Source organism: Callorhinus ursinus, unplaced genomic scaffold (assembly GCF_003265705.2).
Source record: "Callorhinus ursinus isolate GAN/ISIS: 27379988/994484 unplaced genomic scaffold, GSC_fseal_2.0 scaffold4, whole genome shotgun sequence".
In the NCBI taxonomy this organism is placed as follows: Eukaryota; Metazoa; Chordata; class Mammalia; order Carnivora; family Otariidae; genus Callorhinus; species Callorhinus ursinus.
In genome coordinates, this window is record NW_027397066.1 from 122,828,271 (window position 1) to 122,900,359 (window position 72,089).

The window sequence follows — 72,089 nt, forward strand, 5'->3', positions numbered from 1 at the left end:
CCATCTGAGTTTTGTTTTCATGCAAAAAAGTAGAAGTATGTTCAAATACATTTCTCTAAGCTTTCTTTCTTTTAGATTTAGATTTATAGGCATCACAGTGTATTGGTTAAAACTTCTTTTCATAGTAGACCACATGTTAGGAAACATAAACAATGGTGGAAACTTGTTTCTTTGGCTCTATGAGTCCTTCCTTTTCTTGTTCATTTATTGTCGGCTAGCCAGGTGAAATGAAGGTCATGGTGCCTAGAGTCATCTCATGATCTGGGAAGTACTTTGACCCTGTGATTCCCAGAAGTACCTTGATCCCATGCATCCACTCTAGCAGAAGCAAGTGTAAATCATAAGCTTGGACAGCCCCCTACAGGGAGTGGGCCTCCCTGGGGGTTAATGACACTAGAATTGATCTTAACACAACCTTCCACCCCTCCTCAGCTTCCTTTTAAGTCACAGAATGAGAGATTTCTCTCTTACATTACTTTGCATTTACTATTCCAGAAACAGTCTGCTGAACATTTACCTACAATTGGAAATTAGGGTTAATGTAGAAATCTGTGAATTCCTTGGGGCTCACGCTGGGGAGTGGGGTGGGGAGCGGGGAAGAGTAAACTTGATTTAAATTTGAGTCACCTGCAAATGTCACTCCTGTAAATCCAGGTGGTTTTCTGACTGGCTGGACCTGCCCTTACGGGAGAGAGGAGTCAGCAGTCACTATTAAGTATCTCATTTTCATGGAGGAATTTTTTTTGTTTAGTCGAGCTCCGAGCTCCGTAACTCATTTCCAAAAGCACCCAAATAGTTTAAATTTTTATAAGTTTGCCTGCACCGATCACTTCCCTTGAATAGCTAAGTAAGGAAGGCAGGGAGGGCTGAAGGGAGGTTTTCCTGTGAACGGCGTGTTTGTGACTGGATTAACATCTCCCTGCTAGAATTGCACATCCTCTTAGCTCTCAGAAGGTCCCAATTAGGCCTGACACATTGCCATCATAGCACACATACTCCCTGTAACAACCGTATTAAGCTCAGTTGGTGCTGGGCGAGTTTTAAAGTAGGTTTTCCAACCAATGTGGGTGGACAGATTCCCACTTCATCACCCCCACTCCTCCCCCCAGCCCACCACAAATTCCTATTATAACTCCCCGCCTAGGAATAGGCTAGCTCTCCACCCAGTGGGCGTTTATTTGTCAATAATTTCATAAACCCGAAACGCGGAAAACCATCCTGCTGACATGGGACGGGAAGAATCACACAGAAACACCACAGACTTTGTGAAACAAGTCAGAAGTTTTAAGAAAATAGCCTCTCGAAAACCTCAAGTTTTAAATGTGTGCAAATGAAATTTAAAGAGTTCCTAAATAGGAGTCTGAAAAGAAGAGTCCAATTCACGATGCCATATTGTTGACTACATGATACCAAAAATACTCTTGCTTAACTGATTTTCCCCTTGTGTTAATTTGTTGTTTGGGGGGGGGACATGCCCAGAAGTTCATACAAACCCACAGAATAATCCATTCTCCGTCAAGGATCCTTCATAAGCCAAGACAACCCATTTATTCATTCATTTCTTTTCAAAAATCTTTTACTGAACTCTTATGAAATGCCAGACTGTTCTGGATCTTGGGGATGCATGTCTGAATAAGCTCTCATGATAATTACCTTTTAATGCAGGGGAGACAAACAATAAAAAGGTAAACAAGAAAATAGCAAACGGTGATATGTGCCAAAAGATGAAAACAATCAGAGTGCATCCTTCAGAGCCCCTGGAGATGTAAGCTGAGGTCTTCATGATAAGAAGGTGCATGCTTTTCGAGCATCTGTGTTTACCAGGTAGAGAGAACAGCTAGTGCAAAGGCCCTGTGGTGGGAACAAGTTTGACACATTCAAGGAATGGAAGAAGGTAAGTGTAACATGAGCATGGTGGGTAAGGCAGATAGTAAAGGATGAAATAAATATAAGACAGGTGCCTGGTGAGGAGGTTGGATTATACTTTAAATGCTGTAGGTAACTATCAAAGGATTTTCAGCAAGAGGATGACATGATCTGATCCGTATTTTTCAAAAGATGACTTTGGCCTTTCTGTGGAGAATAGAATGTAAGAAGCAAGAGTAAAAGCCTGAAGACCAAGTAGGTGGCTATTGCAGGAGTTTATGTGTGAGACGGTAACATTTGAACTAAGGTTGTAGCAGTAGAAATAGAAAGAAATTTTTAAAATTACAACATTTTTAAGGTAGCACTAATATTTGACCTTACAATCCACTGCGTCTCCACTCCAGAATCCTATGCACGTAGCAGGCATTCATTTATTCTATCACTCAGTGGTAGTTTATTGCACACTTACTATGTGCCAGACGCAGAGCAAGATAATAAGGTCACACTGACTGGTAGATGTCAGCTCAGTTCGCAGCAAATCATCATTTTGCTTAGTCATCAAGACCAAACCTCCTAAATTGCTATTTAAAAATATAACTGCAGTCACCGATATTTCATAATCATTCAAATTAATTGTCCTCAACATGTTTATAGGTAGTGGCCCCATCAGGCCTGATTTTGCCTGTACTGGAATCCTAAGAAGCCAGTTCTGAATGAGATACTATTTTATACTGAAGCTTCACATAGAGAAGGCATTAAGAAAAATGTGGGGGATTGAAACTTACAGCCAAGAAAATGCTACTCATTAGTTTAATTTTTCTGCTTAAAGCATACCTTTATTCCACAGAATTCTATTGGCTGGTTTCATCTAACTCATGTCCTCTCATCCATCCTCGTGGCCAATTAGAAGACTCTCTAGGAGAGCTCCCCCAGGTATTTGCTAGGAGAAGAATCGTTCCTATTTTCTATTCACCTGACTTGCTATGCTGGCGAGGCCGAATGAGACGTGCAAATAGCTGGTTTTGCAGGCTTGAATCTTAATATATGCCGACACCACTTCTCTGTCCCATTTTCTAGGTGGTTCTTTTCAACACCCAACCTCTGTTCTCATAACTTGAAGTTGAGGAGCTAATCCTGCAATCCTACATTGAATTTGGACATTCTAAATGAGAATCGGACTGCTTCCCAAACAAAAACAGGTATTACTAGCCTTAGGATTTTCTTTTCTTTTTTTTTTTTTTAATTTTATTTATTTGACACCGAGAGACACAGCGAAAGAGGGAACATAAGCTGGGGGAGTGGGAGAGGGAGAAGCAGGCTTCCCGAGGAGCAGGGAGCCCGATGTGGGGCTCAATCCCAGGACGCTGGGACCATGACCTGAGCCGAAGGCAGTCGCTTAACGACTGAGCCACCCAGGCGCCCCAGGATTTTCTTTTTCTAATTCTAAGTCAGGTGCAATTTAAAGACCTTCCCAGATATAGAGAGATAGATATAAATATATAGGTAGATATAAATATATATGGTCTCAAATTTCTTTGTCAGTTCTTTGAAGATTTAGCAATGACCATTTGCACTCCATTTTATGAAATAACCTTTTTCTATTACACTTTCTTTCATGTATTTTACAAAAAAATCCTTTCTACTATCTTGTGCTTTTATCACTTATGATATGATTCATTCTTGATTCACAATGATCCAACTTCCTGTGATTCATATGGGCAAAATTTTGGAAATTATACCTATGTTCTTTACTGACAGCACTTAGTGAAGAGACAAAGCTCACTGCCCTCCTTGGCCAGGGCCCAACTCCCTTATCTGCTGACCTGACCCATCAGTCAGTTTTGCCCAGGAAAAGCCCCAGCCCACAAGTCCTCAATTGCTTCCTGAGGCTCTCTGGGAATCCATTGGATAAATGTGTATTATTGGTTCTTTTCTTGCTACCCTAACATGTTGGAGAAGGTTATTTATAATTCACTATTTACAGAAATGTGAATAGAACATTTGATGCTGTGTGATGTAAACATGTCTCATTAAAAGTTGATTAAATACTACACTCATGGCCAGTTCTGTTAAAAATTTAGGCACCAGGTTCTTGGTCAGGAAAGTGGCCCCCTCTTCCTGTGAGTCCCAAATGTCCTCAACTAACTGAACAACTAAAAGTCATAATGTGAAACATGATGCAATATTAAGACAACAAATACAAATTAATTTAGTCTGAATGAGATATATTTTATATTAAAATGTCATACAGAGAAGACTTTAAAAATACGGATTAAAAATTTTTGTAAAGAGAATTCTATTAATTTTTTCCTGCACATTTGAAAAAAGATCACTGCCATTAAGTTTCGATCGTGAAACCTCACGGTCCAGCTTATGGAATGGGAGCAGAGTCTGAAAATCAATGCCCTATTATAATATTGTCCATAGTTACAACTCACTTTTATTTAAATCATTCACATTCAGGGGCTTGATCCCCAGCCATAATACTGACAATTGCTTGTAGTGATATGTCCTTAGCAAAAGAGTTGCACATTTAGGTAAAGAGTTTTGAAGAAATCAGTTTTACTAGGTACATTGTGTTTCATCTTACTGATTTCAAACATATTTGAGGAACTGGACTTACCTTCTCAGTGGCATCTTTTAGTCCTGAAATTTTGTGATTTCACATTAAATGGCTTAGGTTACTGGATAACCTTGTAATTTGAAAAATGTTTCACATTTTGATCAGCTGAAGGTGCAAGGTATGTTTGTTTGCAATCCCATTTCCATAAGCAACCTGAGGGTTGGGGTCGGACTCTTGGGAAAAGTGTGTCTGATAATAATAGCAGATTAGGGAACAGTGAGTGGGAAACCTTTACATACTAGAATCCTAAGAAAACCTTTCAGGAAAGGTCTTTCTAATCTTTTGATAATTGCAAAGCAGGCTGGCCACTACTGGAGGCAAAAACATCCTTAGCAGACTCTCTTTTTCAGCCAGAGCAATGTGGAAACATGGCAGGGATCAAAAGTATTTGCAGAAAATTTACTTAAGAAATTTGTAGACTTTAAATTTGTAGACTTTAAAATTGGTATTTAAAAATTTAAGTGCAATAATGGATATTTTATAATCATTCAAATTAATTGTTATCAACACGTTTGTAGGCAGCAGTCCTGCCAGGCCCGATCTCAGGTGTGCTGGGATCCTTAACCATTGCTGTGGAAAGAACATGAGCGTCAGCATCCGGGAGACTTGATTTGGATTTGGGGGCTGTGCCAGTTGACAAGCTATGCAAAAACAGTAGCTTGGGCGTGTTACTTAAATCTTCTATGGCTTTCCCAACTGTAAGCCAGAGATGATAATAGCTATTTCATAACAGAGAAGTAAAAACTAACAGTATGGGAGGTAACACCTACCACTATGATCCGTATGTTCCCTTTCTCTTCCCTCTGACCCCCGTCACTCTCTCCCACCAATGGCAACATCCATGAGTAAACACAAGGCACTGGGGTCCTCCAAAGGAATCTGCACTTTTACCATTCCTTCCACACGTTTGTTTGCTCTTGTAATATATGACACGTTAGTACCACTAACGTCAAATAAAAGAAAGTTAGTAAAACTCTGAATTAATATTCTGTTTTATATGCAAGACATGGCGCTTCCCCCTCATTCTTTATAATCTTTCAAAACATAGTCATCCTGGAATGATTGCTTATCTCCTTCCAGGGAGTTCAGCACTCTATTTTAAAATCGGTGTAACATTCCTAGGAGATGAATTTATAGGTAAAAGAGCTGACCAAAGGAGGAAACACTGAAGAGTTGCAAGGCTGGTTTCCTGTGTCCACAGACCCTCCCCATCGCATCCATGTCCACACTCGGTATGGCCTCATTCTTTCCCTCGCACTCTGCCCATTTTGACCAGACCTTTTATGCTATCACTTTCTCCTGAGGTGTGCTGTGTGATAAAAAGCTTTGTCTCCACTAAAGTAATTTAGGGAGTGGAGGAGGGAGAGCAGATTTGGGAGTAGTGGGTTCAATGCCTCTCGCCTCCGCTGGAGCTCAAGTGCATGGCAAGAATTTCTATTCACCTGTAAAGTGGCCCATGGAGTGGGGCAGCATCTTCATTTCCAACAGAACTCTTTGTAGGCCCATTAATTCTCAACACATCCCCTTCAGGTGACACATCCTGCCCTCCATCATTTTCCAACTCTTTTAAACAGGATTGGTGCCAGACCCAACTTGAACTTTGGTTATGAGGAAAATTAAAACTTCTGATTTCAAAGGTGTATTTGATTTTCCTTAAAATGTCTTTTCAATGTGATAAACTATGTAAGGCTTCATTTCTATTACTTTGACTTTTTTTCACACAGAAAAAAATATAGAATATGTAATATAATATAGAGATAGAGAGAGAGCCAGCATGTACTTTAGCTCTGTGCCCTCAGTGCACATAAAAGTGGGCATTTGTAATCTGAGTAGCATTGGATATAATGAGTCAGAGCAGCCCCGTGCCTGACGCATGCCATTTTCTTTGTAACGTCAATCATTTATGCCTTTATTTATACATTTAGGTTAATGTTTGCGATTAATGAGCAATTGAAGTGTTTCACTTAAAACCAGTAGACGGTGGAAGTAGATGAATTAAATAATACTATGTAACCTATTCGTGTTTCTGAATGATTTATGATTGATATATGAATAGTGTCAGAACATTTTAGTTTAAATCTAGAAGAAGTATATTTCTGTGATGAATGCATTGAAAGAAGAAAAGGGTTTGGGTGGCCATGTCTCATTCTAATGTTAATCACATGTATAAAATATGAATCAGGAGAAGAAATTATTTTAGGTATAATTAGGAAAAACAATGCCTCAAAAAAGTGGCATTTGAAATATTATTTTGGAGTTCCTGAGAAGCAAATGTTAAAATTATCATTATTATTACCATTATCATCATTCAGGTATGAAAATTTCAGCTATGGTATACAATGTTATTACCTGAAATATATTTAGGTCAGCGATTCCCACATATGTTAATAAAACACCTTTGTGTTCATATATATTAGGATGCCAATTAAGAACAGGATCGGGCAGTTTGCCCCAATATTAATTATTATTAGATTCTTATTATTTCACTTGCGGAACTTAAAAACTCCTTGCAATCACTTCAAAGTCCCAATCTATGGGCCTGAGATAATTTGCATGTGAGGTAAAATTTATTTCTAAAAGAAATGATCCTATAATAAACAGATGTTTCATGACATCTGATAAAAAGTTTACATTTTCAGAAGAAGTGGGGCTGGCATTTTATAAGTCCTAAAATAAAAGTCGAATCCCTTAAATCTTGAACTTTCGATCTAAATTTGAATGGGTTGAGACCCTTGCTAGGAGCAGTTACTGAACACTCATTTCCTTGGGCACCTCCTCACTCCCAACCTCAGTCACCTTTGAAATAGCTCAAATTTAACCCCCTGGGCATATTGAGAATTAACCAGTTTGCTCTGGCGGTTACTACCCATGAAGGGGCGCTGGCTGGCTGGCTGGCAGTCCCAGCCTCCCCAGTACAGAACACCACGTAGTTCTCCATCTCGTTCACAAACAGAATCGCCTGTGATCCCTCACAATAACCCCACAAAGACGGCAGCGGGATTATTATCTCCAGGAACAGATGAATGAACGGAGGGCCAATTTACAGCCCATCAGCCAATGGCAGAGTGCGTTAAATCATGAACAAAGACGCTCCACGGGATTCTATCAGCATTATATATTTTTATATGTTTCAGAATGTCATTTGTCATTAATTAAGAGACTGTTTCAATTATCACCCTCCCACCCTTAGATGTGTTGCTTATTTGCTCCTCCTAAGACTGTGGAGATGAGGATTTAATCAAAAGACCTTATGATGAGCGCCTTGTCAGAGCACAAACATTTTGAAATCCCAATGAAAATGCGGTTTAATGCATCCAGTGAAATTGCCTGAGAGGAAATACTGATACAGCTTTTCTTAAAGCCTTTCCCCTCAGGCCATTAACTAAGAAACTGGTCACTAACTGCTGGTAACAACCCATTTTGGAGGGATTATTGCTATTATTGGCATTCTGTGGTTTATGGCAACATTTTGTTAAAGATGTTGGAAATGATAGTGCAGCTGGACTTGGTACTTCAGAGAAATCTGTCCCTTCCCTTGTGGTTAATGGCCATTTTTTTTTTTTATTCCAATCCAAATGTACGGAGGCTGAGCTGCACTGCTGAGTTTATTATCTGCTACATTTCTTGTTGCTCTAAGAAATATGCTTTACACCGGAGTCAGCATCCAAATCAATGGAGCAAAAATCTAACATTTATTGTTAGTAAAATTGAATCATGCTGAAAAGCCTGAATGAAGGCTTGACTTAAACTGGTTGTTAGAAATCATTCCACTTGCCACGAGTGCTTTCTGGCTGACACAGAGCCACGCGCTCTTCCCTTCCCATGATTAATTGTTAGTTGGAGCAGGCGTATATGCATTGTCGGATGGAGAATAATAACTAAAGTTATATTACCGATTTCCTGTAATAACTCTAGGTGAACCCACACACCTGGAGAGGGGCCTGCTCTGTGGGGCTGGTAGCTGCCTGCTGATAATTCTGCACTCTGATAATTCTGTTCCCCGAAAACAGAATTAGAAAGGAGGCAGCGCTGGGGAAGGGCAGGCAAACACCACACAATGAAAGGAAAGTTCTCGAGAGTTTCAAAAATATTTCTTTTGTTCACTTCAAATAGCAGAAACAAGTCAGAACCCTGACAGCTTAAAACCATAAGGTGTCTTGGTGAGACCGAAGGCAGATTACAAATATGTTATTTGCATGGGAGACAGGCTTTTTGCCTTTTTGGGGTCCGTTTATCCTCCCATCTTCTAATTACAAAAAAAAGGGAAGATCAGAACATATCATTAGCTCTGCTTCTTAGTGAACCTGACTTTTCTCAAGAAATTTACATCTTTCTCTCATTTTCTGTTAAGATTTCTTCCCTTGTTTTCTCACCTACAGAATTATAATGAGGTAGAGTGAATGAGATCTATGGGGAGAGCGCTGGACCCAGGGACTAAAGGTAAAAGGATGATTGATGGTATGAGATTACCATAAAAGTACAATCAGGATCAGATTTTAAAATGAATTTTTAAGCAGCCTAAGAGATACTCTTTGATTTGCAGTCTGGTGGAATGGATAATGTCTCATTCAGTGGATAAAGTTTCTTACTGTGTGACTTGAGCTTTTTCTGATCTTTCTGACTGGGAGTAAAATGGAACCAAAGCCTAAAGTGGTTTTTAATGCAGAAAATATCAAACACAATATTCTTAATGTCAAAACCTGGGCATAGCAGGTGAGGAAAGAAAAATAAATAGAAGAATATTGCCGTTAGTGTTATTGTATTAGGCTCTCTTCTCACTGGCAAATGGGGTTAAAACATACATTTTTTAGAGGGCAAACCTGTTTACATATTAAAAAAATAGAAGTTTAGGCTGGTGTCAGATTTTAGTCTTTCTTAGGTGTGTAAAGTGCTCCAACTAAAATATTAAAACACGATGTATTTCATGGGCTCTATGTTTTCCCATATGTTTTTAAAAAATTTAAATATCCTTCTTTTAGAATAATTTGAGATTTACAGAAAAGTTGCAAAGATATCAGACAGTTCCTGCATACCCCTCATCCAGTTTCTCCTATTGTTAATATCCGACATTATTACCAGGGTTGCGAGATTTAACAGATAAAATACTGGACACCCGGTTACATTTGAATTTCAGATGACAACAAATCGTTTTTTAGTATACATCTGTCCCACGGCAACCCTAATTGCTATTATACATTTGTCATAACTAAGGAATCCATATCGCTTAACTAAACTCTGCATTTTATTACAATTATACTAGTTTTTCCTAAAGTGTCTTTTCTGTTCTGGGATCCCATTCAGGATACCACATCACACTTACTCATCATGTCTCCACAGGTTCCTCTGATCTGTGACAGTTTCTCAGACTTCCCATTTGCTTTTAAACACAGTACAAAATGAGATAAAATATTAATTGATAATCTCATAATATTAATAAACACTTGTGTGCACTCTGAGTCCATTTTTTATCAATTAATGAATTTCCCCCAAAATTTAACTTATAAATCATCTTAATGGTCTGTATATCCAATGCTCTCTATATGAGATTGTAAAACAATAATAAATCCTAATTATAAGCCAGGAATTTTTACTTATAACATTAAGGAGAAAAAGAGATAGCAGTAACTTGTAAACATGCCCAGGTTCATCGCCTGATTGGAAATAACTGTGTTCTACTGAACACTGCATTATCGCAGTCCTTGAATATAAAAGTAATTACTAAAAACTGTCATGGTATGTGCTATTTCATTCAGTTTAAACTTTCATTTCATCAATCTTTTCCACAGAAGATGCACACTTCTAAGAAGAGATACTTGAAAGATACTAATTCCTTTTTGTTAGTAAACTTTGTTCACAGCCATAAGTACAAAGATTTATTTTTATTTTGATTATTTCAGAATTTTTCCAAGAAGGTTAAAAGAAAAGATGAAAAGATAGATGGTTAATCAACCTCGTGGAAACTTTGGAGCTCGCAGCTTTACAATTTAGGTTGATCTTCATTAGGTTAAAATCCCCTGCTTTAAAACTGTTAAACATTATGGGAATCTTTAACATTTCAGACAGTTACTTCTTGTGACAGTTTCCATTTCTTCCCCCCTGCTGACAGTTCCTATAATGACTTTAATCATAGAGTCTGGAAACGGAACCGGCTATTGAATAGCAACAAACTCAGTGGTCAACGTCTATGTCACTTTTCTGGGAGCAGGACTTTCTGAGCATCAAGGAGCTAATACTCAGAGCCTCCTGGAAAAGTGCTAAGTGCATTAACTCTCTGTCAATCACATCTGTAACATGCAGGCCAAATTATTACTATTTGGCTCAAGACATTCCATTGAAACTTATTTGTGTGGTATTCGTATCTGTGTACTGTATATAACTAATGATGATTGTTTATGGAAAGGTGCCTGTCCAATTATTTTTGAAGAAACACAAGAATGCAGAATGACTGGAAGCATCAGGTTTTTGCCAGAGAATGCCTCAGGTAAGAGGAGAATGGCTAGAGGCTATAAGGAATCACAAGAGACAAGTCAGAGTCGTAAATTGGGAAACTGACATATCTCATCTAATATACTTGCTAACTAGGCCTTTAAAAACCTTGACATTTAACTAAGTTTGTGGAAAAGTTATGGGTTTTTGTCCTTTTCTATTGGCTCTAACTCATTAATCCAGTGAGTTAAGGTGTTTATCATTGTTACCGATATTAGCAGACAACAGGGGCAACTGTTTAGAGAGGCAGGGAAGCTTCTTGCGCCTGAGCAGCTGTTTACGCTGGCTGTGCCTATTTCAAAGTCAAGTCAGTCAAAAATGATACTTCAAGTTATTTACCCTTTTGGTACTTCAGGGCTTGAAATGGCATGAAAGGAGCCTTTCATTTGACAGAGGCATTTAAATAAAGCTTTCGAAAGGCTGATGTGTTTGGAAGAGGGTGGGCTCTTACTGAAATAAACAAGTTTCTAGGGATTTTAAGAAAATAGGAAAGAAATGAAAACTTTCCAGTGAATGTTGTCTACTTCGATACCCGATTTTGATCAAATTTATATTATTTAAGGGCATAGCAATGGCCCATGGCAAGATAATCTTTGGCTTCATATGTTAATGTTCCTGAAGTAGGCTGAACTTTACCATAAGATATTTTTTAAACTCCAGAAATGTCAAGAAACAAGACAAAAGACACACCATTTATAATCAGAAAGCTGTACAGTTTCCCAAAAAAGGCAGAGAGGAGGTACTGTTCCCAAAGCAGATAGCAAAGTAGTTGAGCTTTTTATTCACTATTTTGTTAAATGCATGTTAAAAATTTTTTTCATTAAACTGAAATGCTTCAAAAATAGGTTTTGGCATTTGCCTCTATCAAACAGTTGTCACCAAAATCAAACCAAAAAGCTACCCTCCTTTTTTTTTTTTTTTAAATAACTGCAAGGCTCGCATTTTCCATTTATTTATAAAAAGTGGGTGATAAAGACATTCAGAGATACTTTAGAAAATGTTGAGAAAAGACCACCTAGCAATTAGTGTGTGGACACTGTTACTTGGAAACCCTAAGAAACTATTTTAACTCTTTTTTCAAGTTATTAAAAACTATATGTGCAGGTTTCCTTTTTCAATATCTACTGATGAACTATGGAGATTCATTTCTTTTTAAATTTTTTTAGTAAACATAAAAAAGCTTTACTACTTGCTTCTAGAATTACCATTGACAGTTTATAGCTCTTACAAATTTATTGGCCATATGAAAAATAATTCAAAACATATTTGAAGAGACATTATCAGATTATTTATACCAGTTCCTTCTTTTTGGTTAGTTCTCATCAACAATATATTGAGCCAATATTCATTTAGTATTTTGTATGAAGTTAGCATAACATTAGATTCTTTGGAGAAAAAAATAAAAGAAATTTAAGACATGGCCCTTACCTTCAAGGGAGTTCTAATTTTATACTGAAGACAAGGTAAACACAGGAATAAAAAGCATAGGGTAACAATGTAAGGTACTATATAGTGATTAATAAAGATTCTTTGTAATACAGAATAAAATGCCGTGTTATGTGCCTTAAGAAAAATAAAAAGACATGCTTACAACAGTGCAGAGAAGGAAGATCTCTGTGGCCAGAGGAGTCAGAGGAGGTCCGTGTGGAGACCCCAAAGTTGAGGGGTGAGGGCTGTGCTGTCCATGAGTATAAGTTAGGAGGGCCATGTTTTGAAAACATGATATTTGCCTTATTTGGTGGTTAATCTTTGGGTATAGACCTGGAGACCCGACGCTTACACATTTGAACAGCCTGCTCCAAAGCTAGAAAGCAAACTGGACACAGTGGTAGTTCATGGAATGACTAAGGAGTTCACAGGGTGGTAAGTTATCTTTGATAAAGAAGGTAACATTGGATGAGGAGATGTTCAGTACACACGGTGCCTTCTGTGTACAAATGTCTGTCATGTTAGGCAAGCTATTTAAACTTTCTAAACCTGGGTTTCCTTACCTGTTACATGGACTTAAAAACAGTGCTAATCTCATCAAAATTCTGTTTGTGGTAAATGACAAAAAAAAAAGCCCCAAAACACACCAATGATACCTATTCCACAGGGTCACAGGGTTGTGGTGAGAATAGAATAAATAATAGAGTCGTTTCTCCCTTATCTGCAGGGGATATGTTCCAAGACCTCCAGTAGATGCCTGAAACCATGAATAGTACCAAACCCTATACACACTATGCTTTTTCCTCTACATACATACCTCTGATAACATGTAAGTTATAAATTAGGCACAGTAAGACACTAACAATTATTACTAATAAGGTAGAACAATTATAACAATATACTGTAATAAAGGTTATGTGAATGTGGCCTCAGTATCTTATTGTACTGTACTCACCCTTCTTCTTGTGATGATGTGAGATGCTAAAATGCCTAGGTGCCGAGATGCTGTGAGGTGAATGATGTGGGCTTTGTGATGTCAGCGTTAGGCTATTATGGTTGTTCTGACAATATGTCAGGAGGAGGGTCGTCTGCTTCGGGGCTCTGGTTGACGGTGGATAACCCAAGGTGCAGAGAGTGAAACTGCAGATAAGGGGGGAGTACTGTATGTACGAACACATGGTGGAGGTCGGAGGCAGAGACTGGAAGGTGTCAGGTAAGCTTTGGCAGCTGGTCTTAGCCTATGTCTGTAAGGGACTGGGTTGGTAAAGCTGAAGCTGAATTTGGACAGCTTGTTTATATCTTACATATAAAGTGAGTTGATAGGGAGAAACTCAGAAATTGGGCAATGTCCTAATGTTGGTTTGTTCGGTTTTTATGCATTACCTTTAGTAAGGGCCTTCGGGAACACCCCTGTGGAGAGGGATGGGGATGTTCTTCATCCTGCCACAGAAAATGAGAGCCCAAGGATTAGGTTTTAGATAATATGGGATAACCATCCCTCTGTTCAGGACTGGAGGAGGAAGAAGTTTGGAATCAGTACAAGACACATTTGCAAGGAGGTCTTGCTGTCAACATGAACTGGCCTCTGCAACATGTCAGACAATAGGAGCGGGAACGTCCATGCACTGTAGGGGCTAGGGCCTCAGAAAGGGCCTCCGAGGGGCCTAAGCCTGAGGATTCTGAGAGCAATCATATCTAATAATCAATTTTAAGTCCTCTGTGTATTATTCCATTTTGTCCCCCAAAGTTATCATAAGAGTCTCACTAAAACATTACATTTCAATCTTCCGTATGACAGTAGGGAAATATGGGAAGCATATTTCCTACACTTGAGACAAAGCTGTGCCAGGGAGATTAACAGCAGGTGGCTTGAGGGAGACAAGTCTTGGGGGAAGAAAAGGAGACCTGCAGAAAAGCCCAGGAGTGGCCCAAATCCAGACCCATGTGGCATAGATATATCCAGGTCTGGGGACAAGAAGAATTTTCTTGGGTTCCAAAAAATCCATAGAAGAGAAACTGGTAAAGACATCTAACAGTGACAGGGATAGAGACCCACATTATTGAGATTTGGGTATTAATGGGAGGTGTGATCTTGAAGCCTACGGATGTATGGAGTATCTGGGTTATATAGTATTGTTGTGAGGTTGAAATGAGATTAAAAAATGAAAAGTCTTACATAACATCTAGCTTTGAGTAGGCTCACAATATCTGTTGAAGTTGACATTATTATTGACTATGGGATGTCATGTTAGGGGATCTGGCACAGAGGATCATATAAGACGTATTCCTCAAGCAAGTCTGGTAGGCAGCCAGGCTCTTACATCCGTGAACACTAAATGTACCACCGTGTGCACAGCCAGACCAAGAAATGACTAGAGGGCCATTCTTTACTTTAGTCATTTTGTTCCAAATACGGACAAGGTTGTGGGCACCCAGAAGTATAATCTTCTTCTTAAAAAATGACAAATCACAAATAATTCAACAGAACAGCTCAGAAGGTCATGAGTCTGTGGAAGCAGGTGCAAGCCTCAAATGGTGAGTGCACTGAGGCAGTGGTAGCTCTGTGGGAGTTGGTCAATTTTTCTTTCCTAAGATCATCAGACCGCCATTGAGTAGGCAGGCGGTCTAATAAATGAATAAACTCCACCATAATTTGGTGTCTTTATTCTTTCACTTAAGCTCAAAGAGGGAGGTAGCCATTTGACAAAAACACAAGTCCCAGTGAAATATGTGTTGGGAGCAATGTTCTATGACTAAAGGCATCTTCCTATATGATGAACAGTCGTCCTGGATCCCTGGCACTGTGACGGAGAGTGGGCTGGGGCTTGGCAGGTGACATAGGCAGTACTGGTGACAGAAATCTCATACGAAGCAGAAGGCAGAGTGGACTTAAGGAACTGAAAGGATGTCTAGCCAGTAGAAACCAAGATATAGAAGGAAGGATTGGCAGCAGATGAGACACACACAGCACCAGCTTCTCAACATGCTACACATACCCAGCAGTTTTACCAGCAGGAAGCAGCAGGTGGCAGTGTCCCCAGCCATCAGGGTAGGCTGGGCTACCCTGGCGTACCTGGACTACCCACCCCAGCTACAGGGGGACTAGCTGGGCCAGAGTGTATGAAGCAGCCTGATAATGCTAACAACCAGCATTAATCAAGAAACATTTATGTACAGGGCCTATTAAAAGTTCTTAAATGAATTAACCATTTAACCTCACAGTAACTGTATGTAACAGGTAATGTCATTATTCCAGGCAGAGTTCAGCCTCAGGGCCTTTGCACTAGGAGTTTTCTCTGAAAGGAATGCCAGTTACATGCATGGCTTATTCTTCACTGCATTCAGACAAATGGTCAAACGGCATCTCCTAAGAGAAGACTATTCTGATTACTTCACCCAAAATAATCCACCTCCCTCTTTATTCTCTTACCATGCTTTTTCTGCATAGCTCTCATCTCTTTGAAAGCATACATTCATTTTTGTACATTATCTATTTCCCTTCTAGAACTTAAGTTCCATGGTGACAGGTAGCTTACCTAGTTCATGTCCTCAGCCCCCAAAATAGTACCCTTCCAGAGAAGCAGCACAGTAAGTAGTTGATGAAAGATGAAGTTTCACTTCACAAGGAAGATTATGAATTCCAGGGAGTTTAAGCAAATTGTTCAAGTTCTTGGAGTGATATATACAGAATCAAGCTTGGGATCCAGGCAGTATGGCTCCAAGACCCCAGCTCTTGATCTCTTCTTACTCTATATTGCCTCACGAGTACTGCATGACATCATCACCTCATGTGGAACACTGCTGTCCATAAACATGGACTAGAAAGGATGGACACCACATCTGGCCTCCTTGATTCTCTCTTCCAGTCTGGGTCTCCACATACACTGCTGGGAGGCCCTGGAGCTCTGGATTGGAGGGCAATCTCCTGAGCATGAGAGCAGGAAGTTGGGCTAAGCTGCTCTGAAAGCTGCTCTGATACGTTTACTGATGGAGAAATGATGGCAGGGTCTCTGTTTGCTGGTGAATTTCTGTGCAACAGTCTGGGGTCTTAGAATGCTCTGGGTAAAATGCTTAGACCCCAATTCTATTGGCTGAACTCAGATCACCCACTGTGGAGGGCACTACTGAGCCTCAGGACACAGCTGGTCTGGCACTTTGTTGAAGTCAGGGTTCCATCTTTATCTCTTTCTGACTATCTGGAGTCTGGAGGCCTGGGATTTCAAGCTCTAGGTGTATCCGGGTCATGGTATGAAGGTTCCAGAAGAAAGAAATCACTTAGTTACACTGGCAGTGAAAGAATCCTGGCATGCCTAGCCACTATCGTAGACGTGGTAGGGGTAGGAAAGATACTCAGAGGCTGACAACCAAACAACACTTCCATTCGTGGATATCCAGTGGGCCGAGACCCAGAGCTTGGGTAAGGCACAACACTGAGACAGGACAACTGCACAGATTAGGGTTTATGGTGATCAAAGAAAGGAGTCAGAGCTGAGACCTAAATTTAAAACCAGGTAGACAGCAATGGCCGGACAAGGGGTGTAACTGAGGTCAAACAGAACCAGAGAAACCAGGTATTCTAGGCCAGAGCAAGAACATTCAGAATACAGGGCAAGAAGCAGAATCTAGAGACATTCCCTGAGCTGTGAGGTGTCACTCTATCCCCTTCATAGCACACTACTGGCCACAGCTGGGAAGAGAGGTAGAGTCAGCTTGGATAACACTGAAGTTATCAAGACTGGGCTCTAACAAACCTAAGGGAAAAAGGAAAAGTGAGTATCCCTGTTTTTGTATCCCAAAAGCTCAAAATATTTTGCAGAGTCTGCTTTTCATGGGTTATTACATTCTTTCATTAGTTCAACAATTATATGCAGAGTCTGCTGTACCAGACGCTGAAGTAATTTATGGCTGATTGAACCCACCAGGCCACAAGTGTTTTTTTCAGCATTTACACAACTCTTTCAAAGAGAAAACCTTGCTTATCCAATACCCACCCCATATTATCCTGCCCTATGACTGGTTTCTTTTAATATTTAAAAACTTTCAAAAATAGAGAATGATGCTTTTGATTTGCTGGAAACTCAGCAAAATACGTTTGAAAAGTTAATGTGAAATTGACACTTTTATACTGAAAGGCAATCATTTCTGCTCAGATGTTACCTACAAGTCCATCAACCCAGGCTGGAACTACTAACGTGTATATTTTCAAAAAGACCACTCAAAGCACTCTTCAGGTGTATAGGCTGGTTTCCCTGAGCTTTTTTCACCCTGTTCTTTTTGTGTCGTTTCCCATTTTGAATCTCTTACTGTAACCTCCCTGAAGAGCCCATGGATCAATACATTCTAACAAATGTTGATTCTCCACTAACTATATGTCCACATCGCTTCACACTCAAAGGACAGAGTCTTTCAAATAAAAGAGGAAAGTGCTAATTACTCACATTGGGGATGACTATGAATAGACTTTCCCATACTCACTGAGTGCCTACTTGTGCCCACACGTTAAGAACACAGGTTGAAGAACACAACTTTAAATTTCAGAGGTGACAGTCCTTCCAGGTTGTTTCAGGAAATTTAGCTTAAAAAAGTAAGGCATTTGAATCATGTCTAGAGACATGTGGAGGTTAAAAGCTGGAAAAAAATTTAAAATAATAGAATATTATTAATGATAATAATAAAAATGCAGGCCAAACGAGCAACTGGGAACACTAGCTCTGACTCATTTAGAAAGACTCAAAAGTGGCCACAGGGTATCTGGTAGACCAAGAAGAGCAAGTAGCAGCAATATGCCACCAGCAAGCATTTCTTAGGTATGCAACAAAGAATTATACATACTTAGGCACTTAATTGAAGCATTGATAATGATAAACGTGGAAATTCTTCCCCTGTGCCTTCCACCTCGAACACTTCTCAAATGTATTCAATAATATCAAGAGTGATATGAAAAAGTATGCTTATTTTTTTAATAAATTTACCTTTTTAATTCAAACAGTTGACACAATGTTACATTAGTTTCAGGAGTACAACATAGTGATTTGACAACTCCATATGTAATGCTACGCTCACACCTGTAGTTCCCCTGCGTCACCAAACAACACTGTCACAATATCATTGACTATGCTCTCTACGTTGTGCCTTTCATCCCTAGGATTTATTCATTCCGTACATGGAAGCCTGTGCCTCTCCCTCTCCTTCACTCATTCTGCTTTTCCCAGACTCCTCCCCTCCCACATCCACCAGTCTGTTCTCTGTATTTATGGGACTGCTTTTCCTTTGGTTTGTTCATGTATTTTGTTTTTTTAGAACCCACATATAAAGTTAAATCACAGGGTAGTTGTGTTTCTCTGGCTTATTTCACTTAACATGATGCCCACTAGGTCCATCCATGGCCTTGTTTTCATTAAGGCTATCACATGGGTTAAAACTTCACGTTCTATAATATAACGAAGTTTACATTGCACTCTCCTTGCCTCCTATCTCCATAAAGTTATCGCACTAAATTATTCTCTCATGATTGAATGCCCCAATACAAATTATAGACAAATCCTACTGAAGCCATACTATGGTCTAATACACTAAAAAAGGATGACATGAACAGGCTAAATGGATTTCCAAAAATGTTAGAAGACAGGACTGGCAAAATTCAGCATAAAATCCATTAATCTTCACTTCTGAGCCATGAGCATTGACTGTAATGCCAATGTACATTTTAACACTGGCCCAAAATGTTTTATATTTTGACTTTGGGCAGAGGTCATGGTTCCTAAAGTCTTTTTGATTGACAAGACAATCACTCTACGATCACAAGGCCTACCTTTTTTTCAGTATCCCAAACAACCAACCAAAAATAACATGCCTCTCAGAGATAACCTTTGAGTGAACTTGGTCACATCTTGGATTGTTAATAACGAAGCAGAACTGTTTGATAAGCAAGGACCATGATTAGAGGGAGGAGAAAGAAACTGAGGAGCACACTAGGGGCAACAAACATTTATTTTTTCATATTACAGTAATGGTAAATACCATCAGGGGTCCTGCCAAACATAGTAGGTCTGGGAAAAGCAAAAGGGGGAATATGAGATTGTAGAAGACTAAGGAAAACAGACATCAGTGTTTCAGGCCACATTCCCTCCTCTTAGATCTCTATAAAGATCCACCTGTACTTCGCCAGGTAATATGTCCTTCAGGAACAAGGCTCCAGGCTGGCCCCAGCCCTTACACTGTTAGCTTGTGTTGTGCGACTAAGAGGGGCTGGGTGATCCCTTCTGGCCACAGTGGGCCCCTTTGGTAGGAAAGCCCTGCAACCCTTAGGGCTCAGCTTCTCTCTCACACTCACTGCTCCCTCCTTCTAGCCAGTCTGAGCTCCTTGGGGATCCTCTACCCTCTTACATCTGCCAGAAATAATCATTTATTGAAAGAGTCCATTTCCCTTGGGGAGATCTGAATCTTCTATATTCCTTAGTCCTCAGATTTACTAAATCCTTAAAGAAACATAATTCTTTCCCATCCTAGAAACATTCAGCCAGAGGCAATTTGTTTTCACCTAACTTTGGGCTTTGTTGAGCTTCAAGCCCTGTTAATTTTGGTGCATATATTGTATGCCAGGCCTGTGTTGAGTCCTACAGAATCGTTATATAATTTAATCTTATTTTATGCTTACAGAAACCCCTCCCACTAGGTTTTATCATCCCCATTTAACAGATAAGAAGGCCCAAAGTAAACAATATAATTTGCCTAAAATCACAGAAGTCAGATGTAGCACCTTGATCCAAGATCTCAGATTCCAAAGACTATGTTGTCACTCTCTAATTATATTACTTCCATTGGCTAACTCTGTAGATGGCATTCATTGATCTCTGTTTTTCCTCAGAATATGTGTCACTGACATCATATAACTCTTCCACTTAAGGCCATGTGACTCTGAGCAAGGCACTTAAATGATCTCTGCCTCATCTGTAAAAGGGGAATTATGCCAGTACTTATCTTAAAAGAGGGTAGTGAAAATTAAGGGAGGTAATGTATGTAAGAGAATCAGAAAAATACTTGGTCAATTGTAAGCATTACCTAAGTGTTAATTATCATTATTAGTAGTATAGAAATAGAGGTAGCTTTAGTAATAGTAGTAGTGGTAGCTATAATAGTAAGAGTAAGAGTAGTAATAGTACATTTATTTGTTTGGGGGTTTATTATCTGTCTTCTACATAAGCATATAAGCTCCTTAAGGATAGAAACTGTGTTTTGTTCACTGCTGTATTCCTCCCTGCCAAAAACAGTACCTAACCCAAAGTAAAGGCTTAATAATTATTTGTTGAATGAATACATAAAAATCTGCAAGCCTTCATATCCCTTTTTCTGTGGCTTTTGAGATTTGGGCAGCTAAAATTCACAAGTGGTTGAACACCGTCTCCAATGTCAAAGCTGTACATACCTGGTCCCGCACCCCCATACGCCCAGACACAGAGTGGGCATCCCTTATGTTGTCTGCTGTGCCTCACGCAGATGGCCTTCTTCCCTGGCATCTTCTTCCCAGGGGCCTCCTGGATGGCCAAGTCACTCTCCATTCCCTGCAAGCTGCCCTTGCCTCTCCATCCCATAAAAACGAAACTGCCCTTAATGCTACCTCCATGGGACCTTCTCCCCGATAGGTGATACCTAATTACTCTTGCAAACTAACATGCCCTTCAAATTTGTCCAACGTCTCTCACAATTCTACAATTCTCCAAACTGATGTCATGTGAGATGATTATTTCACAATTTGCTGTATGTGCGATGATATCTGTATATGGAAAACGTGCTACTATTTGCCCTCCCAACTGGTTATGGATGCCCTCATCCAGAGGAGTAGCTTTCATGATAGAACTCAGACATGAAAGCTGACCTTGTAGGAAAAGCCACAGGTGCTGAGGAGCCTTGAGAAATCACAGGGTTTGCTTTCCCAGAAGTAGGGCGAGTGCTCTTTGCTTCATCCTATCAGCTTTTCCCGACTTCAGTAGAGGCACAGGTGTCATTCCTGACTGGGTAGGTTTGGAACTTAATTTCCCTCTCTCTGGTGAAAAAGAGCAGAGTCTCCCGGAGAGAGATCGTGAGTGAGGGGAAAAAGGAGAAAGAGCCAAGAACAGAGGAGAGGGCAAGAAATCAGTGTGGTGTGCATGCAGCAAGAGATGAGAAAGTACAGATGGAAGGGATGTGGAAGAGCAAAAGGGAGTGCTAGTAGCAAACAAGAAAAAGGAGGAACCACGAGGAAGGAGCGGAGAACAGAGGACTGAGTGCAAAAGATGGTAGTAAAATGCAGAGAAGTCCACCAGACAACTGAGACAGCCCCAGAGCGGCAGACTGAGCTAAGACAAAGAGATGGGACGCAAGTGGGTTAAGACATTGAGTAGCCACTGTCTGTTAGTTATCTAGGTAAGGAAGGACTGCTGGTCTAAATAAAATGCATGTCGTGCATTTATAATTCTGGGGTTTAAGTTATTTATGATGCACCTAGGTGTTTCATTTAATCATATCAAGTTTTAATTTTATCATTCCACACAACTGATTATTTTCCATGTATCTGTAGAGAAGGCCCCTTATTCAAGGGGTAGAAGTGATACAGCTTCACTTCAGATCTATTATTATACATCCAGGAATTAACTGTACATTGTTGGAATCTTCCTGGCAGTGCCTGGCTGGACTAAACCCTGTTCTTGACAATATAAGTATCGCTGTTATATATTTACAGAAAAGGAAGCAATTATTCCTTGGGAAATAAGATAGGATTTCAATGCTTTGGCCTAATTAGCTGCAAGAAAGGATGTGATCCAGGTAGTGTGCGGAAAAGCCGGTTTACGTACCCACACTCCTCTCTCTCCATTCCCACGGCCCCACCCTGGTTGCGGCCATCATCTCTCACAGGGAATATTATCCAAGCCTCTTAGCCCCTTTCCCCACTTCCACGTTTTCTCCTTCCAATTCTCTGTAACACATCCAAAGTGAACTTTTAAAAATATCACCCCTCAACCTTGATTTCAATTTTTCATTGGGGTCTCACTGCACAGTGGATAAACCTAAGTTCCAATAAGGACTTAAATGATCTTGGTGTTGTGTATCTCATCTTCATGTTCAACTGTGCCATACTCTTTCCTGACACAGGGCCTTCAGGCGGAAGTGTTCTTCCCCGTTCTTCATTGGCTAACCGGTCCTTGTGCTGTCAGGATAAATAGTGTTTTCCTCAGAGAAGGTTTGCCTGACCCCAGCCTAGGCCAGGTCATTTTGTTACAGTGCTCACTGCATATTTTACTTCTATGCATCAGGTCACATCATTATTCTTTTTTTTTTTACATCATTATTCTTTAATACTTAATTATGTACTTATCTGTTTGCTGTCTGTGACCCCCAGTTGGTTCTAAGTCTTACGAAAGTGGAGGGCAGGTCTACCTTGCTCATTACTCTTTTCCCAGTACCTGCCATGGTTCCTATTACATGACAAGACCTCCGTATACTGGGTGAAGGAGTAATTGAGATTTGAGTTTCCAACATTCTGCACTTGTTTATAACCCCAAGGATTGCAAACAATTGCAAAACAATGTTTTCTACACACTTGTTTGCGGACAGGGAAGATAGAATCCCTGCTGCTCCCCCTGGGTAAAATCCTTCTGAATGGGCTCCATATTACAGCAGGACAGTAGGGATGGAGGACAGCCAGCTCATGAGTCTTTCATGATAGAACAGCGTGTGCCATTGTCCCCCATGAAAGCAATGTGATGTTCAGTATTCAAACCTTTGCAGCAGCCAAAAGCAGAGGTTTTGCAGGCCTTTTTAGTTAAGATGGAACCTCTCTGAAGGGCAGAATGTAGTCGTAGTAAAGAGAAGCATTACTAGCACCTTCTATAAAATAAAGGAGACAATTAAAATCTTTTGTTCTCTACTTCCTTCACAGCAAGTCTCACATTACCCTCTCCTGCTATGCAATCACCGACTTCTTCAGATTAGTCACCAGTTGCTCAGCTTCATTCTTAAACAGTGGTGTCCAAAAACCACACTTCTGAGCGCAATGACTGGTTTCAAACACCCTAGGATGACTGCCTCTGGAACTTCTGGCCAAATGTTTCCAGTTAGGTTGGAGGGGTTTCTGGCAGGGCCAGAATCAGTCTAATGTAGCTTCCAGTTGTCTTCCCATATTCCCAAATAAGATGACCTACCACACGTGCTTATTCCTTTCTGGTGGTGATAGGGACTAGGGAAGACAATGCACTGTTAACTGTAACATAAATGATCAGATAAAAATTTTAGGATTTGGTGATTCTCTTCTGGCTGCCAAACTTGCTTACAGCTTTCAGAATCGTGCCCACTAATGGCATGAAACAGAGTCTCTCATCATGGAGAACACCATGTACGCAATTATCTTTCCGATAGCCAGATCAGCCCATGTCAATGTCATGTTTAATATTTAAGCATATTCTACTGTCATTTGTATCTGTTTACTCAGTGGACATCTGCAGAACCAATATGAATAAAAATGGAACTTGTGGGGCAAGAAAAATATATTGAGAATCACTGAGTTGGACAAACCTAGTGGGAAGGTTGAGTCTATTCAAACACCTGTCTCCCACCCTCTTACCATCTGTGCAATCACTTCACCCTTCAGTCTCACTACTCACCCCTACAATTACCCTGTCAAGAGGAAAATGCAGCTCAGGTGGATTTAATGTGGGTTTAATATGGCCCGTCAAGTTTAATGTTGATTTCCTTTAAGTAACTGTTTCTGTTCATGCTATAAATCTATGTCTATGTGTGTACACTTAATTTGGATAATGAGTCCATCTAGGGCAAGAGGCAGTTTATATGTTTTGTAGGCACTCAATCAAATAAGCAGATGATAGGCCGTGCAAAGGTGTAAGTGAAAACAGCAGAATCATGCACAATTCACGGGTTACAGTGAAATTAAAAGAGAAGGTTAATACTTTCATGCATTCTTAAGAATTCTTTCCCTCAAATTCTCAATATAACAATAGTCTATATATATAGCTATAAAGAAAAAGGAAGGAGCTAATGTGTAATCCAGACCCACTATATGTTATTGGGTGTGATGCTAATGAGTTCATAGCTGTTTTCTCATCTAATAAAACAACTCTTCAAGGTGAGTATTAAAACAAGGAACATGGGGCTCAGAGAGTTTAAGTATCATGGAATACGAGCTGAAGTCTATTCGTTTCAAAAGCATGTTTTCTTTCCTATAAGTGGTCATATCATTTATCTGGTAATAGTCCATCAGTCTGGATGAGTTAATCTTCTAAGGGTCTTGCCTAACCAAGTGTGATTTATTATGCTACTTCCCCTGTAGAAGACAAAAAAACTATTAGGAATAAACGGAAATCATAAGGAATTGTCCACTGAATTACCCAGATATGACATCATTAGAGCTCATAGCAACTGGATAATCATAACTGCTCTATTTCCATCCATTCATTCTGTTACGCAAGACATATTCTTTTGATTGCCAACCATGTGCCAGGCACACAAACAGACATTTTGGGTAGAATGATAAGCAAGATGGCAATGCTTATCATGCAATGTTACCACAGAGCTGAGTGTGTACAGAGCACAGCTGAGTGCAGTTTGGCCTCTGTGGATTCTGAGGTGGTATATGGTTTGATGTGGTCTGCCTTAGAATGAGAGAAACCAAGTACAAACAGATGCTGCTTCTTTGTAATAATTAATGAAATTTAAAGAAGGAATCAGGATCAGTAATGCTTTATATTTAGTCAGGCTTTAAAATATTTATTTCATCAGATATACTTTAATCACACTTTTCCATAAATATGAGACAAGTTGTTAAAGGAGAATTTTGTGGTTGATTTTCTGAATTTGTCAACATGTTCACACCACTGAGTACCTTTTATATTTTGCAGGTGTATAGAGGAAGGGCATAATCGACCTTCCATTACAATGCACAGCCTTGGTATTGAACCAAGAAATTACTATTTAAGTAGTCAAGTATTCAGACTCATTCAGCGGTATGCACAAGTCATAAGTCCTTCCCTAAGGAAACTTTATCCCCTTCCCTGGTTCCTGAGTCAAGAGTAGTGAGTGGCATTCACTCATTCCTCATCTTTATACTTCGTAAGGTCTATAAAAAAATCCATAAGCGATACACTGAGTGTGTCACATCAATTACTTTGCTGTTTAGATGAGATGAGCTTTGTGTTGTTCTCAAATTAGACACTCATCATGCATAATTAGCCCCTTACATAGAACAGCTGCTGGCTTTTACAGTGCTTTCAAACCAGTGCTGCGTGCACCCATTGTTGGTGCTAACTGTGAGCATTATTTAATCAAATCTGTGATATATGCACATTTGATGTGATGATAAAATATAGAAACGAACTGCCTAGAGAAAAGCATGGGATGTTCATCTTCACCTAGAAAAGTTAACCCTGAAGTAATTATATTAAAAGACACTAAGCTATTATACTGGAAAATCATTTTAATTTTTTGAAAATTAAAAATTCTTTTCTTATTAATATTATTCTGTGACTGTTTAGAAAAAAAGGAAACAGTGCATTTCGCATCAGTATGTTCAAATGACTGAAAAGCAATTGAATCATCAGGTTGGGTCTCACGGATAAACTGGGAATCAGAAAATCTTTGCCCTAACTCTGAAATTTTACAATACACTTACTCCCTACTTTCACCACCTGCAAAACTGGAAAATCATCCTCAACAACTGTTCACGTGAAGCACTTTAAATTGGAAATGGTTACCACCCATATACGAAATGTTCTAGAGTATAGTTCTAAATTTAAACACCATCATGATTTTATTGGCCACAAATCGGAGATGTTGCCGTGGATTCTGTTAGCGATGGTTTATGTATTTAAGGAACGGGGAAAGCTTGGGGGATAGCTAATGTAATCATTACAAGCAAGAGCCTGACACCTTTTATTTTTTAAGTGTATGTATTTCTCATCTCTAATGGAATCACTGTTTTACAAATAAGATAACTGAGAAAAAGGGAATCTGCAAAGCCACAGTGAGATAAGGAGATACTGCTATGACAGTTCCCCAGTTTATAAATTTTACTCCTAATCACACCCAGCTAAAAAGAGAAGTAGAAATTTAACATATACTTTAGATGATAAAAGGCAATAAAAGCTATGTCATGAGCACAATTCTTTTTTCAAATTATAAAGGTAAAATTTGGCTAAGGGGATATATTCCAATCTTCACTGCCAATGTTCAGTATTTCTGTTAAATTGGCTTTCATGAACTATTCTAAATGCCATTTATGATATTGGAGCAACACGTTTAAGAATGATGTACTTTGAAAAAGTGTTTTATATTAGAGATTACCTACCTATTCACATATACATATTTGTATGTATGTATACACATGCACACAAACATACTAAACAGATTTCACTAAACAGAGTTCAAAAAATATTGTTGTTGATACACCTTATGTTTTCCTTTATGCATCCACTTTTGGATGTTTGTGTATATAAGACTGATATTCAATTGGTATACAACCAGACTGGCTAAAGTGATTGTTTACTGGCTGACATTGCTTCTGCTTTATCCAGCAGGCACTCACTTGGATTGGTTAATGCTTTTATCATAATGGTTATTAAATTTTTTTATTATCAGTCTAGGGAATGCATATATTTTAATGTATTCTATAGAATTCCTTATAAACCATTGACAATAATAATTAGTCAACAGGTCACAACAGCAAGAAAAGTAGAGGTAGTATTTATTTGTGGAAGCTTCTTTAATGCACATTGTTGAGAGATAAAGTTGGCAAACAGGAGAAAAGAACCAGAAATATTCTCATATGTTCAGGTTACACTAGAAATCACATAGTTAAGGAGGTCAACACCGTGGCATCTATGATTGTAACAATGGTCAGGGAACTCACAAGATGAACATTTCCACCCTCTAGCAAGAGAATTCTTCATTTAAATTGCTTTGAGAAATCCCCATATGATGGGAATATTTTTTAACATCTTTGGACTACATAGATGAAGTGTTTCCTCACCCGCCTCCCACATTGATCATAAAGAAAAAAAAGTCACTGGCTATTTAAGGCAACTGACCAAATACATTCTAATATAAACCATACTTTCCAAAAACACCTTAAAAACAGGGTGTTTTTTTTTTTAAAGGTAAGTGTTCTACCTCCCATCTGGTAACCATCAGTTTGGTCTCTATACTTAAAATTCTGTTTTCTGGTTTTGGGTGGGTCAAGGATGGGTGAAATAGGTGAAGGGGGTTAAAGAATACACTTATAATGAGCACTGAGTAATGTATAGACAATTGTCCAATCACTATATTGTACACCTAAAACTAATATAATACCATATGCTAACTATACTGGAATTAAATTTTCTTAAAAAGGTAAGTATTCTAAATTTTCATCTTTTGTGACTTTGGTAGGCAAGTTTTTCTATATCACTTTTATGTACATTGTCTTTTATTCTATTTCAGTGGTGTTTACACAGGCTGAGCTGGAATAAAAGAAGTAATTTAACCACCAATTATTTTGGGAGAAAAATTATTAGAAAATTCTTTTATAAATAGCATTTGATTGAATTCAACTACTTGTTCTCAGCATAAGTGTTTGACTTGATTCAACTAGTTTTTTCAAGTTAATTTGATTGTGTAGATTTACTTTCTATTCAAGATCTTTAATTTATTTTTACTGTTTCCTCAGACAAAGCCCTGTGAAATTAAATAAGAAAACAATCATAAAGGATTTGCTACATCTATTCTCTACATCTAAAAAGAACTATAACATTCATCATAAAAAAAAACAGAAACCTAAAACATTTTTTAAAGTATGGTTAACAAAAGTTATTTTACAACCATAGATCTTAGTATTCTTGTAGGCATTAACTTTATAGATAACATACTTTGACTTATTCCATTTGTAGAAATAACATAGGAACCTCTGATATAAAAATATACAAAGAAAATATCCCATCAAGAATCTTTATTCCAGGGATGCCTGGTTATCCAACTTCTGGTTTCGGCTCAGGTTGTGATCTCATGGTGGTGAGATTGAGCACCATATTGGGCTCTGGGCTTTGTGCAGAGTCTGCTTGAGATTCTCTCTCTTTCCCTCTACCCCTGCCCTCCACTCATGCTCTCTCTCTCTCTCTAAAATAAATAAATCTTTAAAAAAAGAATCTTTATTCCAATCTAAGTGATATAAGAAATTTTAGCTTATAAGGGTTCTCTAAATGCACATTATTGATTGGTAGAACATAGTCTCCACTGAAGTACATGGACCTAAAAAAACACTTTAGGCAAATTTTTAAGAAACAAACAAAAAAAAAGAAAATCATATTAACAAAGCATATTTAAAAGATCTCAAATATAATTTTTCCATACTTTCAATATGTATTAAGACTTGAAGGAAGGAGGGAGGGAAAGAAGGAAAGGGGGGAGAGAGAGAGAGAGGGAGGGAGGGAGGGAGAAAGGAAAGAAGGAAGGAGAAAAAAAGAAAGAAAGAAATTATCTTTGCTTCTACTATGAAAATAATGGAAAGGTTTGTTGACTATTTAAGGCAAAGACAGATCCAGAGTGACATTTCATACCAATATAATGACACTGAATGTTCTTTCTGTCATTTCTTAGAGATGTTTTGGTATTTAACATTGATATCTTTTGGTGATTTTCCTAAAGTATATTGCAATTGTCACAGGAAAGGTGCTTATCTTTTATTATCCAGGCCAATTTGCTGTTTTTTTTTTTAAAGTAAAAGCCATATTGTCCTTTAGAAAATGCTTTTGTTTCTAGTATAAATGGAAAAGAAAAAGAAAGTCGGCATTGGAATGAGTTAATGGCAGTGTGCAGAAATTGGGAAAAATGTAGTATTTCTATGATTTTAAGCTGATAACTATGTATGCGGGTGCTGGCACAGAGAAGTCTGTTTTAAAAACTCAATTAGATGACTGAAAAGAATGGGAGGCACCTATTGAAAGTTATTGAAGAATGTGAAGAATTCATTGAAGAGTTCCAATTGAAGAACTTCAGAAAAACAAAATCTGTCTGATGTTATATAAATGAAGCATATATAATGTGTCTGTATGACAGTGCATTTTCAACTCTCTCTTCCATTTTGTTATGGCATAGCTCAAGGTTTTGTCTGTCAACCACAGAGGAAAAGTCAGGTATGCAAAGAAATGCATATGTCCAGATAGGAAGAATTTTCCGCAATCCCATTCATCAGCCAATCTTAGGAGAGGTTTCAATTAGTGAGTTACAGATGGGCCCGTCAGGAAGGCATAACCAGTAAAAGTTGAAAGAGGAAGCAGACTATCAGAGTCATCCTCATGGGCTCTAGTTAAGATTGATACGGAGAATTATTTTTTAAAGTCAGGTGACCCACTCTCTGATTTTCAACTAAGAACTGAAAACCGGTTCTTCCACTTATTCAAAAAAATATTATCGAACATATGGCATGTCAGACATTGTATCTGTGTGCTGGACACCATTTTAGATGCTGGAGGGGGAACGCTGATAACCAACTTCTGTTTTGTGTCCTCAAACTTATCTTATGAAGGTGAATGAAGAAGAAGTACCAATGATGGCAGGTGTTAAAACTGAATCTTTGTGTCCTCCCCAAAATTCATATGTTAAGGCTCTAGCCCCCGGTGTGATATTGGAAGTGGGGCCTTTGGAAGGTAGTGAGGGTTCGATGAAGTCCTAAGGATGGAGCCCTTATGATGGGATTAGTGCCCTGATAAGAAGAGAGCATGTTGCTCTTTCTCTGTCCACTATATGAAGACACAGCAAGAGGGTCCTCACCAAGAACTTGACCACGCTGATACCGTGATCTTGAGAACCTCCAGCTTCCAGAACTCTGAGAAATAAACATCTTTTGTTAAGCCACCCAGTCTATGGTATTTTGTTATGGCAGCCCAAGCAGAGTAAGAGAGCAAGAGAAGCTACTTTCAGGAGAGCAAGGGAGGAGGGAGGATTGCAGGAGGAAGATACACTACCTAGAGACGATCATCAAGGCCTTTATATTTGGACAACTTATTTTTACCTAGAGTCAAAGCAGTGACTGATTAACCCCAAAGCAGGGGGATAATCTAGTCAGAACTAAACTAGGATGGTTCATGTGCCTCTTAACAGTGGAAGTTCTGCTGAAGAGTCAGGCCTGGGCTCTACTTTCTGTTTGGTCACTGTGCAGCTTTAACCTTTATGGAACTTGGGAAACTCATCTGTACAACAAGAAACCAAAACCCTTCCAGATTTTCCCTATTATCAGTCTGAATCCTGATCACACAAATATGGGATGGAGATGTTTGGTTTAGCCCTACAAATGGTTCACCAAAAATCTACTTCCATTCCTAAAGAAAATAGCACAGCATGTCCCACTGTGGATGAATTGGAAGCATCATTTTTAAATATGAAACCGAAAACCCTTAGCTTTTTCTATAAATGTGAAATAAAGAGAACCAGAAACCAAATATTTGCTAGGCTGTGCTTTACAACAGCCTCTAAGTTATTTTTTTAAGGGGGTAAAAGGTTGTTTTTGATTATATACTCAGTTATAAATATGAGCAGATACATTTAAAAAACACACTATTCTGATACACATTTATTTTTCCAAAATGTATATTAAATCTCCAACCCAAATCAAAAGAGAAAATTATTCTTTTACCCCTGAGTTTAACATAGAGCAGATTTTCCATGATCCAAGTGTTCAAATATTTGCTTGACTCAGATCGACCTTTCTCAATTATCTGACATACCTGCTCAGATTCAGACAGATGTCTGAGATCAGACACATTCTGAGCCAAGCCAAGCTAACTTGTCAAACGTGTTCGTTGTGGAAATAAGATTGTCGTACAGGGAGAGATGGTGATACTCTTCTGATGGATGATAAATGTAATAATATTTACCATAATAAGTTAATTATAGAAACAATATAAATTTGGAAATATATGATTGCAGATGTCAGAGTCTGAGCAAGAAAACTGGGGTTATCACTGAATTGAAGCATATTTATATGCCCACCTTCTTAAAAAAAAAGAAGAATCCCTTAGGTTTCCGATTCTAAAACTTTCCCCTGGTCTTGCTGCTCCTTCTGCTCTGAGAGAACATCCCTGGAGTCTGCAATCACTGATTACGTCTTCAAGTGCTACAGCGTCAGTAAGGATTTAGATTTCAGTATCTTGGGGAGGAATAAATATAGAAGCAGAAGAACTTGTCTGGAACTAAGACCTTATTTAGGGATAATGGAAACCACCTAATGTATGTTATTAGCATTTGCGTTTCAGAGCAAAATGCTTTTTAAGTGCTTGCTCTCAAGTACCCTCATCATACTTGTAGCACTCTGTTAGGGCTTGGCTTCTCTCCTAAATAGAATTGTTTGTATGTCCAGAAATATATAATGGAATCTCATAAACACAGAGAGAAATTTTAAGACCACTCAGCATTAACCGGAAGCATCCTTTCTGACCTCTCACAAACTCTGCACCTTTGGGATTTTAGAATAGGACTCATTAGTGCCTAAACTTAATATAAACCTACCAGAACTTCCTCGCGCTTCTTCGTGAATTCAAGAGGGTTTCTAAAGATCATGATTTTTATTAAAGAGGGCATGTTCTGGTGGAGCCCTGGGTATTATGCACAAATAATGAATCATGGAACGCTACCTCAAAAACTAATGATGTGATGTATGGTGATTAACATAACAATAAAAAATTTAAAGATAAAAATAAATAAATAAATAAAGATCGTGATTTTTGTGTTTTCCCTCCGGCTAGCAGCTTAAAAATAAGGCGCTTTGCCTCACATCCCTCTTTACGAATTGTGTTTTCTAATAAGGAATTACTAATTACTATTGCCCTTTCTGTTACCCTTTTCCTTGATTCCTACTTTCCTTTTGTGCTTCCATGCCTGGAGCTTCCTTTCAGTGCCATGCTTTTTATCTGCGGCCGTTTTTTGTTGGCTGTTGGTCTCCTTAAGTCCTGCTCTGCAGAGACTTTTTCCAACAAGCACTTCCGGTGTTTCCAACGAGCACTTCCGGCGTTTCTTCATTGTTCCTCTGCCTGAGCCACCGGCCACTGCCTGGGTTCTTCTCTATCTTGGGCGGCCCTCCATTCTCCCCACTACTCCAGAAAGAGATTTCCCATTCTCAGGTTAACTACTAGCCTGGAACTTTTCAAGGAACTTTTCAAAGCCCCCGGGGTCTCATCTCTGTCTCTTTCTCCTCTATGAGTGGTGGTAGGAGCCAGGTCACATCTTTCGGAGTCGAGGTGGTCGGCAAAAGCCTTTGGTTTTGCCTGCTGGAAGATTACTGCTTCCTTGTGGTGGAGATATTGTGTTCTTCCCAGAGCCTATAGTGGGGCTGTCACTCTCTGCCAGGTTCAGAAGGGCTTTTTTTTATTGTCCCTGTCAGTTAGCAGCCCAAGGTTACTGCCAGCTCTCTGTCAGGGCTTTGATTTTTGTCGGCTATGGCCAGGTCCTTTTAGTTATCTGCAATCTTTTCAGCTTTGTTCAGGCTGAGCTCTACTTGTCTACTAATTAGCTCTTTGGAGATTTCCCTTTTAAAACTCACTATCACAGAGGACAGGAACCGTTCAAAAGTTTTGTGTTTCATAGAAATTCCATATTCATTCATATCTCATAGAGCCATATTTTTAAAATTAAAAGTGGCAGGTCAGGCCAATTTAAGGTATAGAAGTAACATCGTCTATAAAGAAAGACCTTTAGGTTCTTGATCAGGTATGTAGATGAGTGACAGGGAAAGGAAAGGGTTTACATCAAAAAACACTGAGGGGTACAAATTAAAAAGAGACTATCACTCTGTATAACATATTCACATTTTCTTTATCTTCTGGTGTGCAAATATTGTGCTAGCTGAATATAAAAGTAGCACAACTTTAGGGTACAAAAAAAAAAACACACTGTAATAACATCAAGAGTGGTCTTACATCAAGGAGGGCCCTGAGGATGTCTTTGTTGTCAACTTCAGAAGAAAAGAGAGGAACAGAAGAGGAAACTGGCAGAAGGAATAGATGCCAAAGAGAACTCAAAGGATTAGGTCCAGGTGAGGTGATCGGTATTCGAAAACAGTCTGCTTTCTGGCTCTGATCTAAGGGAATAGGCTGGCAGCCAAGCCAGAGGGCATAGCAGCACAAACACACCTTCAGCACACTGCTTGAGGGTTGCCTCAGTGCCTTAGAAATTGTGCTAGCAATTAGAAATAAAGCTGTGGAAGAGCAATAGGCAAAATACTCTATCTGCAGATAAACTCTGCTTTTTACATAATTCCCAACCTGGTTGTCCCCTACACACAAACATACCTGTTCTTTCTTTCTTTCTTTTTCTTCTTCTTCTTCTTCTTCTTTTTTTTTTTTTTTTTTTTGGCAAGCCCTTCTTCTTTTCAAGGCTCCTAAGTATGTTTTTCTTCTGCTAACTTTGTGCTGTTGTAAGTTGCGCTTACATTGCACTTACACACTGTTAATGCCTGCAAGATGAAAGTAAAAACCTTTGAATATATTAATGCTATAACACAGATGTCTTACTTTTTACTCTTTTTTTTTTAAGCAAGTTGATGTGGCTAATAATGATGCAGATTGTGCTGGATGGATGTACAGATGAAACAGGGGAATACAGATTAAATAAAAATTTCTTCAAAGCTTACGTTTGCTTCATAATTTAACTTCTGGGCTTGTCTCAGTGGTAGTAGGTGCGACCAGTCATCACAACATTGCTCTAAAACATCTTGGCATCGCAGAGCAACAATCACCCAAACAGCAAAGCCATACTTTCTTCAAAGCTGGAAGAAAATAACAATGGGTAAAATAAACACTGCCGGTAACTCCGTCCAAATAGGCCTGACCCAATGTTAATAATGGGGCAGCTGGGAGAAGTGAGGAACCAAGCTTCTGTGCTGAAGAACTAATCTGCCTGTATACTGAACTTTGCTTTTTGTAGCTCTATCCAAAGCACCAATAGCTTCTTCTCCCAGATATTAAATATGGTATGTGCCAGAGGTGGCCCCGTACTCACTATGGAAACATCCATGCAATGACTCTTTTGTTTAGGTCTTTTAAACAATGAATAAAAGGGGGGTAATAATGACACAAGGCCTTGGAGCAGGCACCATCAATTTCTCTTTTATGTACCCATTCATTCAAGAACCATTTCTTAGTGGGGCGCCTGGGTGGCTCAGATCATTGGGCATCTGCCTTTGGCTCGGGTCATGATCTCAGGGTCCTGGGATCGAGCCCCGCGTCGGGCTCCCTGCTTGGCGGGGAGCCTGCTTCTCCCTCTCCCTCTACTGTGCCCCCTGCTTGTGTTCTCTCGTTCTGTCAAATAAATAAATAAAACAAACTTAAAAAAAAAAAAAGAACCATTTATTAGCATACCACTCTGTGCCAGGGGTTTTGCTAGGTCCCTAGGATGTGAGGATGGTGAGACACACCGCTTTCTTCAAGGATCTCACTAGCAGAAGACATGTGTAAGCATAGAACTTATCTTATAAAGGAATGGAAAAGTGCTGTGGGGTCTCTTAGGAAGGAACAGCACACTGTCTGCCAGGCCACATGTAGCAAGGTTCCATCTGGGGTCTGCATCTTTAATGTGTGAGGAGAAGCTGACCAGCTGGACAAAGGTGGTGAATGGCGTGTGTTGAGGCCTGGAGTCATGGATGAGTAGCAGCTTTGGGAAGTGGTGAGAAATGCCAAAGCTCAGACTGTATGTGTGTGTGTGGCAGTGGGGACAGAATGACTGATGAGACTAGGGAAGTAGATTTGCAGCATACCCTACGCGGACTCATACGCTAAACCAAGGCATTCAGTATCTACCCTACAGGCAACAGGAAGCCAACTGGAGGTTTTCAGCGAAGGGGGAGAGTAACATGACCTGACATCCTTTTTAGGATAACTCTGATAGCTGTAAGGAAGTGACATCAGCCCCTCCAGAAGAGACTGATGCGAGAAGATGATTTAGGGCATGTACCGTTCTCCCTATGTGGAAAGCAACAGTCAGCTGAAGAGAAAGAGCCCCGATTCAAGAGATACTTGGAGGGACTTAGACTGAGCTTCAGCAAAAACTCTCTGCAGGTGGCCATCTCATTCGTCAGCCTACCCCTCCGGTACTATCTAATCCGATGTGGGCACCTGCTGAGAATAACCTGCTGAAAATCCCAGGTATCTTTCCAGGGAAAGGGAACTCAGTTCATAAGGGTCTTATAAGATAACACAAAAAAAGATCATTCTTCTTCTGTTTTACACAGTGAGTTTGGTGAGTACAGAGAGCAGCCATGCCTTCATGCAGTGTTACCTTTCACTGTACCTCAACAGAACGCTGAAGATAATACACACTTCATAATGTTTTCCTGAATGAATGAATGAATGAATGAATGACAAAACTGTGGAGTGCAATGTGTGTGTGTGTATACAGCCACACAGAGACTGTAAAAAAGCATTGCATTTGCTTAAAAGTTATAAGAATGTAAAAATCACTTTTACTTTTTTTGAGAGAGAAGTGACCAGTTTATTATAAACAATAAAAAAGTTACCCACTGGTGCTATTTGCAAACGAGTGCCCACCATCCTTTGTGGAAATAAGACTAAGTATATGTTATTTAGGTATAGTGGTCTCTAACGTTGATATCTTGGCCTCCTAAGTGACACACTCAGCATGTCTTTGCGGCTACATGGCAGATTTGCTTCGGGGAGTGACCGTCCAGGCCTTGTACTTTTTTGGAGGTGGTGAGTTCCTGATGCTGCAAGAGAAGAGATCTGTTGCTTTCTACTGATGTTACTAAAGAAGGAATAGGTTAACATGGCTGACAGGGACAGTTGAGCAGTTTGTGTCCCACACAAAGACACCCAGGTGAGGGGTGAGTGGCAACTGAAATCTAGGAGTTGTGTCTGATTTGAGGGAAGCTTTTTCTTTTTTTTTTTTAGAACTTTTTTTATTATGTTATGTTAATCACCATACATTACATCATTAGTTTTTGATGTAGTGTTCCATGATTCATTGTTTGCATATAACACACAGTGCTCCCTTCAATACCTGCCCCCTTTAATACCCATCACTAGGCTAACCCATCCCCCCACCCCCTCCCCTCTAGAACCCTCAGTTTGTTTCTCAGAGTCCATAGTCTTTCATGGTTCGTCTTCCCCTCCGATTCCCCCCCCCTTCATTTTTCCCTTCCTACTATCTTCTTCTTTTTTTTAACATATAATGTATTATTTGTTTCAGAGGTACAGGTCTGTGATTGATCAGTCTTACACAATTCACAGCACTCACCATAGCACATACCCTCCCCAATGTCTATCACCCAGCCACCCCATCCCTCCCACCCCCCCACCACTCCAGCTACCCTCAGTTTGTTTCCTGAGATTAAGAATTCCTCATATCAGTGAGGTCATATGATACATGTCTTTCTCTGATTGACTTATTTCACTCAGCATAATACCCTCCAGTTCAATACATGTCATTACAAAAGGCAAGATTTCATTCCTTTTGATGGCTGCATAATATTCCATTGTGTATATATATATATATATATATATATATATATATATATATACACACCACATCTTCTTTTTCCATTCATCTGTTGATGGACATCTTGGCTCTTTCCATAGTTTGGCTATTGTGGACATTGCTGCTATAAACATCGGGCTGCATGTACCCCTTCAGATCCCTACATTTGTACCTTTGGGGTAAATACCCAGTAGTGCAATTCCTGGGTCATAGGGTAGCTCTATTTTCAACTTTTTGGGGAACCTGAGGGAGGCTTTTTCTTAATCACACCAAATGCTAGATGAGAGAATGGGATCTTGGGTTTAAGGTAAAGGGACCAGAATGAATAGAAAAAGATATTGCTGAGACCAGTTTCATGGACAACGCCCCCAACATATCCACCCCCCAGTCTGCATTGTGTCCTTTTAATATTATCTTCTCTTTATTTTCTCTCAGTTGTTTTTGAGCATCATATCCAGCCTTGCTGTTTGGGCCTTCCCTCTCACACTCTACTTGGCTGGTACAGTTTAAAGGGGCCTAAAAGGGAACAGGCACACACTCTTGTCTTACACACGACTGACACAACCATCTGTCAGGCGCCAAGGGCGTCTGGAAGAGATTGAGCTTCCTGCTCATCTGGCCAACTGCGGGACCCTAATAATTACATTATCGAAGTGGAAGCATCATCCACTGAATGAAACTTCAGACATTACTTATGGATGAAATGAGGTCAAAAGAGGTCAGGAAAGACAAGCGATGAGCTGGCCATGACAGCTGTCCAGGCGGCCCCTGAGATGCATCATCCCAGCATCAGAGCTGGGGCTGCGTCTTCTCACGAAGAAGGGCTGCTGTCGACCCCAGGCACTTCCGCTGCGGCATTTCAAGCGGAGGCAGGTCTTCCCCCCCCCACCCCCGCGCCCCCTCCACAGCCCTCTACTGGAGGAGGACATAGGAAGAGCAAGCACAGCCTGCTTCTGAAATAACTAGAGCCTAACCTCATGTCTGTGCTCTTCTTGTGAGCTTTTCCGCCAGGGTGAGAGCTCCGCGGGAGCAGCTCGTCGCACTGTGGTCAGTCAGCAAGCGTCTGACTGAGAGAAAGCGAGCATGCGGGCAGGAGTGAGTGGGCAGCTCGAGGACCAAGTACATACAGGCTGAGGCAGAGAGCTGGGGAGAGAGCTTTTTAAGAACGGGTGTCACGGAAGGAAAACTTTAAGTATGAACCTTTGTACAGTCAAATGAAAAGGCCCACTCCTGTGAATGACAGTTCACTGCTGTCTGTCCAGTTTTCTGGAGACGTATGAAGTGAAGAGGTTCACTGGGAGACTTATGACAGGATTTAGTCTATCTTAATACACATGAAGACCACAAATGAAACCTTAAAACAAGATTGTGGTCTTTGCTACATTGCCCCTTACCTAGGGCCAGAAATGTTAATAAAGAGAAGAAATTTAGATACTTAATTTTATCACTCATTTCTATTTTTCTTGCACAAGAAAATAGTATACGAGCTTGAGAATCAGCCTCTCCATTAAAAGTGTTGCAAAGCCCCCTTTTAATTTCACCTTGAATATTGTCCCAATAACAACCACCGTGTATAGAAGGAAACACAAATATAATACACACATTCTTTGTGGAAAATAATTATTAATATTAACCTCAAGGAGTTAAAGGTTAAAAAGAGCAGAGTTCCCATTCTCAACTACAATAAATCAGTCCAATCTGGAGTCAAGGTTGTAAAAACATGTCTAGAGTTTTTTACTGTAAACACAATGAGATCAAGAAAGTTTCCCTCTGGAGAAGCAAAAAAATGCACTTCTAAATTCCAAGCACTTCCGGCATATTGCTCGATGCCAAACGCAGCTTCCTTCTGTTGCGCTTTATTTTAATGCTATTCTTTTCACAGATGAAAGTTTCATTACAAAAAAACAAAAGAATACAGGAATTAGGTAGATAGTGCGGGAGCGATGGCTAGGAGGGATAGCAATAGTTGATGTGGTCTGGGAATTCTCTTCTATGTCACCAACCTCCCCCTTCTGTGAGTGTAGCAAAATAATTGGCCAACATAATTAAATATGAATCCACATAACTTCAGACTCTGAATGCGCGATCAGTCCTTTGATAGGCTAAAAGAGGTGCTTCACCCAGCCCTGTATTCCAAAAGCAAAGTGAAAAAGCCTGTACGTTCTTTGATTTATGAAAAGATACCTCTGCTGTAAATAAGAAGCACATACTTGACATTTCCATGGGAAGACATCTGAAACCTTAGCATGTATTTATCACAAATGCAGTGGGGACATGATAATACATTACAGTCCTTCAGGCCCAGGCTTCCCTACCAGCACTCTTATATTCCGGAAAGAAAGAAGTTTTCAGCTTATTGGGGAGATGGCGGTACCACGGAACTAAAATAAAACAATCAAAAAAAAAAAAAAACACCCCAAAATGTAATGGTGATCAGCAGTTAGGAAATGAGTCAATAATATTCACTGAAGACGTATGGTAGGCAGAACTCTTTACCAGGGACCAGGAAGAGGTATAAATAAAATGGCAAATAGATTTCCTTCCCTCAAAGGATCTATAGCCAAATGGAAGAAACATACGCAAACAAAGGCATGTGAATGTACACACAGCACGTGAATCTTAAGAAATCAGAGCATGCAAAACCAATTACAACCGAACACACACGCTTTTGTGCAAAGCACCTCGCTGACAGGCCGATTTCATTTGAGGCAGCCTCCAAACTTGGACTGCCAGCTTCAGCAACAGCTGGATGACATTTAGTGTCCGCGATATAAACGTATTTATTTTCCGTCAAAGCACTGATTTATTGTGAGATAGGTCAGGAGTTACACAGTTCGATGACATCATAAAGGTTTAATAAAATTAATCCAATACTTGATTTGCTCACCCTTCCACTGCTTGTTTTCAACAGGCTGAATTTTGTGTTAGGTAAAAAGAAAAGGAGGGAGTGTGTAGACTTTTAACATGCAATATTTAGATAATGTACCTGAAAGATGATTTTTTTTTAGGTTAATTAGAAGGAAATGTGACATCTCTCTGCTAACTTAGAGATTTTAAATTTAGAAGGCAAAAAATGAGAAGGCATTTTACCAGATTTTCCCTCTTACTTTAAGAATAACTAATAGAAACTATCATTGTAAATTTACTATCATCTTAATATTTAGCATTTTAGTATAAGAAAAAAACATCTGATTATAAGAAATAATTTCTCATAGAAAATTCTAACATTTGCAACCAAATCTTACAAATACTCAAAAGGAATAAGCAGAAGCCCTGAGTATAGAAATACTGGCTGTTATTTTTAATAAAGAATTAATCCATAAAACAGCAATGATACAATCAATGGCAGGATTACAGGAAGGAACATAAGTACAGTAAAAAATTACTGATCACTACACTTGGTTTAAGAGATTAGGGAGACAAGTTATTTTTTAACAGGATTCTCTGTCTAAACAACTATACTTACAGCTATACAAGTGAATGGTCAAACAAGTTAATCACAATTTTGATATCTAAGAGTTATGACTACTTTGAGAAGCAGTGTAGCTGATTTAAATGACAAAAGCATTTTTTCAAATCCATCTGTGCCATAAATGACCTGGTTCTTTGGAATCTTCAACGTTTTGATAGGCATCTATGGGGATATTATGAGAAATAATATGCACCGGAAAGAGCCCAAAACACAGAAAATAAAAGGATCTCTACAGCCCAGGTGAAACTGCCATGTATAAATTGCCTATTTATATAAATTCTATTAATATAAAATCCACTTAATTGTGATATTTATGTAATATCATAATAATAATTGGTATATAAAATTATAAACCTGAAATTCTTGAAGCATCCTCTGAATCATCATTTTGGAGATAGCTTACATGTATTTTATTTGCTTACATATATCCATTCATACCAAACTGCTGTCCAAAAAAAAAGGGTGGGGAGTTTGATGGTATACCATAAAACATGCGCGCGCGCGCACACACACATCCTAAAATAGAGATAAGTTACTTCGTGCAGTAGAGATCCTTCACTTTTTAAAAAATTTCTTGTTTGGAACTGTGGGAATTGTAGAGAAACATGACAAATGCCACCAGAATGGGACAGAGCAGAGAGGTCTCTGGTCATGGAGTCCAGGACCCCAGTTCCAGTCCTGGGGAGGGGGGTGGGGGGAGGTTGTGCATCTGTTTCTGGTCTGTACAAGGCAGAAGCTCACCTCAGCTCCCACTGCTGACCTTCCAGTAATCTCATTAGGGAACTGAACGAAACCCTTCTCTGATACATCCCACACATCTTGCAGGTAGAGCAGAAGCTAAGGATGCTAAAACCAAACTGAACAGCCATGATAAATTCCTGAGGGCTTTGCTTAGTGAGAGGTCTGAAGCTGAAAAACAGAAATTCTGAAATTTCTGAGTTTGGAGTACTAAAAGTCAGGTCCTGAAATCATGCTATCATCATCCTTTCATCTGCACTGGAAGCAACAACTCATTGTAAAATCCTGCATAAAATGCATTTTGTTTTAATTGACTTCGAACATGTTAATAGACTAACTTCAACACGCCAAAATTTATTTGCACACACACTTATAAATCTTGACACATGACAGATTTTTCATGTTATATAATCTGTTTTATATCTGTTACATAACATGTCACTTTCTTATGCTTTAGAAGCTACTTAAGTATCTTCCAAAGAGGTTACACAGTGGTGGGGCTGGGGGAAGAAGTGTACCTTGGTTATTTTTTATAAAACTGGTGAAACAGAGCAGTCTATAGATTCCCTCCAGTGTGACAGGTGTTTGTGTTAGGCAGGATAAGAATTATGCCAAGCCGGGTAAACACCAAGGAGCTGTGGGACAGCAGCTTGAAGTGCTGGAGAAAGTTGGGTTCCAGCTGAGAATGTTGCACCTTTAATTTCTTGTGGTTGAATAGGATGGGGTGAAAAACTATAATTAGAAATTATGCGGGATACAAAAAGAAAAGCAACTTCTGTGTCATAAAAGCAACGTGGGTTCTACCTGGTCCCTTTTGGGCTAAGTAAGCTGTTTGATCAGCTTCCTCGGTCTCTGTGGATGTCCTTATATGAGTCTAATTGAAGGACTCCTGTTCTCTTTTTATTTTTGCTCTATGAAAAATGTATCGGAGATGTCTCATAATGAACTTTGATATGGTGAAATGATAATAATGTCCTAATTATATATAAAAATGTAATTACACTTGCTTCTATTATAGAAAAACTCCCTTTATAATGAAGTGTTATGTTGGAAAAAGATTTTCATTATAGGCAGACTCCTTTACTTGTTAATTTGAGCTCTGATTCATCACTTTAATATTAAAAAAAATTCTTTGTAAGTTACTTTTGATGTGTCTCATTTATGGTTCATTTCACTTCTTGGGCACCACCAGGAGCCCAAATCCAAACTTCTTTGAAAGACACTTAAAAATACATCTTTCATAAGGAATTCTTCTTTCTATGTGGTGGAACAGCAGTAGTCAAGACAAATATCACTGATCTTCTCATCTACTTGAGCTCTGAAAACTTTTGTTTTGAAATTTGGAAATAAAAAAATATATATGGCTTCTGAGATATTTAAAAATCTGTCATGCATAAGGTAGTAGTATATAGACTATTTGAAAATAGAGTTTAGCCAATTACCAATTACATAGGTGACCTCGTGGCGTTCAAACAATATGACTTCTTTTCTACTCCTTTTGGGATGGCTCAAAGCATCATTTTCACCAAATCAAGTGCAAAATTGAGGAGGGTCACAAATCCGTCTTCTTTGCCCTTTGCCCTAACAAATCTGGTCAGAGTCTTCGTAGGAAAAATAATTAAATGGTTAAAATTAGTTTTGAGGTATTCAATTATTCAACTGAATCTGTCTACCACCATCATGGGGGATGAATATTTCATTATTAACACCATAAAAAAGAGATTAAGCTATAAACTGTCCAAATAAACAGGAAAACATAATTGAAACAAAGACTGTCAAAAGTGTTGCAAGAAAAATCCAAAAATTAACCTACAACTACCACAGAGTATTATATTTATTTTAAAGCATCCACTTTCAGATTTTAAGAAAGATTAATTTATTTAAAAAGTAAGTTCTTTATAGAGTGGTGGGTCCTTAAGAAGTGAGACTATGATTTAAATAGGTCTGACTTTTATACCATGGAATCACTATCTATTTCTATTATTCTATACTCTGTAAGTAGAACAGGAATCTTGAAAACTGTAGAGAATTCCAACTTCTTTTATAACCTCTTTCTGAATATGGTGACTGTAGGAATTTCACTAAAACTTTAGTTAAGAGACTTTAAAGGAGTCGTATTTGATTGCTCCCTCTCCACTGTCCTGACCCAACATCCAGTCAGTAATGAATCCTTTTGAGTCTACCTCCTACGTATTTCTTAAATCCACTGCATCCCATCCCTTGCCTCCCAGGCTAAACCACCGCCATATCTCACTTGGATACCTGCAATGGCCTCCAGTCTCTTTGCTTCCTCCCCAACCTATTCTCCATGTATCAGCTGATGATCTCATAAATTGTAAACCAAGCCATGCCACTTCCTTGCATAAATCCTTTCCACGGTTTCCCTGGGCACTCAGAATAAAATCCAAGTTCCTTACATGGCACAGGAGGCTGGAGATGATCTGATTCCTGCATACTCCTCCTACTTTACCGCCCACCACTCCCCTTTGCACACTCAACTGCTCTCAGACACACTGGCAGCCCCTTAAACACACCACACCCTGCTGCCTCTGCCTGAAGTGCTCTTTTCCAAACATAACATGACTGGACTCTTTCACGTCTCAGCTTCAATGTCACTGAAATGCCTGGCAGTCTATCTGAACAGGGTCCAACTTTGGCTGTTTTCTCTCCCAACATCTTATTTCCTCTTTCACTCTACCTCCCCTAATTGTCACTCATTTAGGCATTTGTTTCACTTCTGTATCTTTCATAAGATGAGGCTTGGAAGAACAAGAGTCATGTACTGTCCCAAACCACATCCACTCTCCCATCTCTTGCCTCCCAGAATCGAACTCTCCTTATTCTCCCAAGCTTACTAGACATATCCACACCACTGGGTTCCTGATCATGCTCTTCTCCTCTCTGTGGAAAGCCTTCCTGACAATCTGCAGACTTTCAAAATCTTTCCTGTCTTTCCCCTCAAATGCCACCTCATCCCAAAAGCCTTCTTTGATTCCCATATTAGAATTACCTTATCGTTGAGTTTCAGCACCACCTTATTTAGAGTATGAATCCCATCATGGTTTGCACCAAGGTTAGTTGTATATAGGTCTGTCACCTTCACAACCATACTTCTGATTGTTTGGGGTATTTCTCTTAGTATGGGATTTTCAATTTTTAAACAACATTTAATTGATCCCTCCCTTCACCTCCTTTCAGCAAATAAATTATATGACTTAAGAGACAAAGGATAATTCCACTTATTAAACAAAACTGGTAAATAAGTCAAAAGTCTTCTATATCAGAATTTTCATAAAAATGTCCAAAATCATTGCTATTTGTTAGACTTTAGCAATAAGCAAGTTAACAGTAAAATAACTAAAATGCCTATTCGGTAAATAATGGCAACTAAAGGAGAATAACCATGTTTCCTCCTTTACACTTTTACTTTTATCCAAATGGAAATCCAAAACCAGTCTGTCAACAGGCCCTTCTAATGTGGATGATTTCATAAGAATGGAAATATGATGATGTCTCAGATACAACAACATGGACTCATGAGTCCCAAAAGGGAACACGGCACTTAATATTAACAGAAGGAAGACATAGCCAAGAACACCCACTGATTTTCAAAAACAATTTTATACAACTAATTTTTGGAATTATTTGGTAAAAGGTAAATATGAGTAACTGGCCTATTTTAATTCCCCTTAAAAGGATAGGTATAACAAGTAATGATAATACATTAAACTCAAAAGAGTGGGATTTCAGAATTGACAAAGTCCCTCTTGGGTTTTTGGATGTTTTGAGGTTTTCATTACTCTCCTTGAAGATCTTTCAAGTTGTCTCATTTTAAATGTTAAAAAGGATGAAAAAGAATGTATATATGAATCATCTCTGAAAATATTTTTCAAAGAACATTATTAGTACTGGAAATTCCCTCTCAAAATACCTCTATTTCTTTTTTTTTTTTTTAAATCTTAGCCATGTCTCCTTTCCCAGTAAACTATTTCATATTTATTCCCTTTCGATAACTAACATTTGAATCTAAAAGATAAAATCTAAAGGAACACCAGATAGGGTGTTTCTGAAAGAGTCACATTCAGCTGCATACAACAGAAAATCCAAATTGAATTGGCTAAGAAAAGACAGAGGTTTATTTTTCTCCTACATGAAAAAAGTTGAGGGCCAGGCACTCAAGGCTAACATGGAGTCACCCTAGTCAACCGGGGCTCTGCCTTGTCTAGATTTGTGCACCATTCTTACTCACAGCTTTTATTCTCAAGACTGACACATGGCCCAACATGGCTGCTGGAGCTCTAGCCTAATGACCACAATTCAGGCAAGGGAAAAAAAAAAAGGAGGCGAGGAAAGGCAAAAGATCATGTCTTCTAGCTGCGTCGATTCCCTTAAGGAGATTTCCCAGAAATCTTGCCAACGTCTTAATGTCTTCTGCCTATATCTCAATAACCACCCTTACCTGTTAAAAAACAAAACAAAACAAACAAGCAAAAATACCCACCAAGAAATGTAGTCCTTTATCTAGGCACAATATGGTTTGGAATAAAGTCATGACTTCGTTAGTAAGGAATGAAGGAAGAATGGATATTGGAAAAGCCACCTACTGTAATCCTGAAAGGACATATCTACTTGAAGGTAAACATTTCTGACCTTATCTTATGCCCTCTCCCATGGACTCACTATGACCCAACCAGTAGAGCTTCATGGTAGGGCCCAGGACACTGCAGAATCCCTGTAACTGCTTTCCTCCTTCATGGAAAGGCCTGTCCTCTGACTTACTCCATTGGCTGGCTCCTTCTCATTTTCAGGCCTCTTCTCTGCTAAAATGCCACCTCACAAGACTGTCCTCAGAGCTCTGGTCTGCCAGAGTCTCCTTTCCCAACCCCAATACTCTCCCCATGACACCCTATTATATCCTCCAAAGCACTTAACACAATCAGCAACTGCTGCCTTTAAATACTTGTTTATTACTTTATTATATGTAAATGCCCAAAGAGAGTATTAAACTCATGAGAACAGGGGTCAGTCTTGATCACCATTCTGTCCCCTCAACCCAAACTCATGCCTGACACACTATGGGGTTCAATAAATCCTTATTAAACAAATGGGGAAAAACACCAAAGAAATTGGTAAATAAATATTTTGACAAATTGGTAAATATTCAACTAGTAAATCAAAATATCACTTTACCAATATTTTTGTTTTGTGGGACCAATTAAACCCCAAATCCCCTCCTGTAGTTATGATTTATATGAGTCATAAGAATCAGCTTTCATGTGTGGCAACCTAAAGGCTGTCCAGTTGGCTGGAATCGTTCTGCTGGGCCCAAGATTTTATCTCCTTCTGCATAACGTGATAGGAAAGCTGGTTTCCTCTACTAGCTTTGCTTTGGAAATCTCCAAGGAAAGCCTCTGTGAGCACACAGTCTTCCTCAAAGGTTTCTCGGAAAAGCCTAAGCAGACCACTCATGTATCTTTTTTTGTCCTTTTAATAGATCAGAAGTTTATGGAGAAAGTGATTCTAAAGCTTCTTTTTACCTTGGTATTTTACCTAGCATTCTTAGGACATAAATGGAAGGACGGAAGACATGAAGAAAGAGAATGCAAGAGGGAGAGAGGAAGAGAAAAAAGAGGAAGAAAGAAAGATGAAATGAGCATTTGGACCCTTTAGTGGCAAAGGAGAACTTGTCATTGTGGCCGTCTGAGTCCCACTCTGTTGAGAATTGCTAGAAGACATTTTAGCATCTAATTCTTCAAGTAGCTCATTAGGGTGATGAAAAGCCCACGATGAAGGGACAGCCATGTTTGAAGAGCCAGGGTTCCTGTTGTCCTGAATTATTAAGTAGTCAGTATTCAGTGGGCCACTGCATGCCTGCCTGCCTGTCTTTAGCAGGTGGTGCCCCTCTGCCTTTCTCTAGAAAGCAGCTGCGTCCTCCCAGCTCCCCCAGAGCTTACAACAGCCATTTGTTTCATTTAAGACAGACACTGTCATTATTTTGTGCAAAACTTCACAGAAATATTTCCTCCTAAATGCTTGAACCATCTGAGTAGAACGGGGCAGGCTGCTGGCTTCATTAATAAGGCATCCATGCTTATCAATAGGTTTAGACAACTGGTATTTAGAAGTTTCTTCAGAAGGAGTGGGATGGATTTTTTTTTTCCACACCAGTTAGCTTCATTCTGTCAGTTCCTTGATGTCGACATTACATCCAACTGTGTTGAAAACCAAAGGTGCTAAAACTGTCTGGGCTGTTCTCTCTTGCTTTGGAGTGCTTCTTGACAGAGCTAAGTCATAGTGGTTGGCCTTTGCCCATTTCTGCCCTTCCTTCCAAGTGTACTCTAAAGGGAAAAATACTTCCAATCACTTCACTTGAAACCTTACCTCAGGGTGGCTCTTCACCCTAGGTTAATTCTGCTGGTTCTTGTTTGTACCCTGCTCTGGTCCTGCTATGTTTCAGTAGAAAATAGCACAAGTGAACTCTGTGGACATGTATCCTGCACATGAAAAGTTACACAACCATTTTTGGATCACTTACAGTTCACAGAAGAAATAATACAACTTCTGGACTTTGGGATGAGAAAGGCCATGGCAAAGTCCAATCTGCTGGTTTATTTGTAACCTGTCTGTACCTTGCCAAAAAGCAATGCCAAAAAGAATGAAGACACTCTGAAATCCTATAAGGTATAAATGATAGAAAGAAAAGCCATATAAAAGCAATTAAAACATTTTTTTTTCAAGGCTGGAGCATGACATATATCAATGTAGGAATTTCTTTTCAGAATGATGATTTCTCAAGATTTCCCTTATAAAGCTCATGTTATCATTGCTGCTTATCAAAATATATAGCTATCTGAGTGAAACTCACAGAGCTAGTGTCAGAGTCCCATTTTTAACGGAGAAATTATATAGCAGGAAGTTTAAGAATTTTTTCCTAGAGCCATACATACAAAACGACGATATGCATAAAATCACACACACACACACACGCACACACACACACACCCCCCTACACACAGACATACATGCACACAGACAATGTGAAGGTAACACTCAAACTGCACATACCAATTCATTAAAAATTCTTTACTCTGCTGTATTTTTCAAGATAGGGAAGATTGACACAATTTCCCTTTCTAGGCACTCATATCCTGTGGCTGAAAATGAATGATTACTAAGTTATCCAAAGTAGTGAGAATTCTGAGCTGAAAGTATTGTTATGTGCAGAAAAGTGAATTGAGTTGGGTCATACGCCATCAACCACTGTCAGCCTGAATTTAACCCAAAATAGGAAAGATGCCTGAGGGTTGTTTGTTCAGGAGGCAAAGCAGGATGTTTGGAGCCAATGGGTAGGTCAAAGAATTGTTTGTTTGGCACTGTCTGATGTCCTCTTTTCAGGTTTTGTGGCGTATCAATGTGAACCAGCCACAGAAGACCCATCAGACAGAGGAAAGAACTTTTCTGGCTTAACTGAATGCTTTCCTTTGCTTTAGAATCTGCCTCTGATGCCTTTGTTAATTGATTTGTGATTTCATAGCTGAGGCAATATATCTTTAGCTCACTGGTGAGAATAAAGTTTCTGTTTATTTTAAACCATCTAATATATTAAAATAGTGTGTTTGGGGAGCATTTTAGCATATACACATATATTTGAAATATATAACTGTGTACATAACTATATATAAGTATTCATAACTATATATAGCTACAACTATATATATAACTATCTATATAGTTCTTCAAAAGTTTTGGTTAACCCAAAGCAAAATATTTGGAATTTAAATTTCCAAAGGCATTAAAATAAATTTATTTACTGAGCACAACAATTCATTTAAAAGCGGCATTTCAGGGGCGCCTGGGTGGCTCAGTCAGTGGGGTGTCTGCTTTCAGCTCATGATCTCAAGGTCCTGGGATTGAGCCCCACGTTGGGCTCCCCGCTCAGTGCACAGTCTGCTTGAGATTCTCTCCCTCTCCCTCTGCCCACCCCCTGCACTCTCTTTCGCTCTCTCAAATAAATAAATAGATAAAATCTTTAAAAAAATAAAAGTGATATTTCAGTATTGCCATGGTAAAACTGACTAGTAAATTAGGTTCAATTTTTGCAGTTTTAGACAAAAAGTTTCAAAAAGAGAGAAAGAAAATTTTACTAGTAATTTACTCCTTTTTTTTTTTCCCCAACGGGGACTTGAACTTAAGAATTTAACACAATTTGAAAATTGAAATTTTACTTCTGTCTATATGATTGTTCATGAACTGACATCAATTTCTACTGCCAATTTTAACTCTTTTTTCCTGACAAGAATACCACTCCTCCTCTGACAGAGGAATCCCTTGGAACACATGCTCTTTGTCACTATTTGTGTAGTAGAATGAATTTATATTAGCAGATAACACAAGAGTTTCCCTGTTTAGGAAAATTCCAGGATGGATAGTGGCCTTGAGTGAGGAAGTTGGGTCCTAACTTAATTCAAGAGAATGGTCTGGAGGAGAGGAAAGAATAGTAAAAAAAAAAAAAAAAAACAAGTAAATGAACTGTTCCATTTACAAAGTTAATGAGGATTGAAAATAGGAGTAGAACAAAGAGAAAGGAGAACAAAAGAGAACCAAAAGAGAGACTAGGATAAGCAGCATGTTGGGAAGCTGGATCCAACAGAGAAATGACTGGGGAAATATTAAAGGGGCTGAGTACTCACAGACACTATTAGGAGCAGGATTTCCTAGTAACAATTGAAAGGTGTTTGCCTGCTTCCACATAAACCCTCTCTGGCCCTAACCCATCAGCAAACCTGCTCCACCCCAAGTCTGGCATCCATATTTTGGTCAGTGAAGGAGTCAGGGTGTTGTTCACCATGGTGCAGAATGGCACACTGGGATAACTGGATGATCCAGGAACCTGGGACCAGTGGAGAGTGGCTAATCCCAACCATCCTCACCCACCCCAAACCATCCCACAAGGATACTCAGAGGTTCTCAGGGAAGCCGGTTTCTTCCAACTGCAGACAAGATGGAAATTGGAGCCAATTTTCCTTGCATCACGAAAGCCTGGATGACCTGTGCTAATACCTGGCTTTTATTTGATTTTATGGGGTTATAGTGTTCTCTGATAATTTCTGTAGACTTGGAGGTTTCTAATAAGATTTTTACTAAGTGTAGACACTTATATGCCTAAAACACCAGTCATTTACTCATTGAGAATGTGCAGCTCATAGAAGGTGATAAGCCATGTATACATGAAATTATAGCAAACCACAAGTCATCAAGTATGTGTAAATCCATACATTAAATTTTAAAATTAATATAGTAAGTCAAAAATTGTGCTGTGCAATTAAAATGGGCAAGTAAAGAAGTTGGCAGTAAAGAGTATAGTAAACTCTATTCCTATTGTCACTGCTCATTATCACTTATTAGACTTCGGTAAAAGCCTCTTGGCTCCCTGTCTTCAGTGCTCTCATCACTAATAGTTATTCTTTACTTTGTTACTAAATTAATCATAATGAGGAAGAGTCCTGTCTGGCACAATGCCTGGCACAGGATAGGGTTTTAAGAAACACTTGTTAAATGAACAAATCAATCAGTGATTCTTTTCTATCCTACACACAAATTTCACTGTCTCATTATTTCCTATTTATCTTTCTAATACTATATCTCATCATACCTCATTACTGTTTATAATGCTTCTATGTTCTGGCCCCACTCCCATTCTTATCTCTTATTCTATGCTCTTCCTTCATTCGATGTGCCCTTTTCCCCATTCCAGAAGTTTGCTTTATCCATCTTTCAAAGCCCTTCCAACTATCAATAGCTCTTTCTCTCTGAACACCCTAGCAAGAAATAATAACTCTTCTTCCCATCTTCCATACAAATTTACCTTCACCTTCCTATCACACTAATTATTGTTTACCGGATAGTACGCTAATTTGTGCCCAGAATATCTGTACAGTATAAAGGTCAGGGTACTTTGATACAGACAACAGAATCCACTCCAGCTAGCTTACACAAAATGGGATTTATCACAGGTTATTACATAGTTTATAGAATTACTGGGAGGACCAGGGAATCAAGCTTAGGTCATTCGATATCTAGCAACAATGCAACCAAAAGAACCATTTAACTTTATCAAGAGAACTGTTTGCCCAAAGAGTCCATTTGTACTGCTTCCATTCATGGTACCTACAAGACCAGGGACAAAACATAGAGTCTAAAATCTCAGATGCCTTGGGAAAACCAAATGCTTCCACCATAGTCAGTCCCCCTACTGTGACCCCAAGCTCATGTTGCTACTTCTATTTTCAAAGTCTTATGCCCACATAGCAGTGGCCACATGGAATTGTAGCTACAAGGGAATCTGAGAAATGTTATTTCTAGGTGCCCACGCTCTACAGTCCAGAAAGGCATGACGGAAGTGGGTCAGAGCAGATTGATCCAGTCTACGGTATCTACCACATTTAGTAGGCAGACTGAGAGCATAACTCATAGCTGATCATCTTTGTATTTTCCACTTGCCTATAGGCAGTGCTCAATGACTATGTGTCAAATAAATTATTACATGAGTGACTATATATCACATGTACAGTATGCAAGGCAAAGGAGAGTTAAGAGAGGGGAACCAGAGCCGATAAAAACTTTGATGTTGCCTTTTCAGAACTCTTTTTTTTAAATCACCAAACTATCATCCTTTAAAATCAGCTCCTTAATTTACCAAACACTATGAAGAAGAAGCTGGTGTCAGAGAAAGAGGATCCTAACCACTAACTGCCTCCTTCTTCTTTCACCACTAATGAAAGATGGCTTGGATGTCCTTGCACTGCAAGTAAAATTACAATTTGTTCATTTTTCCTCCCAAATAAAGAACAAATAAAAAGTGTTTTTTCAGAAAGTTTATAGGCCAAGAATAAAACCTTAAACAACTGATGATATGCATATCCCCCAGACACATAAATCACTGAAAAAACTTGTCTTATTTCTCCTATTAAAAAAATCTACCTAAGAGAGCCATCTCAAGTGCCAATTTCACTTCATTTGCAGGTTAGAAACACAGATTTTGGTAACATTCTTGACAGGTCACCCTCCAAAAAAAATCCAAGAAAGCAAAGTAATGTGTGTTTTATATTAATGATCACTTAGACATAAACTATTGATAATTTAAAAGTAAATTAAAAGTCAACGATGCTTTATGTAACACTGATAAAACCATGAAGGTCATCATTGACCAAGGTGAAGTATTTTGTATATTCATAATAAGGGCTATTGAATATTGCCGTCCCCAACTCCATGACTACCAACAAGTTTTAGTCCCTCCGCCTTCCCTTCCCTAAAGAATTAGTGACAGACCATCGTGCAAACACCAGAATTATTAAGGGATTCAAAAGTAGCTTCTGGAGTCACATCTAATGGAAATAATGGTGGGCAAAAAGTTCCCAATCTAATGAACACAAATAAAATATTTCGAGAAACCATAAAAATATTTTTTTGCTTAGTGAAATATAGTTTTGTAGGGAGGAGAGAGTGGTAACGTAGCAGTTTTTACAAGCTCTGTGGTAATTCGCTGTAGTAGAAAAGATTCTGGAAGAAAGGAAACTAGCTTTCTATCTGCTTACACAAACATGTCATTTTCCCAAACCACTTAAAACTCTATCATCTTCATAATTTTCCTTTGAATTTTTCTATAACTCTGATTGAAGAGACTATCAATAGAAATCAGTCATCAGGGAAGCAGTGAGATGCAGCTATGATTCTAAAGAGAAGAGAGAACAGTTACATTCCATAACACACCATCTGAGGAGCCCTAGGTCACTTGAAATTAAGAACGCACCAATTATAAAGGACGGACTTTCTCTTATATGCCACAATTTCCTGTATGGTCTGTTTTTGTTGTTTTGATTTGCTGAAAAAGTGGACATCTGGGATATAGTACACAGGGACACACACTATGAACATTTCAGATTGTTCTAAAATGTCCACTTAGAGTTATGGAGTTGGACAATGATTGGCCTCTGTTAACTGGCACAAGACCAGAGTCACTAGGACAACTTGCTTCCCAATTCCCTGATGTGTCTGAAAGAGCCAGTGGGAGGGGCTCCTGGGTGGCTCAGTTGGTTGGACCTCCAACTCTTGGGTTTGGCTCAGGGTACCATCTCATGGGTTGTGAGATCAAGCCCTGCTTCGGGCCCTGTGCTCATCCAGGGGTCTGCGTGAGATGCTTTCCCTCTGCCCCTCCCCCCGTTCATGCTCTCTTTCTCTTTCTGTCTCTCTTTCTCTCTAAAATAAGTAAGACAATCTTTAAAAGAGCCAGTGGGAGGCTGCCTTGTGGAGGAAGAGAACGAGGGCAGAAGATGGGAGAGTTTCTGTGGAGTGGACCAAAGTGGGGAACAGGAAAATGCAGGAATTCAGAGTTTAACTGCCTCCTTTGAGCCCGGTCGAGGGAAAGATCTCCCCACTACCTTCAAACTCCTCGATTAAATGCTTGCACTTTTGCAATAGAGAAGGTAATTCTCCACTAAATGTAACGTTCAACAACTTCACACTTTCTCTTTCTGTGCATTTTCAGCGGTGGTTGTGTACAGTTAAGATAAAAGAATCCAATAACATAAAACTATTTTAATAATTTTTAAAGGAAGTTTAAATGATACACACTCGATCAGGGTCGATGAAAATGGCAATAGTGTCGAAGGGCAACAGGTTGCTAATAAATACAATAGTTTAGGAAAGTGCTGTTTCTGTCATGGAAAAACTATATTCTGGGAAAAATAATACTACTGTAATTCAGTTTTGAAAGCTATTGAGACTTCTTGGATGAAGAATGTAGTTATTAAAGGCAAAAGTACACAATATGTTGTAATGAAATGTTTGTGCTTCACACTTCATTAAATGTTTTGTGGGCCTCTGGGGAAATTCTATCTCTCACACACAGAAATAATGTTTATACATGGTGGTATCACTAGAGGGAGTGCATAGAGCAATGTTCAAAGGAAGAACTTGCTACGGTTTTAGTATGTTCAATTTAAGACATCAAAACAAGACATGTGAAAAAATATGGGTAATATTGATGAAGGAGCACATGAGATTTTGCTGTGACTTTGGTAATCTTTATACCTAATTGAGATGCCATTTTTTCTTTACTTAATTTTAAAATAAAATATTATGGGTTTTGGGGCACCTGGGTGGCTCAGTTGGTTAAGTGTCTGACTTCAGCTTGGGTCATGCTCTGGGGTCCTGGGTTGGAGCCCCTCCTGGAGCTCGGCCCCTCTCCCTCTGCCCCTACCCCAACTCTTGCTCTCTCTCTCTAATAAATAAATAAAATCTTTAAAATATATATAATGGGTTTTGCTTGAAATATAGGGTGATGGAGGACACCAGATGGTTTGAATTAGTGGAATTAACTGAAAAAACATCAGGTTCCAAATTCTGCTGCTAAGTAGAGCCAATATCATCACATTTAGGACTCTGAGATTCAGAAAGTTGGCAGTTTGGGGTCCATTGACTATATTAACTTACAGTATTTTGAAAGTAAAATGTAAAATAGTGGTACAATTGCAAAGAAATTCACACACACACACAAAATAAAATTCTTGGGAGGTAAGAAAGTCCACTCATAGGAAATATATGAAAAACATAATGAGTAACTTTGTAAGGTTTCATTACCAAAGGATAGTTAATCAAGAAAAATAAAGTCATGTGAAGAAAAGAAAACTATGCAAGTTCTCTGTTTATAGCTGGTTTTGTTTGCTGTATGGACTTTGTCCTCTCAGCAGTGTCTCCTTAAGAGGCACATATCCATTTGTCTGATCTAAACATACATACATACATACACACAACATTTCTAAGGAAAACAGAGTGAGGAAACGTAAAAAGGAATCACATTCAAAGCAATATTAAAGAAAATCGGCTGATGTTCTACAGGCAACCAGGTATAAAGTACTAACACCAAAATCCTTTAAAAAATACTATATGAGATTTCCAAGGAAGCTTTCCCTTGCCTCAAGAATATTTTTTCCCCTCAAGAAGTATGTTAACCTTAATGGCTCTCCCTAGAGCTAGAATTTCAATTAGCTGCTTTACCACCATGACTCTAGTCACATAAAAAAGTGGTGACTCTCAAAGAATCCTGTTCTAAGCTATATTCTTCATGTGCACATCTAAGTTGTGTTTAATTATTTTTTTTTAATTTCCAGGCTCCTGTATAATAACACTAAGATGTTAGTTATAAGAAATACAAAACTTGAACTTGGAAGAACATGATACTTGGATTTTCTTCTTGTTAATAAAAATACATGCTATATAAGTTGATTCTATTTATTGAATAGTTACAGATGTTATTAAAAATGAAAGCTATACAGCGGGGCTCAGAGGGGATGATGCCAACTGTAACAAAACTCTCGGTCTCTACAATCATTTTTATCTGCTCTATTTAATAATTGAATACATTTTGCTATATTAAGCATTACGACAATATAATTATATATTATACTACATTAAGCATTATGGTAATGTTTTAAAAACCTAAAAATATAAGTTCTTTGAGGAGTTCACATACTGAGGATTACCAACTGTACAATATCTAATGGTGTATTTCTAACTGACATTTCCAAAATAATTGACTACTACAATAATATTTATGTGGGCTCTTCACAGTTTTCTTGAAATACACACAAGCATCATCTCTGGGGATATTCGGAATAAAACACAAGTGACAGATAAATAACTAATTAAAACTTCCGAGGTCTCTAAAAGAGCTAAGAAAATGGCAAGAGTTCGGAGTCTAGTCTCTTGACTGCAATTTATATTTCAGTTCTTTAGGTAATTTCAACATTTTTATGCTTATGTAAAAGGCACATAATGTCTGACACAGATTAATTATTCAAATAAAGGTCAAAACTTATCTAAAAGGATTCTTTAAAAACTAATCCTCATCACAAGAAAAAAAATATTTTTGGAACTATGTGAGGTGATCAACATTAACTAAACTCATTGTGAGAATCATTTCACAGTATATACTTATATCCAAGCATTTTGTTGTACACCTAAAGACTCATATAATGTCTTACGTCAATTATATCTCATTAAAACTGGAAAAAAATAATAATTCTATTATAAACATGTCCCTCCACTTATGAGCTAGCTGTTCATGCTGCACTACAGGTGGGCAGTGCTGACCCTCTTTAGGATGTTAGTTTTGGCACCCTTTGCCTGTCAAGCATGGTTTTTTCTCTTTTACTTCATTTGTATATTAAGCCTAGAGAGGCCTTGATGTCATGTAGTTGGGATCTTGAATGTATTCACCAATCAGGGACCAGCCAGGAAGACAGAGATCACTCTAGGTGCTTCCAGCGGAGGATTTAAGACAAGACATTGACTACACAGGTGATGGAAAGAAGCCAAATGGGATGGTGAGACAACTCAGAGACTAGCAACAGCAACAAGCTATGACCACCCTTGGAGATAAAGGGACAGAAGGAGGAGACAGTGCCGCCAGAGCCCAAAAGCTTGGGCCATTGAGCAAGAATCCTAACATGGTGGAGGCCGCCCAGCAGGAGCTGGGGTCATGGAGGAAGAGGTGGTCCTGCTGAAGTCAGAGCCATGGAGGAGATGCAGCTTCTGCTGAGGATGCTGCATGTTGAGAAAGAAGAAATACCCTGGATTTTCCCCTTCTCTCACCCTCAGCCATTGTCTTTCTGTGTCCATGGCAACCTGCAAGCCAGGAGGAAGGACATCTCAGAAAGGTAATTCTCAACAGTAAGAAGAGAGGATCAGGATGATCAGTGCAGGGAACAGATCTGAATGCGCAAATGGCAAGAATGTTTCCAAACCAGCCCAGTAACTTAACTGCCTACAGAAAACGTCCTGGTTCACTTCACCACTTTTTACCTGATATCTGTCAAAAAAAAAAAAAAACCTATACAGTTCTTTTTGTCCTGAGTTTTGCCTCCTCCCAATTCTTCCATACTTAGACCAGAATAGTTCTTCTAACAGGAAAATCTAAGGGCCTCTCTGGCCCTACCTTCTTCCATATAGCCAGCCCCATGGTCAACAGACAAATATCTAAACTCCCTCAGATTACATTTCTGGTCCTAATCACCTCTTCACCTTCATGTGTTATGTACATTTACATCCAGTCATACTGAACTGCTTGTGATTTCCAGAACATTCCATAATCTCATGCCTTCCCGTATTTGTCTCTAGGTAAACAACCACTTACCCTATCTGAGGTAGTGGTCATGAGCATGGACTCTAGAGCCAGATGGCCTTGGTCTGAACCCAAGCACCAATGCTTACTAGTTATATAGACTTGATTGAGTTATTTAAACTTCCTGTGATTAAACAGTCTCCTCTTCTGTAAATTAAGGATAATAATAGAGCCTACTTCACAGGGTTGCCATAAAGATTAAATGAGAGTTTGTACATGAAAAGCACTTATAACAGTGGTTAGCACATAGTACCACATACACATCTGCTGTTGTTATTATTATTTTATTCTTTAAGACAAATTAATTACTACCACTTCTGTAAATGCCTCTCATAGAAAAAGCCCAGTATTCCTTTTCTTAAGCCTCCTCTAGACCTTTTGCACATCTCCAGTCATACTGTGGTCTGTGTGTACATTGGTCTCCAACAGCAGTGAACAGACAGATAGTCTGAGGGCAGAGGTCTGAGGCCTGCCATCCTGGTCTCACTAGGTCTCCTGCAGGGCCTGACCCAAATAGATATTCATAAAGATGAGCATCTGTCACAGAAAGGAAATTTCTAAACAATAAAATCTGAGTAGAAGAGGATAAGAACAAACTGAAATTTAATGAAAATAGTGTCTTGGGATCTTTAGATAAAAGGAACTCTAGAACGTTGGTCTTTATGATTCTTTGGGTGGGGAGGGGAGTATTCTTTGAAGGCAGGTTTCGCCTCTGAAACCACTTTTGTGGGCATATCACAATCCCCAATTTCGTTCAACACTCTTTCCAATGCCACATTCCCTTATGACGTTCTCCTCGATAGCTGCAGCCAGAAGATGCACATTCTGTCACCACGGATTGTTCTAGTAGCTCTTTGTCAGCTCCTCTTGCATCACTCTGCATATCCAAAACTGAGCCACCTTTAAAATATTAAATCTGAATTCTTCACTTGGACTATGGGTTCCTAACACCCCAGACAGATCCATGTCCGCCCACTGGAACACTCTGACTTCATGGAACTTCGAACTTTGACCCCTCCCCTCTTCTCCCAGTTGGTCACCCCCCTCCTGTCACATTTTCTTTCTTCCTCTCATTTCTCACTGCACAAACCCAAAAAGGATTTCAGGAAAAAAACCTGCAAGTTACCCTCCACCCTTTCAACAGCTTGTAAAAGTCACTAAAATGATGTATTGGATAAATTGGGACTTTTTATCCAACAGTGTGCACGGAGCCTCATCTGAGAAAATGCTTTTGTGTTCCTTAAAAATCCTGGTAGCTGAGTGATGATCTGTCACTAACCGTGTGAAGACCAATGGTGTTAAAGGGATGTGTCAACCCCTCCTGGGGGTATTTGGGGTGTACTGGGGATGGCAGTGTTCAGGGGCCACGTAACGGGGCAGAGACCACTCTGCCGTCAGTGAGCATCCTCCTGCTCTCCTCACCACACTGGCCCTGCACCTTCTTTCTTTCTCCCTTAGTCATCCTGTCCCTTTCCCATTCCACGGTAGCCATAATAAAGATGCCCAACATGACCCAATCCTGACGTTGATTTTCTTCACTTAGAATGAGAGGAAAATCATAAACCACATTAAGCTGGAATAAATATAAACCTATGGTTCCCAACTTTATCCTGACCCTTAAAACCACTTGTAAATGGTTCACGTGTCTTCCATTAACTTCTCCCACTTTCCAAAGGAGCTATTCCAACTTGCACCCCACACAATCTCCATTGTTCGAACCCAATGTTAACTTCTTAAATAAATTAATTCAGTGGAGTGAAGTCTAGCATCAGTTTCCCATATATTCTCCTATGGCCAACAAGTGGTTCCCAGGAGGCCTTGCATTTCTTAAAACATCACTTTAGGCAAGCACTAATGCAGGGCAAGTCAATGATGGAAAAATGTTGCTGGCTGCTGAGCGTATGAAGTGAACATCTATTACTTTAGCCTGATTAGCACCCATTCTTTCTTCCTGTGAGAGCAGCATAACACATTTTCCTAGGACTGGTCAATCCCAGATTGGCATGTCTCCATCTATCCTGCAGGCTGGTCATAGTAACTGGTTCAGGGATGGACAAATGACTTAATCAGTAACAAAGTGATTCACATGGGAGGGATTTTACCGAAAAGGTTGGGAAAAAAAAAGAGTATCTCCTTTTATTTTTTTTTTCTGGGGCAGTTAAGCATATAGAATACAAGCCTGGAGCAAGGGGTATGCATTTCTTTTCCATTTAGGGAAAATCGGTAGAATGGAGCCTATATAGAAAAGCAGAATCAAGAAATTTTTAAATCTTTTGAAAAGTAAGTTTAATACCTGATAACACTTTTTGAGCATCTGGACCTAGTCATCAGTCTAGAATTGATGATGAGCAAATTTCCATCTTCCATAAAAGTTATACTTGTATTATTTATAAACAGAAGAATCCCAACTAATATAGCATCTCTCCCCATTCAAGAGGATAGAAAAAAGAAGTAAACAGTCTGAATATAAATTTAAGCTAATAAATTTGAAAACTGAGGCACAGAAATTATCATCTAGGAAGATGGAACTTACAAAAACTAACTTAAATAAGAGAGAGAAGAACCCCCAGAACACCTGTGATCACTAAAGAAATTGATTCAGTAGATTAAAAAAGTCTACCTTCTGGGGTGCCAGGGTGGCTCAGTCGGTTAAGCGTCCAACTCTTGATTTTGGCTCAGGTCATGATCTCAAGGTTGTGAGACTGAGCCCTGCGTGAGGCCCTGCGCTCAGTCGGAGTCAGCTTGAGATTCTCTCTACCCCTCTCTCTCTGCCTCTCCCCCTACTCTCTCTCTTTCTCTCCCTAAAGTCAATAAACAAATCTTAAAAAAAGAACAAGAACAAGTAATTCTCTTGGCAATTTATACCAACCTTCCAAAAAAGAAAAAGGAAGAAATTCATCTCAAGTAATTTTATAAGATTAATGTAAATTTGAGTCAAAATCAGAAAAGAACAGTATAGGAAACAATTATAAGCCAATTCCGCTTTCAGTATAGAATGAGGCTAGACCAGAAGGTTTGATTTAAGTTTAAAGACTGCCAAGAATGACTAAAATGTAGTTCATGGTGACCTTCATTTCAATCTCCTCTTGAACCAGTAAACAAATAAAACACAAAATATATGAGGTGAAGACACAAGAGTATACATATGGCTTCCCTGTTCCTGCCAAGTTTGTCAGAAAAGGTACTTCCTAAGTTTTGTTTTCAAAGAGAGGGCAGGATGAGAAACCTACTGCATCAAAGGAGTCCCTGTCACTAGCCTGCTTCCATTCCTGCATTAGAAAAGGAGAGGGGCCACATCATAAATTCAGGAGTTTATCTACTACTATATAAACAATGTCAGTCTACACTACAATGACACAATTTTGTGTCACTAATGTATTGTGGTTTTTACTGCAATGCTAGGCCCAGAGTAGGCTTGACCACAGCCTATTACAAACAGACACAAAACTCATGAAAATGTATATCTGCAAACTGAAGTCTGCAATATATTTTTTTTTAAAGATTTTATTTATTTATTTGTCAGAGACAGAGAGAGAGTCAGGCAGAAGGAGAAGCAGACCCCCTGCTGAGCAAGGAGCCCGATGCGGGACTCGATCCCAGGACCCTGGGACCATACCCCGAACCGGGGGCTGACACTTAACCAACTGAGCCACCCAGGTGTCCCTGCAATGTATTTTTTAAAAAGGGGAGGGGGAGAAGAAATAAATGTGTCCCCCATAAGGGGGGACAACAAAGGGGAGCCTGTGATGGAAAGCAGTTCAGAAATCAGAGTTGTTTCTTTCAGAGATGTTTAACTTTTATTATTTTTTTTATAAAACTGAAAAATGTTCAGTTCTTGTTCATCTCTTTACCCAAGTTCATGCTCATTGAGTGAAATATAGATCATAGAAAGTTGGACTTTCTGAACCTGGCTGCCTGTGAAAGTGTATTCCTTCCCAAATGTCCACAGCCAGGTTGAATTGCCTCCTCCTCTAGCAGCGGTTCATGCTTTTTGTTAGTATTGCTAGGATTCCTGTGTCTGCTTCTAGGCCTGTGTGTGTCCTGGTAAATTCTTCATTCTTTTCATCTGTTTCCTTTTAAAGCTGTTTTAAGGTTCATTGCTTCTTGACCTCTTCAGCCTTGCTGTTCCTCTAGCCCCCCACAATTCCCCAACTGGGGCTTCAAGATTCTATTACTACTGTGCTGTCCACAACCTTTTTATTTTTCCCTTCTTTCACCAACTTTTGGCTACTCCCTGATCACATTCGGGGTGCAAAAATGCTAGGAGTGAACAGTCAAATAATCCACAACCCCCACCAGCAGCACATATGACAGAACCTATTTGGAATCCTTTTCCATGATGACTAGCTAATGCAGCTAAACTCCATAGCATCAGTTCACCCTCTGGAAGAAACCCAAATAGCAACACAAGAAGGGAGTCAAGGATTAACTGATGCTAATAGAAATGTTCACAGTTGATAGTCCAGACAAAACAGCGCATCCCAGCTGATGAAGGTCTTCATGTCATTACAGCGCGATGGAAAGGTATGCTTTCCTGGGAAGGAAAAACCCCCTTTCAATTGTAATATAGCTTAATTGTTCACATCTTGTCTGCTAGCTGCATCGACTGTGGTAAGAACTGCATACCACAAGAAGAGTTTATAATGGCAGTGGGAACCACAAAGATGATGTTTATTCCATATCTAAGCCAATAAGCTCAATGCAGTATTTCATGGCTCCTCATCTTTTTCCATATTATATGAGACTGATCCTGTGAGCAGGAGTTTTAATGCATTGTAAACCTATTTGGGCGGCAAGCTTTAAAAGCATTTAATAAAAGGAATGTGGAGGAAACGTCATCAAGGAGTGAGGTTTGCCTTAACGATTCCTTAACCTGTTTATTATTATCTCCTGCTTCCTACAGATGATGGTTCAGCAGTTCTACAAATCAAGCTGAAAAAAACCTGAGACTTTTTGGAGCCAAAGGTCCTTCATCCCTACAGGATAATGCAGCCTGCTAGCCTTCCATTATGGGCAGGCTGTGGTTTATTCTGTTTCCTCAAAGGGACCTTCTGGAAGGAATTTTATGGCCACAGCCTTCATTGGGAGCATTAAGCAATTGGCAGCATGTGTGGGAAGAGAAAGCACTTGCCCAAAAAGCAATGACTTCAGTTTTCCTTCCTACTTGCCGCCCAGGACTTGGTGGTCTCCTTTAGACCCAATGCCTCTTTGGAGAAAGCGTTTTAAAAGTTATCTCTAGACCACACTCATTCACAGAACAGACAACGTGAGGGAAGGCCTGAAGTTTCCTGCTCACTCAGTCGCTGAAGTGAAGAGATATAACCTGAATGGAAAAGTTTAGGAAAAATACTTCTGGCTCCCCGAACAGGAGCTAGTCTTACTTGGAGGATGTCTGGGGAGCTGATGCGAATGACCTTCCTCATTTTCATTTGGCCCAATCTTTCCCTTTGGTAAACACACATTTCTACAGACAGGGACATTCTGCTGACTTCTACTGGAAAGATCTACAAGCGAAGGTGAAGTCAAACTATATGGAGCAAATGAAAATAGAACCCGTGGGATAGCCTGACACTTTGCAGAAGTAAATATGACAAACTTAGACCCACAGGAAACCATTTTACGGCAAAGACTGTGTCCTTTCAAAGAAAAGACAAGGCATTTTGTTTTTCAAAATGAAACCTGAGATTAGTGATACTATTGCCAGATGCCTGGTGGAAATTATTTTGTCTGTAGGGACTTCCTGGTGCTCTCTCATGAAAAGAAAAATTAACCTTCAATGAATAAAAAATCTTTGAATTCCATGTTGGTAAAATTATTCTTACATTGTAGTTCTCATCAAGGACTAATATATATATAACACTTGAAGTTTTTCCATTAAACTGTTTTTGAGTTATGAGTGACAAAAAAAATAAGTTTGAACATACTGAAAGAAAAAAAATGAAAAGACAGATCTTTCATGTCCCTTAGCTAGAAAGTATGTTATTTACACCTCTGGCAACTCTCTATACACCCTTCCCCACCCCCATGTTGCTCTGGGCAATACCATTAGTTACAAGTTTTAGGTAGAAAACATTTTTACTTTACTGTTTAATTCAACAAATATGTATACTTAGTATGGACAAAATTGTGTACTGAATGCAAAATACATGTGATCGGTAATACGGCATTTGGAATTTTCTTTAAAAAAGAGCAAGCTGTATATAATCAGGAATGATGGCCATTTAAATTCTGGAAATGTCGAATCTTAAAATGTCTGTAAGACCAGGGAGGGGGAGGGATGTTCATCAGGAAGCTGGAAACTTGGTCAGAAGACAGGTAAAATTGGACATATTGGGGTGGTAATCCTCTGTGTCATATGATGTAATACAAAGTAGGTTTCCAATGAAACATTAAATGACCACTACCATTTTAATCTCTTCCTTAAAATATCTTCTGAAGTAATAAATATGCTTTCCCTGGAAGTATTTCACAACAAATATGTTCAATTCTCTCCATAGCCAGCCAAGGAGGTGAAGGGCTCAGAGAACCATAGTAACTCTTTGAGGGATGCTATCCATCCAGGTCCATGAGGAGCAAGATGGGGCCAGAGAACACAGCAGTGCTTGGGAAAGAAGAGAGAGTGGGAAGCTGAGCTACAGAACTGGTGAGGAAGAATTTTCTAAAGAATTGGTAAGTATAGAGATTTTTTCATGTAAAGAGAAAAAAATGAATTGAAAAAAACAAAAAGCAAAGTAGCAAGGTGGGAATTGGTTGCTAACCCATTTAAATTTTGTATTTCTTTTTCTTATTACCCTGAAAAATATTTTCCTCCCTAAAACTTAGAAGCCATTTTTCAAAGTTGGGAATTGTTCTGTGGTCCAAATAACTTAAATAGGACTTTGCTACTATCCTGCAATGTATTTAATTGTAAGCCTATACTGACCTAAGTTAGATCCCGAATAGCCTTTGGGCCCTTACAGGAGTCAACTAGCCAAGTGAGGCAGCAAAGACTAGACACTGCCTACCTCAGTTATGATACTTTGGCAACACAGTGTCCTGGCATGCCTGCTGGCAATGGGCTGGCAGAAAAAAGTTATATAGGAAAAGTATGAAAGCTTGAGATACAAATGGATCTAGTCACAAATTCTTGGGATGGAAAGAATTGGAAGGAAAATAGCTCTGCTGGATGTCAAATTGTGTAGCAATGAACATGATCTGCTAGGGTGCCATACAACTGAGGACCAAAGCAAAAGTCTTCCCTGGGACTTGCTTTGAAATATACACTGGTTTCAGCTGAGATTTGAAATAGAGACTGAAGTTCACACAAGTAAAGCAAAGGTGGATACAGTTTAGAGTGGATCTGATTTTGGACTCTTGAATTTTTAAAGTAACATTTGTTAGGTCATAGGATTTTTAGAAAGAAAAATAGAATTTGAAGGTATAAAGATTTGACTTGAACTACTTTTAAATAATAAACCAGCAGGCATATATACAAGGCTCATTCATTTTTTAGTGAGAAAATGATTATTGTCTCATGAATTGTAGCTTTCTTGTCTGGCACTAAATAATGCAACCTTAGTGAGAAAATCAGGGCTCTGCGACACATTACAAACAGTTACAAATATAGCAGTTAGATTACTCTAGTCCTTGCTAGCAAAAGTTTTCATTATAAATATGGATATTAAGAGGTGCATGATTCCTATATGTGCAGGCTCTAATCTGATTCTTGACAGAATAGAGAAATGAACTCCTCTCTGTGTGAGTGAAGATACTTTCTTTTCTTTCCTTTCAATTTTTTTTCTAGGGACAAAAAGAGCACCTTTTTTGAAAGCCTCTTTCTTGAGGACCAAGACCCTTTAGATTGAGACAGGAATGTAATCCCACCACTGTGTAGAATCTATACCTAGTTTTTAATTGCACAAGTATATTACCATCACAGGAAATTAAAATGATACAAATTCCCACCAAGCATTTTCATTAAGGCTCCAACCAAAAAAATCAGCTGATTTCTTGCTCGAGGACAGATTACCGGCTGTAGGGCATCTGCATGTGTCTGAAGAGCAGACTGGACAACAGTTCTGCACACAGACTTTTGGTAAGCAGCCTGTTTTCTGGTCCATGTCTCATTCTTGCCTTCCCTTATACCTGATGATTCAAAGTCCTGAGCCTATCCTAAATTATTATTCAGATCAGCAGTTCCCTGATGTGGTCCCTAAACCAACAACATCAGCATTAGTTGAGAACTTAGTGGGAATGCAAATTCTCAGGCTCTACCCCAGACCTACTGAACCAGTAACTGTGGGGATGGGGTCCGGCAATCTGTTTTAGCAAGCATGCTGGGCAATTCTGGTGCACCTTGGCATCTGGGAACCATAAATATGGAGCAGATTAGCTCCTTTGGAGAACAGATCTGCTCTCTGCACTCTGGGCCCTGCTTTGCTCTGCTCTGCTCTAGCAATCTCCACTCTTCCATCTGCTCTCAACTTTCAAATATGTAAACTCTGTGTTCTAATGACCTCATTCCTATTCTCTTTATTTGTGTGTTCCTTTAGCCTTTTCTTTCTTTTCTACCACTTTATTGGGGAATCAGGGAGGGAGAATTGATGGACATATGTTATTAGGCTACTGTCCTTAGCCATAAGTCTCATATATTTGTATAGACATTTCTAAGCACATGTATATTCACACTTAGTGCCCATTTATCTTTCCTAAAATTGAAGTCACTAAAGGTTAGTCTTGTGGTGTGTGTGTGTGTGTGTGTGTGTGTGAGTACCTTTAAAAAGAGCAAAATTTTTGCTTTGGGGATGAGCTTCTTTTTAGTTCATTACCTTCCTATATTATCTTTACTAATTACATTTTTGGAGGGGAGTTAATTTCCTAGTTTCTTGAGTTGAATAATAATTTTTTTGCTGTCTAATAAATGCATTTATGGCTATAAATTTACCCAAAAGTACTACTTTGCCTAGTTCTCATTTTTGATGGGAAGGAAGCCACAGGCTTCCTTATCACTTATTTTTAATGAAATTTGAAGCTAAATTGAAATTTAGTATAATTGAACCGAAGTTATTTGAAAAAGATTTTGCTCTTTTTTTTTTTTTTCATCAAAAATGTAGGTATTGAGGGCACCTGGGTGGCTCAGTCGGTTAAGTGTCTGCCTTTGGCTCAGGTCATGATCCCAGGGTTCTAGGATAGAGCCCTGCATCGGGCTCCCTTCTCAGCGGGGAGCCTGCTTCTCCCTCTGCCTCTCCTCCCTGCTCATGCGCTCTCTCTCTCTCACAAAAATAAATAAAATCTTTAAAAAAAAAGAATGTAGGTATTGAAATGGGTGGGAGAGACAATTGACATTTAAGAATTTATTTGAAATATTTTTGTAGCTTAGTATTTGTTCAACTTTTATAACCCTTCTTTGTGCATGTGACAAGATTATGTATTAAGCTTTGAAATATAAAATTCTACATGCATCTATTAGGCCAAACTTGTTTATTATGTTATTCAAATCTTCTGTACCTTGACATTTTAGGTCTATTTGATCTGTTCAATTCTGAGAGAGTTATATTAGCCTTCCATTATGATTATGAATTTATTTTTCCATAAAATTTTGCTTTCTATATTTTCAACAGTTTTGTTAAAAATGAATAAGTCTGTAAGCTTTCTATTGTCTGAAGGGATTGTATACTTTTTATTATGAATTTATTATTATTATCTTATTGGAGTTTTTTTTACCTTAAATTTTACTTGCTTAATAATAACTATACTATATTTCCATTTTGAAATATTTGCATGGTATATATCCTTTTTACTTTTTAATTAATTATCTTCCAGTAACCATCTCACATAGCATATGGGTGGATATTTTTTTAAAGTACAATCTGAGAGAATTTGGCTTTTTATGCAATTATGACATTTACTGAATAAATAATATCCTTGGATTTCTTCCTGTTTCTCACTTTATGTTTTTGATTTTTTTGTCCTTCGATTTTTTTCATTTCTTATATTTGTTAATTGGAAGGATTTTTTTACTTTTTTTTCGTGGTTTGAAAGTTGTGTGTTTTATTTAAAATTGTCTACTTGTTACACTGAAGTTTTAACATATTTTAAGTGTTTTTCTATAAATACTTACAATCGTACATTTAGAGTTCTCTAGTCCCACATTCTCCTCTGCACAACCCACCCTAGCCACAGCAATACCCATGTAGAGATTTTTTATTCTATATTATTTTTACAACTCTTAGACAACTACACATTTTATTTCTTTAACTATCACTATTTACTGTATTATATCTATTATTCTTTTTGATTCTTTTTTTTAAGATTTTATTTATTTATTTGAGAGAGAGAGAATGAGAGATAGAGAGCACGAGAGGGAAGAGGGTCAGAGGGAGAAGCAGACTCCCCGCTGAGCAGGGAGCCCGATGCGGGACTTGATCCCGGGACTCCAGGATCACGACCTGAGCCGAAGGCAGTCGCTTAACCAACTGAGCCACCCAGGCGCCCTCATTTTTCATTTTGTTGAAATACATCCCTCTCTTTCAAGAAATCCTTGCATATCTATTAATGATAGTTTGGCTGTGTTTAGAATTTGGAGTTCAAAGTAATTTTCATTCTGAACTTTGATATGCCTAGGTTGTGTTCTTTTTATTCATTCTGTTTGAGTCTGAGTGGGACTGTCAATATAAATATTCATACTTCAGGATTTATTAATTTTTACAATCATATTTTATTTCCTCTATTGTTAAATACTTACCAGATTTTGTTTTGTTTTGTTTTGTCAATGCCCTAATGAGAATATTATCTTGTCCTGATAAGGATATTAATAATACTTATACAGTGTACTTCTGTTTGTTCTATTAATTTGACTCCCTCAGCCATTAAATTCTTTTGTTTGCTTGCTCAACTGGCACCTTTTCATTCAGGGTTCCTTGCTGGCCTATGGTGCTATTTCTATAGGCGACCAGAACAGTATTGTTTTGAATGGGAAGAGAGGAGAAAGCAAGCAAGGAGATGCCCTGTGACAACAGCTGGATTTTCTGGGTTGAGTCCACACTGTTCCTCCTGGATGCCACAAGACACCTCGGGTACTGCCTCCTTCCCAAATTCAGGCACCTACATTCTTTATCAATGGAAGCAGATGATTCCACGTTATCTGTTTTTCACTCTGAGCCTGTTAAGGCACATTTTTCTCACTTTAAAGATGGCGAAAACTGGGGGCGCCTGGGTGACTCAGTCAGTTAAGCATCTGCCTTCAGCTCAGGTCACAATCCTAGAGTCCTAGGATTGAGTCCCGCATTGGGCTCCCTGATCAGCAGGGAGCCTGCTTCTCCCTCTACCTGTGCCCCTCCTCCTCTGCTCATGCTTTGTCTCTTGATTTCTCTCCCTCTCAAATAAATAAATAAAATCTTAAAAAAAAAAAAAGATGGGAAAAACAGAGGTACAATGGGGCAAAGCAATTTGTTCTACCATACTACTAACCAGTGACAGAGCCAAGAACAAAATTTAAATCTCCAGATTCCTGGGTGTATAGTTATTTCCTAGATCATGCCAAACAGAACACTTAACCTTGGTCTGATTTGATTAACTGTCATTAAATTTCTGACCATTTGGAGAAAAGAATTTTTAAAAAGTAAAAGCATATCCTTAGGGGAAAAGAGAAATCAACTATCTTTTAAAATATTTTTTTAAGGGATGCCTGGGTGGCTCAGTCAGTTAAGTGTCTGCCTTTGGCTCAGGTCATGATCCCAGGGTCCTGGGATAGAGCTCCACCTGGGGTTCCTTGCTCAGCAGGGAGCCTACTTCTCCCTCCACCTGTCGCTCCCCCATTATGCTTTCTCTCTCTCTCTTTCTGACAAATGAATAAAAAAAATTTTTTAATAAAATAAAATGTTTTTTAAATAATTTAAATGTCAAAGGCTAATACAGAAAAAAATGTATTTTTCCCCAAAAAATGAGATTAGACCAAATGACTCACAGAAGACAACATCTTACAGGATGAATGTTAACGTCGGGAGCCACAAAGTTTAGCCTAAGTGCTCTCTTCGCTTCTGCTAATGCTACTGCTACCACCTCACCACTCACTCTGAGCAAACTGGGTCTCTGATCAGACCAAGGACATGGTGAAGCTGAGAAAATTCGATTGAATCCTCATGAAGCTGAAGCAATGGTGTGGAAGGTGACCCAACACAAGCAATCACTTAATAATGTCAGTGTCTTAAAGGGAATTCTGCATGCCTGCACACGCATGCTGGAAAGAGAAAGTAGTTGGATCAGACTATCTATGTCATCTCAGAAACTGTAAGAATCACATATCCAAATGGAAGTTTAGGCCAACAGTAAGTAATAGACAAATTCTAAAATGCTGAGCTATGTTAGGATGATGGGACCATGGGATGACTTTATTTTAAAGATTCTTTATGATTTTCAAACATCATGCAATAATGGTGTATCAGATAGCTTTTGCTGCATAACAAACCAAGCTAAAACTTATTGGAGTACACAAAAATAAACTATTTCATTCAAAGTTCTGCAGTTGGCAGTGTGGGCCAGTTTGACCAATTTGACCTCTCTCTTGTGTCTGCAGTCAGAAGTCAGGTCAGCAGAAGCAGGCTGACCTTGAGCTAGGGCACCTCGGCCATCCCCACATTGAGGAGAGAATTTACACTGCTGCTGTCATGATTTTAGGATGCCTTCTTTGTGGAGGATGAACTGTGAAACTTCCTATCCTGTTAAAAATAAACCTGTAATTACTCAGCTTAAAGAATTCACTAGAGAAAATGATATAATGGTCTATTTGAGATACCTTAAGTCATTGAGCTATAATTGGGAAAATTTTTATTTTCCAATAATTTCTTTCAGTTTTACTGCCAACTCCCTTCCCATGAATAATTTCTAAATCCAATTTCATGGCTGTTCTGTCATTTTTAGTTATTCGGTTCAGACCAACCTATTAAAGTCAAGGATTTTCCCTACTCGGACCCATGAAGGCCATCAGACCTTTGGTTCTAGAACTTTCCTCTGCTCCTTTCCCCTTGCACTTTTCCCCTGGTGTTAGTATGGGGAGGAGGTAAGGAGAAGATCCAACTCCTGACATGTCTTAGCATGGCACACAGGCTGTCCTCTTCTTTGTTGGCCCAAATACTCTTCCCTTACATCAACAACCAACTTCAACAGTGCACAAATTCCTGTTGCTTTTTCTCTGTGGTCAGCCCCCCTAGTCTTACTGTAGTCTATGAAGTAGAAGTGAGCAGGAAGAGGTCCCAAGACCCTGTTGGCACTGGATTCAACTCCAGGGTATTTCCTTTAAAAATCTGAAAGCATCTTCAAAAGTTGGCCCTCACCTGGCCACCATATTACTTCCCAGACTGTAGGAGTCCCCAGAAAGCTAAGTCACCCCTCCCCATTTCATCTATATTCTACAACTCTTCCCAGCCCATTCTTGAAAACCATAAAATACTCAAGAGAGTCAATTCATGCCTCCTCCATTTGGCTTTATTATCCCACTATCTTTCCTCAATGCCCCTGCCCTCAGAACACCAAAGCAAGTTTGCAAGTACTATTGCTTAGGAGACATCAAGTGGGAAACCAGTGTGCATTTCTTCTGATACCCACACACCTTATGAGGAAGCCTTTTATCACCCATTCCCTTTAGCTCCAGAGGAGAGACCAATAAATGCTTGCTTCTGTTTCCTTTAGGTGAGGTAAGAGGAGGTCAAGGCCTCTAACAGTTATCTCCTGGCCCCTTTCCAGTCTTTTTTAATACTAAGAGAAGATAAGTAGACAGCGGGAAAAGTAGTGGTTGGGAAGAGGTGTTTATCTCTGAATCTGCGAAAATGGCACTTTTTAGCAAGCCCTTTGGGAAAGTAACTGGAACCCCAGCCTGATGTTCTCTCTGAATTTAGAATGCAGAATAGATAGTGGCCTTTACTCTCAGCTGTGAGTTCCAAAGACTGGGAAGTTCCAAAGACTGGGCATTTTACACCAGCATGCTCTACAGAATAAGCTTTTAATCGAGGTAAATCTTAAAAAAGAGTCCCGGTTGTAACTTCACTATTGCTGTAAATAGAAGTCTTTTTTCTTCAACTTCTATGGCCCATTTTCCTTTACCCTTGTTGTAGATCACTCTTCTTCTTCTTCTTGTTCTTCTTTTTTTTTTACAAATCAAAACAATTTATTGTAAGAGTTTAACAGTATCTCTATAGGCATCGATTAGTTTAAATATCACAGTTCATTCTCTTTCCTTCAGCACCAAGAAAATTGCTGTGATGGCCTGTCTTAAGTTGGTTTCCTCTATTGGTCTTTTATCTGACAAGACACCTTTGGCAAAGTAATGACAAAGGCTCATCAATATGCTACTTTTCATCTGCCTGACACTGAAATCAATGGACTGCAGAAGAAGTCCCTCTATCAGCATTGTCAGAAATGATCACCGTGCTGGACAGAGCATGCTACTTGATTTCTCTGAGCACTCATTCATTCCTGAAAGCTTTCTCTAGGCTGTTACAAAAGTGACCCTGCTTAAAGGTCAGGAATAAAGATGCTGTACAATCAAAGGATGTTCAGTAAGTCTGGAAGGGGGAGATTCTCTCGAGTGTGAGATGATATAATGGTCTGCATATCCAGCCCCTGGGAGAGATCACATTCTCCATCTCAGGGACATGTGACCTGCAGGATCTGCATTTGTGGGACTAGATGCCCTAATTTGTCATAAGTGACAGCTGGGCATAGAGGGTTACACTCAGCACCAAGGAAAGAACTTACCCAAGCAGAAGTGGTTGGGTTGGCATAATCCAAAAAAAAAAAAAAAAAAAAACTTCAGTCAAAAATTT